General features: G+C 43.5%; 3 protein-coding genes across 4 annotated transcripts; 2 read left to right on the top strand and 1 right to left on the bottom strand.

The window, feature by feature from the left end:
• The first annotated feature begins 1,593 nt into the window (after positions 1 to 1,593).
• Positions 1,594 to 10,783, top strand: APOC2 (apolipoprotein C2). The gene is made up of 4 exons (XM_069948235.1): positions 1,594 to 1,749; positions 7,964 to 8,041; positions 8,677 to 8,827; positions 10,533 to 10,783. The coding sequence occupies exons 2-4, from the start codon at positions 7,990 to 7,992 to the stop codon at positions 10,618 to 10,620; spliced, it is 291 nt and encodes a 96-aa protein (XP_069804336.1). The 5' UTR covers positions 1,594 to 1,749; positions 7,964 to 7,989; the 3' UTR covers positions 10,621 to 10,783.
• Positions 10,784 to 15,235: 4,452 nt separating this feature from the next.
• Positions 15,236 to 32,210, top strand: LOC138769002 (trypsin-3-like). Its single transcript, XM_069947145.1, has 6 exons — positions 15,236 to 15,342; positions 18,295 to 18,457; positions 18,734 to 18,993; positions 21,701 to 21,721; positions 29,434 to 29,549; positions 31,967 to 32,210. The coding sequence occupies exons 1-6, from the start codon at positions 15,303 to 15,305 to the stop codon at positions 32,114 to 32,116; spliced, it is 750 nt and encodes a 249-aa protein (XP_069803246.1). The 5' UTR covers positions 15,236 to 15,302; the 3' UTR covers positions 32,117 to 32,210.
• A 7,927-nt stretch (positions 32,211 to 40,137) lies between these two features.
• Positions 40,138 to 47,979, bottom strand: LOC138769449 (C-X-C chemokine receptor type 3-2-like). Of its 2 annotated transcripts, none has more exons than XM_069947942.1 (3): positions 47,914 to 47,979; positions 44,477 to 44,641; positions 40,138 to 41,664 (listed from the first exon to the last, which is right to left on the bottom strand). In XM_069947942.1, the coding sequence occupies exons 2-3, from the start codon at positions 44,525 to 44,527 to the stop codon at positions 40,657 to 40,659; spliced, it is 1,059 nt and encodes a 352-aa protein (XP_069804043.1). In that variant the 5' UTR covers positions 44,528 to 44,641; positions 47,914 to 47,979; the 3' UTR covers positions 40,138 to 40,656. The 2 variants fall into 2 exon arrangements, with proteins under 2 accessions (XP_069804043.1, XP_069804044.1); XM_069947943.1 differs by lacking the exon at positions 47,914 to 47,979 and adding an exon at positions 46,488 to 46,536.
• Between the last annotated feature and the right edge of the window lie 24,110 nt (positions 47,980 to 72,089).

Here is a 72,089-nt window from a genome sequence, read left to right as displayed (position 1 = left end):
GACAGAGACGGCTAAAGATGGAAAAATGATAATCCTCTTTAACCTTTTTTTTTTGAAGAAGAAGGGATAAATAAGTCCATCAGATGAGGGCAAAGTCCATATGCAGGAACTGTTTTGTCTTCTGTCCATGATCCTGGTAGTTTTTGGCAAATGACCCAGTGGCTCTAACAGCAAAAAGCAACTGAAGGCTGGAGACTCGAGATACTCAACTTGAGACCATGAGATTAGGAAAAGATTATTGATAAGCTACCTAATTGGGTTAACAAACTGAATACCTGAAGTGATTGGCTCTAGCCCTAAAGTACAGATGGTTAGACCAGAGGGTTGCTTCCCCCTCTTTTAGTCAGTTCTAGGGAAATCTAGCAAATTAATTAGAAGAGACTTTACGAGAGGTTCAGTATGTAAGGACCCTATTACAGGGAGCCATTGTCTGCTGAATCCGGCCAATTTGGGCAGATATTGCTCCGTGTAATAAAGACAATAATCATCCAAGTAGCCGATCATCGGCTGATCATTGTCTTTCAAGATGTTTGAAAATCACCGACCACTTACTGCTTATCGCTGCGTGTAATAGGTGATGCATAGCTGATGGCTGATGAAAAGTGAATAGAAAATAATAAAGATGATGCTTACCTGTCCACATTTCCCCAGTGTCCTCCTGGCTTGTTTCTGTGTTTCCACCGACCACAGCAACGTGTGACATTTCCGAACAGTGACAGGTTGCTTAGCCAATTGTTGGCCAAGACGGGACAGTGCCACAGCCAGTGAGTGGATGGGTGGTCTGTCACTGAAGAGACAACTTCAGATGAGTCAGCCGTGGCTGGTGTCAACAGGGGACAGGCAGGAGGACACTGGGGGAGCATGGACAGGTAAGTATAATCTTCATTATTTATATATAGTGACAAAGTGAACCTAAAAACAAGGGCTAATGATCACTGCCACACAATTATTGAGCCATGTAATAGTATCTGTAAGATCGGGCCATGTAATACCGGCCTAAGGATCCTATTAGAAGCGATGTTTAACGATTAACAATAAAAAAAAGAGATCTTTGAAATTGTTTACCATATTACACAGTTCAATTGTTTACTCCATCTGATCTCAGCAAATGAAGGAACGATGTGAAATTACATCAGAATGTTTAACTGTTCCAGGTCCAGGGCTTAAGCAGCCCTGCAGTTCCTAACACAGCCATTGGTGGCATAAGGGCTTACTGCTTCCACACAATGTAAAAAAAAACAAAAACTAAATATTTATAAAATAAAAAGCTGGAATACACCTGGGCCCTAAGTTAAGGGATCTACCCTGGTACCATTGCAGGTATTATATGTCCTGACCATCAGAGAGCAATCAACTAGGGAATACGGCATAAAAATGATATACCTATTGTAGTATGCAAAATGCTGATACTGACACAGACATACGGGTCTGAATGCAGACACAGGTGAGAGGTATCCGACCTCTGGACAATGAGCTCACTGTTTGCTTGGACTTAGAACCTCAGACCTGACAACACAACGGGAAGAGTATATAACAATGTGACCCATGAGCCTGGTGATACTACGGGAGAGGTAAGGATGGTGGGGAAGGCAAGGATGAGGGGGCATATTATAAGAAGCTAGAATGGCTATAGACCTATATCATTGTTCATACCAGATCACTGACACAATGTATCCTCCATGTTTAACTACATAATATGTTGGAATTATTTCTTTCCCACAGATCATCTATATCCGGTTTATTTCTAAGGTAAGTTACCATCGAAATGAGTAGGATATGAGCGTGAATTGGGACATGTGCCGATCAATGTACTGGTAGCTAAGGTGTTACTTATGTTTGGATTCATGTTTACAACATTTGGATCAATAGTAAATCTATAGGACATATATAGGATCATATATATATATATATATAATATTATATTATATTTATATATATTATATATATATTATATAATATAATATATTATATAATATATAATATAATTATATAATATGATGTATTATATAATATAATATATATAGTATTATATATTTATTATTTATATATTATTATTTATATATTATTATATATTATTATATATTTTTGATATATATAATTTTTTAAAATAGTTTTAGCTTTCTTAGTGACCACCTTTTACAGCAAAGAAGATGGCAAGGCTGCAACATATTGTAATATAGACTGTGCTGATGTCACATTGCAGTCACTTAATTTTGGGCTAGGGCTTCGTGGCTATTTTCATATTGCACTACCAGGAACCACCATGCTGCACTGCCTGGTTTTGGACCCCAAACAGAAACCCCAGCGATCAGTGATTGATGACCTAACCTGTGCATGGGCCATCAATCATATTAACCTGGGAGACCCCTTTAAGTAAATGTAATAGCAACTCATCTGCATTGGCACAAAGTATTATAGGATTATATGGCCTCTGCGTACAGTCATATATTAATATTATTTAAGAAATACTGAATGCTTGGAAGTACACATCTATAATATGGGTATGTGCATGAGGCTTTATGTGATTGCTTATGTGTATGTTCACATGTACTATATCACCGCAGATTTGATGCTGTCTTCAGGTATTAATAGTGATTTATGCAGCATTTAATCCACGGCATATACAGTGGTACCTTGGTTTAAGAGTAACTTGGTTTAAGAGAGTTTTGGTTTAAGAGCTCACAGCTTTTCAAAATTGTGACTTGGTTTAAGAGCATTGCTTTGGTTTAAGAGCTCACTGTACTGGGTGGGAGGGCGAGTGGAGGAGGGGCATGGTCTGCATAGCGGGGTCTACAGCTCTGTACTCTGACCCAGGAAGTCTCCCTCATCTTCCAAATCATAGCAGATCCACTTCAGGCTGGGGCTTACATCAGGGGACAGGACTCTGGAGGTAATCTCTCCATAGCTGTAACCCCTCTCTCCCCGGACAGAGAGTGTTGCATGTATGTGCCCACATCTGCCCTGCTCATTCCTTCATGCTCCCTGCAGTCTCTGTCAGCCCTTGTGTTTCCCATCCTCTCCATTACTGTACAGTAACTTATAATATCACATATTCTGCTGTTTCTGAATGTTTGTTTCATTAGTTTTACATGTTATTCAGAATAATAAATCGGTATTTTTGGGGTGTGGAACCAATTGTCTGCATTTCTATGATTTCTTATGGGGAAACTTGCTTTGGTATAAGAGTGGATTTGGATTACAAGCACAGCTCCGGAACGGATTATGCTCGTAATCCAAGGCACCACTGTATATATGTGAACATACCCTTATACCATGTTTTCTTTAAAGACCCAAAATCATTCACTGAAAACATAGGAGGGGGATCAAATATATATATAATATATCACCCCTTATCTGCTGATGACTTCAGCAAGAAAAAGTCACCTCTTGTGTTCCGGGTCACTGAGATAATTCTGATAAAGAAGAAAATGCTGAGCCGTGCGAGAACTTTGCACTGAGCATGCTGAGTACATATATTTTTGTTGATTTGTTGAGTATATCACCCTGTATATATCTATTATGGGGAGTCCAGGCTCTATTATAAGGGTAGATCCAAGACGCGGGATTGCTGTAATAATGTCTCTTAGATTTCATCACCTAAAAGGGCTGACCACTTCCTCTTACCACCGAATGTAAACACCCTGTCCTTCCTTGGAATCATCACAGACAGATATGTCTATAGTTACACAGAGGCTCGGACGCAAAGGGTGTGAGGACCCTCTGCTGGGACTGAGCTCTTACACAACAATGTGGCCGTTCCACAGTAGGGCTTGTCCAGGTCCAGCAGAAAGGAACTTACTTACTAAAAATGTTCAGCCCTTATATGCAATGATATCATCAGAGCTGATGTCGGAGAAATGCGAATGCAATGTTATATGTAGGATGGACAGGGTGGTAGAGCATGTGACTCCTATGGGGACCTTGGAAAAAACCAGGGGATCCAGATCAGTTGGTTCCATAAGGGAAATCTAAGGGGCTGGGAACTGGCCCAATGGTCCTGGAAAATGTGCGGTAAAACAAATAACTTGGCTTTCTAATGTAGGTGGTAAAACACTATAATGCAGGGTCCACTTTAGGGTCTTATTACTGATGGGCAATGTAAATAAGCATTGACCCCATAGATTGGTGGTAGCCTATGAAAAGACTGGACCAACGTGTGGGCAGCACCTCCACGATGGTCCCTGAATTGGTCTTAGGGCCTTATTCCACAGGAGCGATAATCGGCCGAATTGGCCCCATTCAGCCTGATTCGGACGATTATCACTCGGTGGAATAGAGAGAACGATCAGCCGATGATTGTGTCATCGGCTGATCGTTCATTTATGCCCCTTTTCCACGAGTCGTTTGGAGGAGCAAACGAGCGCTATTAGCGCTCGTTTGCTCCTCGTTCCCCGCTCGCTGACGCCGCTATTCAACGCGGCTGCAGCGAGCGGGTGAGTGCGGGAGGGGGCGGCAGGGAGCTGCGGGGGGGCTGCCCGGGGGATCGATGATCGTCCGGGCAGCCCATAGGATATAGCAGCGTCTGCTGCCGATTCTCCTATTCAACGGAGCGATGGCAGTAGATCGCTGCTATATCAGTCGCTTGTTTTTCAACATGTTGAAAAACAAGCGACTGCAACGATCAGCCGATCGGCCGAATACGAACGATATTGCTCCTTTAAACGACCCGTGGAATAGGGGCTTTAAGGCCCTATTCCACGGGTCGTTTAGAGGAGCAATATCGTTCGTATTCGGCCGATATCGGCCGCTACGAACGATATTCGTCCCGTGGAATAGAGTGCAACGATCAGCCGACATCGTTCATGTCGGCTGATCGTTGCAGTCGCTTGTTTTTCAACATGTTGAAAAACAAGCGACTGATATAGCAGCGATCTGCTGTCGTCGCTCCATTGAATAGGAGCATCGGCAGCAGACGCTGCTATATCCTATGGGCTGCCCGGACGATCAGCGATCCCCCGGGCAGCCCCCCCAGCAGCTCCCCGCCGCCCCTCCCGCACTCACCCGCTCGCTGACGCCGCGTTGAATAGCGGCGGCAGCGAGCGGGGAACGAGGAGCAAACGAGCGCTAAAAGCGCTCGTTTGCTCCTCCAAACGACTCGTGTAATAGGGGCATTAGGTTTAAGGGCCCTATTCCACCGGACGATTAGCGTTTGCATAATCGTTAACGATCTCAAACAACCGCTATTGCGAAAGACCTGAAAACGTTCACTCATTTCCATGGAACGATAATCATTACTTATGATCGTAATTGCGATCGTTTTTCTTCGCTATTTATTCGCTATTGGGTTGGTATCTATTGCAAACGACCGAACGATGTCTTATTCAATGCGAACGATTTGCGAACGTTTTGCGAACGAGCAACGATAAAAATAGGTCCAGGTCTTATAAAGCGATCAACGATTTCTCGTTCGGTCGTCAATCGTTAACTACATTTCAACCGAACGATTATCGTTAAGATTCGAACGATTTAACGATAATCTGAACGATAATCGTCCGGTGGAATAGGGCCCTAAACCTAAAATCATCGTTCGCCACCCACGCATCGCGGGGGCGAGCGACAATTAAAGCAGAGCAGCATACATTACCTGCAGGGCTTCTTCTTCGCTCCGTCTTCCTCCCCGAGTCCCGCGCGCAGCATCAGCTCCGGAGCGGCCTCACTGAGCTGTCAGACCGCTCAGCCAATCACTGGCCAGGACCGCCGCGGCCAGTGATTGGCTGGGCGGTCTGACAGCTCAGTCTGGCTGCTCTGGAGCTGATGCTGCGTGCGGGACCCGGGGAGGAAGACGGAGCGAAGAAGAAGCCCTGCAGGTAATGTATGGTGCAAGGGCTGCAAGGACATCGGTAACTATGTCCCTGCAGCCCTCGCTTACCGATCATCGGGGCCGTAGAATAGGCCTAGTAAACGAGCGCCGATCTAGCAGATCAGCGCTCGTTTACATTGTTGCTCGGCCCGTGAAATAGGGCCCTTAGAGCCTTTTGCTTTCATCATTTGTCAGCCGCCCATGACCTATTACATAAGGAGATATGAGGCGATAAAGGATGAGTTTTTAATAGGTTTTCAACAAGTTAGAATCAAAGCGACTTTGTATCCACCAATCCCCCCACCAAACCACTAGTAAGTGTATGTGTGAGTGAGTGCTTCCCTGTCGTGTCTTTTAAAATGAGTGTCTATGCCCCAGGTCTGCAACGCCTCTCCTTCCTTCCTCCCCACCCTCCTCTTTATCAGGAACACCCCCTGGCAGGATTTCTATTCAACGCTCTTCTAAACGGTGCACATGGGTCGCTATGGCACAAGGGCAAGAGCTGCAGAGGGATCATTAGCTATGTTGAAAGACAGGGATCAGCTGATGATCGGTTCCTTGGCTGATCATTGTCTTTATTATTAGGCAGAGCGATATCTGCCCAAATCGTCCAGATAACCCCTCCATGTAATAGGTCCCTGAGCCTGGATAACCCCTTTAATGCTGACCTGATCTGAGACATTTGAAAGCAAGTAAACAAATGGTCAAAAACCAAGACTTCAGAACAGCCTAATAAAAGGATCTATCATTATAATATGCTCAGGGGTATAGACAAGGCGTCATTTGGTCAATGAGCCAAGGTACAAATGCAGAAAAGTATGAGAAAATAAAAACTACCCCAAAACCCATCAATGTATAAAGCATTTGAGTGGCAGGAATCCATAGGGTAAAGCCATAAAAACAGGCAGGCCGGCAGGGGTGTGGGGGAAATTAATAAACTATATATACTTACCAGTCCTCATGCCTCCGTAGCATCGTTCCCGGGTCCCACTGATGGCCGCCAGCTGTTAGTTTCTGCTGGAATCTGAGAACATCATGGCCTGGCTGAGCGATTGCCCTGATTGGCTGAGCAGGCAACCACTGAGCCGAGTACTTGACAATACACCCCGGAGAGCTGCAGGAGATTATCTTTGTTCAAAATAAACATTTTATATGTTGCAAAACTGTGGTCCATGCCCCTACCCCCCCCCCCCTCGCCGATATTTGGTCTTCTCTGTGTTAAAAAAAAAGAGACCAAACACAGGAAGTCCCAGTCCTTTGTGCGCTCTGTTCTTCATACAGGTTGTATATCAACTGAGAGCAATTGACTTATGCTAATTATATTATCAGCTCTGCAGCTTCCAAGGAGACAATGTGTTATGGAACAATTCAGTCAGTATAATGTCACTGTGCAGGGGCATAGTAAGGATTCACGGGGCCCGATAGAACATTTTTTTAAGGGGTCCCCCTCTCCTACGCACAACACAAAGATCTCTTTGTCTTCAGCTTGTTAACCCTTTTTTGTGTTGCAGCATGTAAATAAACACTGGGTCTTACACACTGCAGGACATAAGGGGTTAAGCAGAAGGACACACGCTCTCACCTTCTCCCCTGGGCCCTCCTCCTGCACGGGCCCCATTTTAACTGCCCACCCTGCCTCTATAATAGCTACACCACTGTCACTGTGTGGTTTCCGAGAACTCCTAGGATTCTCTGCGCAGCATCTGTACACATCAAGACTTATCCTGCTCTATGCACTTTCAAGAATGGTTGTTAGTCAGTATCAAGTCATGTCTGTGAGCGTGCAAAGGAATGGGACTTCCTGTGTTTGGTCTCTATTTTTGAACAGAGAAGTTACCAAATATTGGCACGGAGCACGGATCACAGTTTGATAGGAAGGGAGCCACCTATTGGCCATATTTATAATGTTTATTTAGACATAGAAAAGGTAAATAAATAAAGTGCTTGCAATCATAACCCAGTTGAAAAAAAAAAAAGTTCATGGCCATGTCTTCTTAACATAAGTCCTATAAGGGATAAATAGATGGCATGTCCTCTATAGATTATAACAAATGCCATATATGATGAAGGGTCATGGGTGTGTTTTTGTTACAGCAATGTATAAAGCACTATGCTAATGTATCCAAAAAATATATAACTGTCCTATCTAAACCCGTGTTGTAGGTCACCAGTGCATATTGTACCAGATCATGAGAACACAACTTTTAGCCATTTCCCTCATTCTGCTGCTCATCAGCACAGGTCAGTATCATCAATTTACTGCATACTGGGTCACTATTATTTAACTATTATATGAGAACAATTAAATGATTATATTATAGGTCGATCATCTATTAGGAAAAGCAGAGTGTAGTTTTAAATAATATCCTTCCCTCTGAAGGATTTTGTACATCCCTACTTTACATAGGCGGCCTATTGATTTTAATTGGTAGTATGTAATGCTTCATTTCACCTGTGGTGGCGCTGCAGAGATAGCGAACACCTGCTGGCGGTTTTTTTCTTAGATTACAGCTGATTGTCTGGTGTCACCGCAGTAAGATAATGGTGGGATCGACTTACTGTCTGGGAAAATGGGTTGTCTAAAGAGAACATCCCTTTTATTGGAATATGTATAGGATTGGTATGTGGCAGTGGCATCTTTTGAGGTCAGGGTACAAACGTGACTCCTACACTAACAATATATACTCTCGTATGTGTTAGTCTTGTAATAGAAGGAGACTTTTCAATATCCAAATTACTTGGGTCACATGCTGCCATGTTCAATCTGATGATGTCCTACTGCTCAGGGTCTATGTAGTCGAATTACTCAATTACACGGTAGGATATTGAAGTAGCATTCAAAATATCTTCAGTATCCTTCAATGTTGTCTTTGCAGGAATTGAGAGTTACAGGATACAGAAGCGGGAGGCGCCCTCATACATCTCACAAGCTAAGGACATGTTGAATTTTGCATGGGGAGAAGTCAGTGATAAAACTCAGCAACTGATTGACAAGGCGAGATCCACAGGAGTGGAGGATAAAGTTAAGTAAGTACACTATAGTATAAAAGAATAAACTGATTACTATTATATTTCTTCAGTTGACTTTTTACAATAGATTTGCCAGTGTCCGGAGTATTGACTGGCTCAGATGGAAAGTGTCATCGCATAGGTCCTTGGCCTCAAGTGTCATCCATGGCCGCAAATGAGTGGCAATCAGCGATATCGGCGTTAGTTTGCAGTGTTATCAGATGGCATGATTAATTGAGTGGCCCGGCCATATGAATGATTGTTGTGTTGTTCGTGCGGCCATTAACCTTTATTGTTATCAACCATAGGATAGGATACATAAGATGCAATCAGCCAACGATTGGGTGTTTTCCCATTGATCGGCCCCATAGAAATCAGTGTTTCTAGGAATGCTTGTTGCTGATAATTGGCCTGTGTAATTGTCCATTTAAACAGAAAGATTATCTGACAGATTTTCTGCCAAAGATTTGAAGCCAAAGCCAAAAACAGACTATAAACAGAGGTCAGGTCATAAAGGAAAGCCTGAGATTTGGCTTCAAATCTTTGGGTACTATTACACGGAACGATAATCGGCTGAATCGCCCTACCCGGCCGATTATCATTCCATGTAATAAAGACAACGATCAGCCGATGATCGTTGTCATCAGCTGATCGTTGATATAGGTTCTGACCTATTATTGTCAGGCGCTGACCGCGCACCGCTACGTGTAATAGCGGTGCACGTCTGGCGCTGACGATTAGCAAAGAAGAATACATTACCTATCCAGGCTGCAGGGCTCCTCTTGCTCTGTGCTTCTCCCCAGGTCCACCCGATCCAGCTTCAGAGCGATCTGTCTCAGCTGACCCAGGATAGCTGCGGCCAGTGATTGGCTGAGGGGCCTGTCAGCTGAGACAGATCGCTCTGAAGCTGGAGCACGCGGACCCAGGGAGAAGCACAGAGCAAGAGGAGCCCTGCAGCCTGGATACGTAATGTATAAAGTTTAAACAAGAACTGCAAGGGCATCGGTAATGATGTCCCTGCAGCCTTTGTTAAACGATTAACAGGCCGTCTAATACACCTGCTAGATTGGCGCTCGTTTACATTTATTATCGGGCCTTAATTGTCCCATGTAATAGAACCCTTTGGCAGATAATCTTAAAGTGAATATGTGCCACTGGACACAACCCCCGTCCCCAAAAAAACAATACCATGTCTTGCTCAATCCATGCGTGATCTCCTGGGGCCAGTATCCAATCTAAAAACAACTCCAAATAATTCCAGTGGCGCATTTTAAATGAGGCAGGAGCAAAATACCGGCCTTAGGAGACAGACCCCGGGACCAGGCATGGATTGAGCAAGACAAGAGAACGGTACTGACATTTTGGGGGTCGTTTCAGGCAATTCCACATTAAAAGTTACTGAGCTCTCAAGTATAAATCATTCTATTGCTAATGGTCTAGGAAGATTACATGGCTGTTTGCTTAAAGAGGCTGACAAAAGAGACCAATCCCATTTCTCATTATAGAACCTGGGGAAAAGTGAATGCCTGAAATGAACCGTTCTCTGTGCAAAATCTACAGTGTGAGGAGCAGTCTCTGCCCCCTACTACGGGCATATAGAAATGGCTATCCTAAATAGTCAACCCCTTCAATGTTATGCAGCAGCTGTTTGCAATAGACGTGGCTATGCACAGTTGACCACGTAGTGTATACCTTATACTGATCCAACTTTTTTTTTTTTTAGGGAATATTATGAAAAGGGAACATCTGCTGTCTCAACCTACTTCAACATCCTGTCTGACCAGGCGTACCACTGGTGGCATGGAAACTAAGCTACCTACAGCCGTCAGCTATACAGTAGCCTCAATGAGTTAAACAACAACCTTTTGTCATATTCCAATGCAATGTTTTCCAAAATGTTTTTTTCCCCCATCTTGTTATAAAATGACACCTAGTTAATTGTGATAAAATAAATACCTTTTTTTGCACATATAAGTCTTTTTATCATTACAGGTGTTGGTTTTTTAGAAATATATTATGTATGATTCTATGTAGTATGCAGCTCCATTGATTAATTGTGATTGGATATCTGGATTATTGGGTTGGAACAGAATGCATGGAACTGGAGAGTATTTAGAGAGAGCTATTGGTCAGAACCAGAGTATCAATCAGGTGTGACAATCCGGAAGAAACATACAAAGGTAGAGTTGGGGTTTAGGCCAGAAGTCAAAACCAAAAATACACATGACAGCAATAGTCCGAAGACCAAGGCAATAGACAAAATCCAGGGAAATGGAGGGAATCTATAGGTGTATATAACAGGCTGGAGGTAGGATATAAGAACTGATACTCAGGCAGTAAGTGAGAGGCCTGGCTGAATTTAAAGGAGTTATCCAGTGCTACAAAAACATGGCCACTTTCTTTCAGAGACAACATGACTGTTGTCTCCAGTTCAGGTGCGGTTTGCAATTAACCTCCATTCACTTCAATGGAACTGAGCAGAAAAACCCCGCCCAAGCTGGAGACAAGAGTGGGGCTGTCTCTGGAAGAAAGTGGCCATGTTTTTGTAGCGCTGGATAACCCCTTTAAATAGATATATATATAAACACTATGTGCTATAACTGTGTCTCTATTTAAAACAAAGGAGCAGCGGGCCGGGATCCCCAGGGGGCATTAAAGTCGGGGACGAGTTAGTTTTATGTTGGATTACCCCTTTAACTCGGAACTTAAAATTTTTGCCAAAAGTTTTGTTCAGTCGCAGTCTGTTGTTTTCTCAGACCCTGACTGATTGCTATACCAAGCCAGAAGTGCGCAGTGAGTGTGTTCCCTACCCAGCTCTGTGCATGTGACTGAGACAAACAGACTTAATGTAGGTGTGGGGAGGGAAGCACTTGGCTGCAAGCTTCTCTCTGTTTGTTCTAGCAAATAGTCAGGATCTGTACACCTAGATGCCTTAGATGCAGCCCAGGGGGTAGAAGCACTTTTCATTAAGTAGTTGTACGGTAACAATAATTGACTTCGCATAGTAAGGCACAATCATCGTCAGACATCAAAGGGTTACTCACGCATGACTAGATTGGTTCTATTTACGTTCTCTTTATTATCCGGTTCAGTATCTGGTTTCATAAGCTCTGGAAAAAAAGACTTTATACTTGACGTGTTTCATTCTTGCTCATAGTGTCCTTCATGTTCTTTGCGGTTTCCACACAGAAGGTCATACGTTCATGATGGTACATTGTTATTATGTAAGCACATATCAATACTAGTGATGAGCGAATACTGTTCGATCGAATAGATATTGGATCGAATAGTAAGGTATTCGATCTATCGAATATTATCGAATAGTTCGCCGAATATTTGATAAATATTCGATAAGCGTTCAAATCCCCCAACTTCCGGTTTTTACCTCCAAGTGGTCGAATAGGTGTTTTTCAATAATCGAATACTTGTTCCCATTGACTTTAATGGGATCGAATATTCGAATATTCAAGAGATATTCGTACGAATATCGAATATTCGAATATTTCACTATTCGCTCATCACTAATCAATACATGATGGGGGCCCTGACACAGTAATAAACCCTATTGAAACTTGCACATTCAGCTCATTGCTATCAACTTTCTACAGGTGGCACAATTGTTGTGGTGGGACATGCTCTATAATGAAAGTTGAGAACATACAATTGCCTTCTGAGTCTTGGCCCACCTGGGATCCTTAAAGTATACTTGTCATGACATATAAAAAATAAAACCCCCAGCAAATATATAGTTAATGCTTGCCTTACTATCAAGCGGTCCGTTTAGTGCCTCATTGTGCTTCTGCTTTTTCCTCTGAGACGGTGGGCGGGGCCTTACATCAGTTAGTTTACAGTGTACAGCTTCTGGCCAATCAGCATTCATCTTCACTGGGCCACCTGGCATCACTTCCTGCATTTGGTCTCTTTTTTTGCTGTTACTTAAGACAAATGGCCTTAGTGACAGAACCTTGACTGCAGTTTTCCAGTAAGTGAGACACCTAGTGGCCAAATTAATAGCATTGTATTTCATATAGAAAACAGGCAAAAATATAAATGAAGTAAATTGCAGTCGGAGTATATCACCCTGCTGATTAAATATTATTAACTGGTAACAACAGTGTCCATTTAAACTGTACATGTCCCTTTAATAAACATTTGAAATGTCATAGAGACCTATTAAAAGGTTTGCCCGGTCACAGAGAGAGAAGGGAGAGAACCCCCCCCCCCCCCTGTAGATTAACACTGGCAGTTGTGTAGCTTGTACTCAGACCCCTACCTGTAAAACTTTTGACATATCTCTGCAAATTAAAGGGGAACTATCATCCGATTAGACAAATCGAACCTGCTCATATGTTCCTATTCCACAGCAAATGCCAAGGAGGAAGGTTTGACTCTTAATTTCACCCTCAGCACTGTTCCCATGCACTTAGTCGTGCACTCCACAGACCATCAGGAGCACTGCCCCGCCTCCTCGCGATGATCCAGCCCACCTCCAATATTGAGTGGTCATTACAAGGGGTGGGCTGGCTGGGGGCGGATCGGTGCTATGGGGGTGGGGCAGTGCACCTATTGGCACCCCAGTTCTCTAAACAGTCTTACTGGGCCATGGAGTGAATGGCAAAGTTCACTAGAACAGTGCCGAGGAGGAAGGTAAAAGACATACCTTGCTCCTCTACGCCTCCTGTGCAATAGGGACATATCAGCAGTAAGGTTGGTCTAACCTGCTGATAGTTCCCCTTTTATAGAGCTCATTTAAACTCCATACCCCAGTTTAATCCTAATCTGCGTTCTATCCTCACCCACCCTGACTAAAAGAAACCTCTGTACAGCCGGTATCCCCCAAAGAGAAGCGGTCCAACAAAGAACCTGTAACTTGCTCAGGCAGACGTATAGACAACATAAAAGAAGAGTTATAAGTACTTTGGTAGTGAGGGTCCACATAGGGTGCACCGACCTTATCCAAACCCAAGAGTTGATCCCTTTTTAAATGAGAGGTCTGCACTCCTAAGTCACTGCCCATGTCCCTATGTCTTTACAAAGTTTGCAGGAACCACTGAAAAGTTTTGACATTTTGCATCCTGATGACATGAGGAAGCCCTTGGTTATGTACACCATATCTGTCTTGCCCATAGATATGTACCAATGCTTTATGGGAACCTTTACAAACCACAGCAAGCAACTTGTTTAACCCCTTCACGTCCACAATCCGTATATATACGTTCTTACTGCACATGCCCCCTGCAGTAGGAATGCACATGTACGTTCCTAGACTGAAGGGGCTTTAATTGTAAGCATTGGAGCGGTCTCGAACACATCACTGTGGCCGGCTCCAGAGCTAATGACAGGCAGCCATGCTCCCGCAGCTGCCTGTCATTAACCCCAGTAAATGCTGCGTTGCACACTGACTGATCAGGAAGGATTGGGCATGGCTGTGGGGGTCCTGATCACTTGTACCGACAGGTGGGGTTCAGCCACTTACCTCTGCCCTGTCTGATCGTCCATCTCTTCATAGAGTCTGCTCTCAGGCAGACTCTATGTACAGATCGTTGATAATACTGATCAATGCTGTGCTATGGCATAGCATAGATCAGTATATGCAATCAAAGTGTTACATATATAAGTCCCTCAAAAAAAAAAAAAAAAAGGAAGAAAAGTTTTAAAACATATTTTAAAAATTCCCTGATAAAATGCCCCAATAATGATTTATATTACCCCCTTTCCCATTATACAAATAAACATATTAACAAAATACAAAAAGTAAACATATAACATATTGTAGTGTGCAGAATTGTCCGATCTATTAAAATATAACAATATTGTTCTAGCACGGTGATCAGTGTAAATAAAAAGTGGAAAAAAAATACGCAATTGCTGATTTTTAAAAAGATAAATTAGAATTTTTTTTTTATAAAAAACAATCTCTTGCACCAATATGATATCAATGAAAACTAGAGATCATGTTGCAAAAAAAAAATGACACCTCAACCAGCCCTGTAGGTGGAAAAATAAAAACGCTATGGCTCTTAGAAGGCGGGGAGGAACATTGCTTCAATTTGACCCGGACATCTGTGCATCAATGATTTCGGGGTTAAGCAAATACTGGGCCAACATTGCCTCCAGGCCCATGGTCACATTACATCACATCCATTGATTTATCTTTGTATATTTCCATTGCTTTATATGGGTTTATTTATACCAACTTGGAATTTTTATTATTTTTTTTTTAACTAGGAGTCTCCTCCAAGTCTATATATAGCCATGACTATTCAATGAGCCAAATGTGTACAAATAGCTTTCACATTTAGAGATATGGGTCCTAGCGATTGCACCTTGGGTGGTATATTTAGTTAATATGAGAACTTGCAGGTGTCTGGATATGATTCATGTGAATGAACAAGGTGTTACGTCCTAATGGTCCTATAAATGACTCCCCCAGCTGGCTCTAGAGCTCTCACACACGTCCAATATATCAAGGCAGAGTTACCACCAGCTCAATATGCGATCTCTCTGGGTGCTGATCTTCCTAGGGGTTGCAGGTAATAACCATAAACATATCTCAATGTCTTTGTCTCTATAAGGCTGGGTTCACACATCGTTTTTGCATTCCGTTTTTTTTTTCATCCGTTTTTTTGCAAAAAACGGATGCATTAGTGTGCATCCATTTTGATCCGTTTTTCCATTGACTTCCATTGCAAAAAAAACGGATCAAAACGGATCCGTTTTTTTTAACGGACACAAAAGTAGTGTCGGCTACGTTTTTGTGTCCCTAAAAAAAACCCGGATCCATTTTGATCCGTTTTTTTTTTTTTACAATCAAAACTGATGGACACAAATGCATCCGTTTTTTGCAAAAAATGGATGAAAAAGACAGATTGCAAAAACGCAGTGTGAACCCAGCCTAAATCTGTAGCATGTTCATGGGTAATGTAGAGGTGATCTCTACAAAAAGATCCTGACACCATATTCTTTATCCATAATCTCCTTGCCTTATATTAAAGGGGTTATCCAGCGCCACAAAAACAAGGCCACTTTTCCCCCTCTCTTGTCTCCAGGTGTGGTTGCAATTAAGCTCCATTTACTTCAATGGAACTGAGTTTGAAACCACACCCTATCTGGAGACAAGAGAGGGGGAAAAGTGGCCATGTTTTTGTAGCGCTGGATAACCCCTTTAATGCCTTAGGAACCCACTCTAATAGGCCATGGTTCTTAAAGTGAACTTTTCCCAAAGGTAAAGACCCCTAAATTGGTGAGATTTCTATAAGTTTCTGCAGAAACAAGGGGTCTTCATGCCTCTTAGTGTTGTGACTTAGTGTTCTGATGATTGCCTACATTCATCTAGTCCCCACCTGGACATTTAACATTGATGGTTTATCCATATGGTGAGTTTACAAGGAACGATTACACTGGTCAACGGCCAAAATCGTTCCGATATGAAAACAGTTGATCCTAACTAATTTTGGGGTGCTGAAATCGAAAATGATGTTAAAATTTTGAAATTGGCTCTAATTTTCAAGATATAGACGTACTTTCTATACTTCTCACAGCCTGTGATACAATATTAGGAAAAGTTTCCATCATCAGTATTGCATCATCAACTGGTATATTGCATCATCTTAGTATGACCAATATGGAAAAAAGGTATCAGGGTAAGGCTAGGTTCACACTGCGTTTTTGAAATCCGTTTTTTTTGCAAGAAAAAGATGAAAAAAAGTATGCATTTGTGTGCATTCGTTCTTCCATTGACTTCCATTATAAAAAAAAAAAAAAAACGGATCAAAACGGATCCGTTTCTGTTTTTACAATGGAAGTCAATAGAGAAATGGATCAAAACAGATGCACACAAATGCATCCGTTTCTTTTCATCCTTTTTTTTTTTTTCTTTTTGCAAAAAATTGATGATAAAAACGGATTGCAAAAACGCAGTGTGAACCTAGCCTCAATGGAACCCATCGATGCTTGCACTGAGAAGCCATTGAATAAGGACCTACATTCCAGAGTTCAATAAACATAATTAATTTGTAAAAATTCTTAGTAAATTGTAGTTGATTTCAGATGAACTAAGTTTCCTATGAATATATTTCATGAACAGTAAACTTGCATCCTTACGATTGCAGAAGTAATAAATCTGTAGGCTATTATACTGTATTCTATACAATTCACAAAACAGTAACACGAGAACTCTTCCATATCATAGAAACCAGAGACAATTAACATTTTTCCTTGTGATATTTGAATTCAGCACATAAAAATCATGAAGAAATGCCTAACTTTATTTCGGAACCAAACAACTTTTGAAAATTTGTTGGCCAGTGTTATCGTTCGAATTTTCCCAATAACCATCGTATTTGAGCAATAATCGGCTGGTGTAAACACAGCGAACAATCAGGCGATGAGTGAAAAATCGTTCATTGAGATCTTTCAACATGTTCTCAAATCATCGTTGGTCGTTCGCTAAAAGTTTGCAGATCGCTTCATGTAAACAGTCTTTCAAAGTTTCAGCCTATGTGTGAGATAGGCTTAAGCGATCTTAAAAACCATCGCAATAACAATTTTTTTAACAAATTTTTCTAACAATTTATTCGTCTAAATGCTGATCGTTCTAAAAACCAAATTGTTGTTTCAAAATTGTTAAACAATCGATTGGGAGAATTATCGCTTCGATAGGCCATCATTGTCTAATCTGTTGGGTGCTAACACCCAGCACCTTTGTCATTCAGCTGCTCAAGAACATACACAATTAACCGGCAGAAGCATTCGACTCCATTCATTGTGTTGTGGTGGTGCCTTGTTACTGCAGCACAGCTCCCATTAAAGTGAATGGGAGCTATGCTGCAGTATCCTGGTGCCACCACTATTCAATGAAGGGAGCCAAAATCAGACTATGTTGGCCTATTGTGTGTATGCTCAGAAAAACCCTTTAAACCCCTGTACATGAAGCCTCTATGGTAATGAATGGATACAGAACCTTTACAATATTCCGGTATAAGCTGTGTTCCCTTAGAAGTTTTGCCTCTAAGAAAGAACACCAACATACATATGGTGTCTGAGAAAGCATGCGACAACTCTACGTGAACCTGAAAAAAAAAAATATTACACCGCCATGTAAAATAAGTGGCATGGGTACAATATAGCCACTTACCGAATCCGCAGCAGATTTTATTTAAATAACTGAACACAGCATCAAATCTGCACCATCTAATCTGCGGATCCTGTAGGTGTGAACACACCCTAAAGGGGTTATCTAACGCTACAAAAACTTTGGCACTTTCCCCCCTCTCTTGTCTCCAGATTGGGTGGGGTTTCAAACTTAGTTCCATTGAAGTAAATGGAGCTTAATTGCAAACCACACCAGAACTGGAGATAAGAGAGGGGGGAAAGTGGCCATGTTTTTGTAGCACTGGATAACCCCTTTAATATTTCTCTATACTGCTCTGTATAATGAAGCCATATTACATCTGTGTACGATGAGATTAATGGTTACCTTTCAGTGGCTGCTCCTCTGGATGATGACGACAAGATCATAAATGGCTACGACTGTGCTCCACATTCCCAGCCGTGGCAAGTTTATTTCACCTACAATGGAAACCGCTGGTGTGGTGGATCCCTGATCACCGAACGATGGATCATCTCAGCAGCGCATTGCTACAAGCAGTAAGTTCTGTAGATCCACATTATACAACAGCCATCCTGGACATTCACCAGAACCAGAATAAGTTCCGTACGTTCTAATGGATCCTACCAAATCTGGAGGGTACCATGGAATTACAATGGGATCCATCAGATTTAATTCATGCCCATGACATGAAGAATAGATGTGGCGGACAACACAAATGTATGAGCAAAGCAAGAGATGTGATTGTAAATAAGACAACAAGACCACACGTAACATCTTGTCCTGATGTGACTTTCCTTGTCTTCTTTCTGTAGACCCAAGTACTTAATTGCTCATCTTGGAGAACATGATACATCAAAGGAAGAGGGCTCCGAGCAACACATCCAGGTGGAGAAGGCTTATCAGTACTTCTACTACAGCCAGTACTATATGGATCATGATTTTATGATGGTCAAGCTAGCAGAGCCGGCACAGTTTAACAAATATGTCCAACCTATCCCTATTGCCAGTAGTTGTCCAACTGAGGGAAGCCGGTGCCTGGTGTCAGGCTGGGGTAATCTGAGGACAGACGACGGTAAGCTTTCTATAATTTTCATCTCTTATAGATTGAAAAAAATTGATAGTTGTCATTAATATATAACTCTGGACAACCCTGATGTATTTGCATGCGGGCAGAGCCCATTTAAAGTTGGCCAAACCTGCCAATTTTCGCTCGATCAGCCAGCAGTTTATTGTGTTTCCCAACTCTCCCTGTAGGCAAAAAGCTACTTGATATGTGCTGCCAGCCTAAAGGGGTTGTTCACACTGTAGAGTAGAAAAAAATAAAATAAAAAGATACTATACTCATTTCCCTCACTCCACCACCACTGTTGCAGTCAACACTTCTGGTTTCCTCTTCTGTCCTCTTATTCCTCCTTCCAATGATATTTTGTTCCCATTCTGCCAATCACTGGTCTGAGCTGGTAGTTCTGGCGAGTATAAAATGTCATCACAAGAAAGAAAAAGACGATCACTTGTTGTTCAGAAAACCTGACAGTGGTGGTGGAGTGTGGGAGATAAGTATAGCATCTTTGTTGTTTACACTGCTGCAACAAAGAAACACCCTTTATGTACAATCTATATTTATTAAAGTAATGGAACATTCCTTTAACGTTAATGCAGTGAATTGCCCAATGTTCAGTTCTATAGGCCATAGACATTTGTTATGCTGAACAGGTTTGTTAAACAATTTTGATGCTTAAAAAGGGTAAAAGACTCATTTAAAGGTGAAGTCTGGCTAATTTTTTAAATTTGTCAGCTGACAGGGGGGAACATAATAAACAATTACTACTTACTAGAGATGAGCGAACCTGGAGCATGCTCGAGTCAATCTGAACCCGAACTTTCGGCATTTGATTAGCGGTGGCTGCTGAACTTGGATAAAGCCCTAAGGCTATGTGGAAAACATGGATATAGTCATTGGCTGTATCCATGTTTTCCAGACAACCTTAGGCCCCGTTCCCACTGAGCAAAAGTAGCGGAATTCCACGACGGAATTGTCCGCCGCAGAATGCAGTTAGCCTCCCGCTCATAATGGGAGTCTATGGGAGGCGTGCGCTCCTGCTCTGTATGCGCTGAAGAATGAACATAGACTCCCATTATGAGCGGGAGGCTATCGGCATTCCGCGGCGGACAATTCTGCTACTTTTGCTCAGTGGGAACGGGGCCTTAGAGTTTTATCCAAGTTCAGCAGCCACCGCTAATCAAATGCCGATGGTTCGGGTTCGGATCGACTCAAACCCGAACCCGGTCCACTCATCTCTACTACTTACCTCTCCCCATGCCCCCAAAGTGTCGCGCCACATGCCCTGGGACTACCACCAGAAGGCATTTTCCTGGAGTTCCGATGTTGTCACGACTCAGGGAAAATACCCAAACAAGCTGATGGATTGCCCATCAGCCAATCAGTGACTGGAGTGGTGTCCATCCACAACTGGGTTGTGATGTTGCAGTCAAAGGAGATCCCGGAGCCCGGCTGGGGTTGCAGAGCGGCAAGAGAGCGCTGCAAAGGCATAAGGAGAGGTGAGTAATGATTGTTTATTATGCCCCCCCCCCTGCCCCAGGTGACTGACCAATTTTATAAATTACCTAACTTCTTCTTTAATGGGAAAGTCAGGTCACAGCTCAGATTAGTACACTTTAAGGCTATGTTCACACTACGTAAGTTTCCAGACGTATCGCGTTCCGTGAATAAGCGGCCGGAGATTTACGTAGTTTGCGTACAATGGAAAGTATACAATCTACGGCTGCACAGTTCACACTACGTAAGAACTTACGCCAGGATCGTACGCGGCGCCGTAAAAAATGAACCAGACCATTGTTTGAGGACGAAAATGACGTAACTTATGCCCGTAGCGTAACATGCGGTCCCGTACGGAGTGGTGATATCTTCATTTTTGCACTTTTCTTTGATGATCCAAAAGGTCCTGTGGGGTGTCCGGGGCTAGCTGAAGATTTCCAAGTAAAAGACCGCTGTCAGATCGCTACGTAGGGCGCTCAGAAATCGTAAGTAGACTATGGGCGTAAGTTCGCAGACCGTACGTAGCTGGCCGCAACTTACGTAAATCCCCGGCTGGAGTTTAATCCCCGGCCGGACATATACGTAGTGTGAACATAGCCTAAGGGGGAGGTAAGAAGTAATTAAAGATTTTCATTACAGATGTGATGTGGTATCCAGACATCTATAAGAGCTATGAGTATGTATGTTTTCTGAAATCTGTAGGGTTTGTCAACCACAAGAAAAACACATACATAGTAGTTTACACATCACACATGTCTTGAGTTGTTGGTTTTATTACTCATAAAGAAACAGTTTTGTTAGAAAAAAAAAATAGGTAGAGATAAAGATAAAAATTTTTTTTTACATGTATTTGATTAATAGTAATAATGGCTCATAAGCTGTGACCATAAGACCTAATAATGATGTGAAAGACACAGACAACAAAAGTATGCTCTGAATGTTTTCTTTTTTTTTTTCTACATTGAGCAAGTGGTGCCACCAGCTTGGTAGGTTGTCAGTCAGGGGGTGACAGATTCACTTTAAGGCCATGTTCACATGGCGTAAGACACCGGCCGTTCTGTGACCCGGTCACATATAGGCCGCTGTCAGAGAAGATCATACTGTGCTACCGGCCGGATGATCTTAATTTTTGATAAATGCGGGCTCCACCCTGAAAAAGACTTTACCCAATTCCCTTTGTATTAGAAGGTGTAACTGTGGCAAATGTTTTATGTTTTTGCAGTTCAGTATCCAGAAAACCTACTGCGATAAACAGCCTTGCATACCACTGTACAAAATGCACAATACCAGAGAATACTAGGGGAAAACCAGCAGCAGTTGCAGTGCAAACACTTACCAGAACAGGCATTGACACAGCAATAGAAATGGCCATAATAGGAGTAGTAGTCTGCATGTTCTGGGACACTGCATACCTCCCTAGCAAATTTGAGCCGACCTCGGCGAATCTAGAAGGCAGCAAACATGAATAGACTGGACAATCAAACAACAGGAATGAATGATGAGAGTGAGTGTGATGAGGTGTGTGTTTCCCACGCCCAAGGCACAGGTGTGAAGAGAGAGAGAATGAGTAACCCTAGTGGCAGGACTTCACCTAGGGGTGCCTAACGTACTCTGGCGACCAGGTAGCTAGTGCGTGAACCATCTGACGTGTAAGCCAGGACAACTTAACTGCTGGCGGGGGACCCTCAATATTCCAGCCAGTTAGACAGTAGGTTTTCTGTTAAATGTGTTACCCTACTGGAGGAGAACTGTGAAGACCTGTGTACTATCTTGGCGTGTCTGAGTAGTGTCTTGGATACCTGGAAGAGAAAAGAACAAAATAATAAAAGCAAACATACATGGGGAGCTCCCTTTCATACCACTCAATCACACACACAAGCACTCCACAGGCCAAACACACGAAAAGGTATCCAAGGTGCGATATGTATGGACAAGTGTGAAGGTTAGGTATGACTATGTGTGATAACTACTATGTTGGGACAAGACAGAGGTGAACAAATACTGGAAACAAAAGGAAGGGAAACACAACAGACAACAAATACTGCGAGGTCTTGAGGAGAACTGGCTCACATGAATCTGAATGAAAATTTGAGAAAAATCTGAATGAAAATCTGAGAAAAATCTACATACAAACTGGTTCAACTAAATCTTTCCAGCTATAGATACGATAATAATACACAATACTGAGACTGGATGAGAAAATACACTCCTACATAAACTGGACTTTCTCTGAGGTATATGTAAACTGACTTCTCTTACTCAGAGGAGGAGCTATCTGACTTAGACACTGGAAAATATACTGTTTTACAAAAGAGGCGCTCTACTCTGAGGCAATCTATGTAACCTTGTGCTTACTCAGAGGAGGAAATACAAATGACTCTGATAACACTGGAATGCAATAGTACAATAAGTGCAATAATGAAATAAGTGCAATAATACCCTGTGTGGAACACACAATCACAGGAAAGTGCATTAGGAAGGAAGGGGTTAAGTGTCTCTGTTAGGTAGAGTCTCTTTTAGGCAATTAGACATCGTCCATGTAAAAGGCTCTGGGACAGGCACTAGAGAACCTTTTGTTATTGTAAGTGTCCATCAGCTCATGGCTGGTTAGTACAGGGAACTTGGTCAGGAGAACCAGGCACGAACCTTGAACGTTGCAGGAACTGGAACAAAACAGTTAGACAACAAAACAGTTTAAGGGCTCTGGTCTCTGTAGCGAAGTGGAGGAATTCCTCTGGTAGAGCGCTCAGACCGTCTCAGCGGAGGATCCTCTTCAACAGTGATTGGTGCAGGTACCGGTGGAAGATCACCCCCAGTGTCTGGTTGTAGAGATGGAGTCGTTGGAGGCACAATTGGAAGTGGAGAAACCGCTGGAACGGGTACAGGGAATGCTGGATAGCCTACGGCCATGAGGAACGGTTCAACTTGGAACATTTCTTCCAGAGAGAGAGGTTTAGCTGGAGCTGCTGGGGGAGCCGGAGGCGTGGATGCAGGTACCGGACACGGTGCTGTAAGGCCCTGTAGGTCCTCCTTAGTGCAACGTTTTATCCTATTCCGATGCACCGTCTGTGGGGCTAGCCCAGGCTTTTTGACTTCATACACATCAGTCTCTGGGTAAGGGATAGAGGAGATGACATAGGGCTCAGGCTCCCAAAGGCTTTCAAGTTTGTGAGAGCGATGATATTTCTTTAGCCAAACTTTATCCCCCACTTGTAGTGGTGTGGCATTCGCCCTTAGGTTGTAGGCATCCTCTTGGCGCTGCTGAGCCTCCCCCATCCTCCGGTCAACAATTTCCCGGGCATCCTGGATTCTCCTCTGATGTTCCCGAACCCAGTCAGTTTCAGGTAGGGGGTTGAAGGTGTCAGGAGCTTGGACTCCAAGAGCACGGTCCTGAGGAAGTTGGCCTTGGCGGCCGAACATCAGGTAGAACGGGGAGTAGCCAGTGGAACAATGAGTGGTATTGTTATAGATCTCCACTAGTTCATCCAACAAGTGGGGCCACTCTACTCTCTTGGTCACTGAAGCCGTTCGGAGCATGTTGATAAAGACCTGGTTAACTTTTTCACACAGACCATTCCCTTGAGGGTGATAGGCCGTGGTGCGGAGCTTCTTACATTCATGGTAGGCACACAGCTCCTGGAAAAGTTGCGACTCGAAGGCCGGACCCCGGTCCGTCAGCAGAGACTCTGGGCACCCATAGTGCTTTACGTACTCCTTGTAAAAAGTAAGAGCAGTGGTCTTGGCGGTCAAGTCCCTGACAGGTACCACGACTACCCACTTGGAGTAGTGGTCAACCATGGTGAGGGCGTAGGTATACCCGCATCTTGTAGGGGCTAGCTTCACATGGTCCAGGGCGACTAGCTGATTCGGCCGGTGGGAGGTGATTGGATGCAAAGGGGCCCTGACTTCTCTTCCCCCAGCTTTGGAGATATTACAGGCAGGGCACTCGGCACACCAGTTCTCGATGTCAGCCCTCATCCCGATCCAGTAGAACCGCTGTCGGATAGTGGCCTCCGTCTTGTGTACCCCGAAATGACCGGACCGGTCATGGTAGGCATCTAGCACCATCTTAGCGTCTCGTCGGGGAATGAGGATCTGGTGACACCTCTCCCCGGAGACCGGGTCAAGAGAGTTCCGCAGGATCAGTCCCTTCTGTAGGAAGAGCCTCTTTCTTTGCCTCCAGAGTCGCCTTAGCTCGACATCAGGATAGGGCCTCTTTATCCGCATGGGGACCCGACCAGTAGAGAGGTAGTCATAGATCTCCCCCAGGACGCGGGACTCTTCCTGGATGGTCTGCCACCTGGCCAAGTCTTGCGGGGCCCTAGGTGGAGGCGAAGGCGTTTCAGGCCTAGCTGCATCAATAGCACTCTGGGTAGCGAACCTTTGGTAGAAGGGAGGCATTTCTACATCTTCCCAATCGCTGTCCTCTGGGGCCTCTTCGCCCTTGGGTAGTCGGGACAGGAGGTCTGCATTGACGTTAGCCTTGCCACTGCGGTACTTAATTTCAAACTGGAAATTGGCCAGTCGAGAAGCCCACCGCTGTTCCAGGGCGCCCAGCCGAGCAGTGTTGAGATGCGCCAACGGGTTGTTATCCGTATAGATGGTAACAGGGGTGGCAGCCAGGTAGTCCTTGAACTTTTCGGTGACGGCCCACACTAGGGCTAGTAACTCCAACTTGAAGGAGCTATAATTGTTGTCGTTCTTTTCAGCGCCCCGAAGACTCCGGCTGGCATAAGCTACAACTCTCTCTTGGCCATCTTGAACCTGGGACAGCACAGCTCCCAGGCCTTGGAAGCTGGCGTCCGTGTAGAGCCGGAAAGGAAGGTTATAGTCTGGGTAGGCCAGGATAGGAGGCGTAGTCAACAGGCGTTTCAGGGTTTGAAAGGCAACCTCCTGCCGTTCGGACCACTCGACGGGGAGCCGTCGGTTGTAGCTTTCTCGAGGGCAACCCCGGAGTAACTCATTGAGGGGCTCGGCCACTTGGGCAAAGTGGGGAATGAAGCGGCGGTAATAGCCGGCAAATCCCAGAAAACTTCTCACCTCCTTGACGGTCTTAGGGGTATCCCAGTGTTCCACAGCCGAGATCTTCTCTGGATCGGGTTGTATCCCCTCAGCACTCACAACATGCCCCAGATAGTTCACTTGGGGTTTGAGAAGGTGGCACTTGGAAGGCTTGATTTTCAGGCCGTGATCGATTAGGACCTGGAACACTTCAGCCAGATGATGGACGTGATCTTCGTAGGTACGTGAATAGACAATCACATCATCTAGGTAGAGCAGGACACTCTGAAAGTTGAGATGGCCGAGACACCTTTCCATCAACCGCTGGAAGGTAGCGGGGGCGTTGCACAGACCGAAGGGCATGCTGGTGAATTCGAATAGTCCCATGGGGGTGGTGAAGGCCGTCTTCTCACGGTCTTCGGGTGCCATGGGCACCTGCCAGTACCCACTGGTGAGGTCCAAGGTGGAGAAGTAGGCGGCTGACCCCAAAGCAGCAATAGACTCTTCGATCCGGGGCAAAGGATAGGCATCCTTGTGGGTGATTGTGTTTATCTTCCTATAATCCACGCAGAACCGGATGTTACCGTCTTTCTTCCTCACGAGGACAATAGGGGCAGCCCACGGACTCTGACTTTCTTGGATAACGTTAGAGTCTTTCATCTCCTTGAGCAGTTTCTTGACCTGCTGATAGCTGGCAGGAGGGATTGGCCGATGTTTCTCTTTGATAGGCAAATGGTCCCCAGTGTTGATCCGATGCTGGACCAGGTTGGTCTTCCCGAAATCGAGGGAGTGTTTGCTGAAGGCCTCGTGATACCTTTTGGCCACCTTGAGGATGCCGTGGAGGTATTCAAGTGGGGTATTGGCATCGCCAATATGGAGTTCATCCCACCAAGGGGCGAGAGCCCTGTTTGAGTCCCTTTGAGTGCCACAGATGGAACTCTGATAGGCGATGGTCTCCTCACAGATGATGTCCTCAGGATCGAGTTGGTATAACATGGCCACGGTGGTGAACTTGGGCAGGTCAGCTGAGGAGTCTCCAAGGTTCACCAGACGGACAGGGACCTGACCATTGGAGACGGTCACCAGGCTTCTAGCGGCCCTGACAAGAGGTTGCCCCTCAATTTCAATAGCATCCAGAAGGGCCACATAATCAGCATTGTTGAGGCCTGGACGGACCCTGCACCAGATGAGGAACTCACTGTTAGCTGGGATGGTGATCGGACGAGCATCTCTAGTGCGGACACGGCAGATTTCTCCTCGAGGATTGGCAAATTTCCGCTGAGCGGCGAGCACCTTTATGGTCTTCTGAACGGCTTGCCTGTACTGAGGAGACATAGCACAAGACATAGAGGCATTCAAGGCATCCAACACTTCAGTGAATACATGACGGATAATATTCATGCCTAATACCACGGTCCCACTATCTCCCTGAGCCTCAGTAACAATGATACCCTGACGCGCTAGCTCCCGCTTCCCTATGCAGACAGTGGGTTCCCAGTAACCTAGTTGCACAATAGGACGACCATTACTAGCAATAAGTTTCAGACGGTATTTCTCAACTGGACCTAGGGTTCTCAGATCCCAATGTTCTTCAAACACATGCCTCGGGATAGTGGTAACCTGGGAACCTGTATCTACCAGAGCCTCCAGGGGGACTCCGTCCACCCAGAGAGTCACATGCGGGCATTGTGAGAGGAACCTTGAGAACCACTGTGCTTCCTGCGGGCCTGGATCTCGACCTCCTGGGTGTTGGCCCTCGGACCCAGGGGTAGCCCGTTTAACTGATAGCACTGAGAGCGGTAGTGTCCATGTCGCCTACAGTGGCGGCAATAGGGGCGCTCAGGGGATCTAAGTCTCGGTGGAGGAGGCCGATCAGGAACTGAATACTCAGGGCAGGGGTCCTGTGGTGGTGGAGGTGTTGGATAGGCCCCTTGTAGCCCCCTTAGGGCTTGGCAGAGAGAGTCAACCACTTGCGTAAGGAGAGCAGGGATCGCTGGTGAATTAGCCGGGATAGACTGTTGGGCAGCTTGTATAGCGGAAACTGGTGGAACCATAGTGGGCACTGGAGGTGGGGGTATAGGTCCCACCGGATCCGGGCAATCCGAACCTGGAGTACAGCCGGCACAGGGATTGTCAATGCCAACCACCCTCAGAGCCAGAGTCTTGAAGTCCAGGAAAGGCATTGTAGGGTTTTGGGCAGCTAGCATACGCAGTTGGCTCTGGATGAGTCTAGAGTCCACCCCCTCTATGAAGCGGTCAGTGATCATACTCTCCACAGCCGAGGGGTCTATGGTATCAACCTGTCTCAGGGCCCGGTAGGCAGATTGGAGTGCTAGTGCATAGTCTCTGAGGGTCTCACCTGGCCTTTGTCGTCGGTCATAAAACTTAAGGCGGACCTCCGTGGGTGACTGTACCTCAAATTCTTTACTCAGCCGGGTCAGGATCTGTTGTACATTAGCTTTCTCCGTAGCTGGCCATGACCGCACCTCCTCGGCAGCGGGACCCTCAAGTTGTCCTAGCAGCAACTGCACCTGCTGAGTGGGAGAGAGTGAGACAAGTTCAAGGGTGCGGGAAATTTTTTCCTTGAAATCAGCCAACGTGTGGGGTTCTCCTTTATAACTGGGAAGATTGTTGGGCCCAATGAAGAATGGGACCGCTGCGGTAGCCATAGCAACGGGAGCCGCGGGAAGCCTTCTTCGGGCCGTCGGCGAACTGCCGGACCCGTCAGAGTCACTGTGATGGCCGGTGGACATGACGAGGGGTTCTGGTGTAAGGCGCCTGGAAGAAAGTAGGGGCGAGGAGAGCTTGCGGGAACAGCAGGCACCGATAGGCAGGGTGTCCGGGACCGGAGAGGAATAGGGCGGAAGTCAGCATCAACACTTCCGGCGGTCCGGGCACAATCTCCTTCCCTCCTGCAACAGAGGCTTGGATACTGCAGGGCCGGGGCGGAGCGCGCGCGCGCGCGAAGACAGTGCGTCACCGGCTGACTTGACCCCTTAGCAGGCCGCAGCGCGGCAATAGCAAAGCCTCTGGGGGGATTAGCAGTACAGTTCTGGGGACACTGACAGTTGGCACAACACAGTCTGCATCCTGTTCGTGACGCCAAAAATGCGATGCCCTGGCCCCTGGGGGCCACTTCCGCAGTGCTGGTGTTATGAGCGGGCAATGACCGGGGCAGCTGCAGGGGTTATACTTGTCACGGTATAGGCCTGAGGGCAGCACAGCTGTAGGGCCGGTCTGTGGAATCTGCGGGTGATGATGGGCACGCGATTCTTCGCTGCACCTAGTCAGGGCACCAGTTAGTGGACACCAATGCCAGGGTTCAGTAACAGCGGTTTTATTATAGATGAGGTAACTAGTAGCAACAGTTCTGTCCGGATGCAACCGGGTATATAGCAGGCTTTGACAAATAAAGCAGGAGTGGTGCTGCATAGGCTGTGAGAATACGTGCCGGATGATGGGAGTAGGAGTATGAGAGGAATAGCGTTGCTGGGTGGATTAGCTTGAGAATAATACTTGCTGTGAATCCTTGCAGCGATGAGGAGAGATATCGGAATGACACCCAGATGAGAGAAAAGAATCCGGTCACTTGAGCAGGCAGAAACAGCCGAAGACTGGAATATAGCAGCAGACTTAGTCACTCTTCTGTGGGAGAGGATAGAACCACACAACCTCCTTGCTTGGAAGCAGGGGGAAGACTAACTTGTCAGCAGGAAGTGGGAGGTCACATGGTTGCTCCTGGCCAGAGCTAGTCGGCCATTGGAGGAACCATGGTTACAGGTCACGTGATCAACAGCCTTGCATACCACTGTACAAAATGCACAATACCAGAGAATACTAGGGGAAAACCAGCAGCAGTTGCAGTGCAAACACTTACCAGAACAGGCATTGACACAGCAATAGAAATGGCCATAATAGGAGTAGTAGTCTGCATGTTCTGGGACACTGCACTACAATGTTTGGATGTTACGGTTCTGTCGGAATCAAGCTGCAAATCCTCTTATCCCAACCAAATCACCAGTAATATGTTCTGTGCCGGTTACGTAGAGGGAGGGAAGGACTCATGCCAGGCAAGTATAGAAATGGCTTATCTTAATTATATGGACTAATGGTGCGTTTACACGTAACGATTATCGTACGAATTTGCGCGATAACGATCGAATTCGAACGATAATCGTACGTGTAAACGCAGCAAACGATACATCGCTCATTTTGATCTTTCAACATGTTATCAAATTGTCGTTCGTAAAAAATTCGCAAATCGTTCCGTGTGAACAGTCATTCGCCGATTTAACCAATGTGTGAGATAGGCTTAAGAGTTCGCAAAACGATCGCAAAACGAATTTTCCGTATGATATATCGTACCGTCTAAACGCTGCTCGTTATGAAAAAAATTGTTACTCCGACATTGTTAATCGTACGATCGGGGCAATTATCGTTACGTGTAAACGCACCATTATTCTTCATTATTCTACTACATACTAATACTACGCAATGACACCAAGATGCATTTAGTTGTAAGCCATCTAGCTTAAAGGGGTTGTCTGGTATGTTCTGCACCCCGGTGCTCCATATCCATTCAAAGGATATCCATATCTTAATACTTTCATGGACTTAGGTGTTAGTCCCCAACAGTTGTAAAACTACAACTCCCAGCATGCTTCACAACAGTTTGCTGCCACAGAAGAGTAAATGCTGTTTAGTGACGTGACTAGTGACTGATTCTTTAATGTAAGAGCTGCTCTCACATAAGAGACAATGAGGACACAGTCTGACACGTCCTACACTAAACTGCAATGTGATATCAGTCATCAGTTGGGTCAGACCGTGGGAATTCTTATTCTGAATTTGTGAATATGACAAGTTACTTTTTCTCATTGCATCAATCTATGAAGTTCTGTGGTAAGGTTCCCCTACCGTATAGAGTTCATGACACTGTACAGTCACAGTGAAAGACTAATGCTCTTACTTGATTTTAGTGTAAAATATTCTGAACTGATGTTAATACACACTGAGTACTCCCAATAATCCCGAATCTGATAGGCTCAAATTCCTGGTAATCTGATAATCTAACAATTTATAACAATTTAATAATAATTTTATTTCTATCTGTGCTAATAAAAAAAAATATATATACTCACCTTTCTGTTTCCCCAACCCTGTTGCTATCTCCGCATTGATCTTCTTTGCCCGTCCTTATGTCTGTTGCCACACAAGGACCTTCCTGATCAGCCAATCAGTAATTGGCAGAGCGGAAAGGTCCTTGTGCAACAAGGAAGTACAGTACAGCTGGAAACTGACAGAGAGAAAGCAGCAGTGGCAGAGGAGTGAGAGGTGAAAGTACAGGGTATTTTCTATTTAATTGATCCAATAATGGATCCCAATCGATGCTAAATTATCAGTTTTCTGAATATATAAACTCAGGTTTAAAAATTCACTTGTTCACCCAATTCCAGACCTTCATAGGGTGCCTTCACACACATACCGGATCTGCACCCGTAAAGTGATTGTGAATCTATCTGCCTCTACAACTAAATCCTCCTTAGTGTCACCATCTTTGATGACTATAGATCCCTATGGCGTGCCATCTTACACTCCCATTGTTTAGTGAGATGGTCCCATGAACAGAACTATAAAGTGGTGAAGTCTTCTTCATTTGAAATAAAGCCATTTCTGTGTAATTGATGGTCGTTTCCATAATTTAGGGCTCAGTTTGTTATGTTTCAGTAGGTCTGAGGTATAATAAGGAACATAACATTTAGACTTTTTGGGGGGATGTTTGAAAGTATTCTAGATGTTGGTAATGTTAAAGGAGATGTCCGCTGCTTGACAAAACAACCAGGAGAGGAGGTGGCTGAACCTAACTATGTACACCTACCTCCATGGCTCCAGAACTGTCGGCCCCTCCGGTTCCCGCCTCGGCCGCTGACTGGCTGAGTGGGGCTGACACGTCACAACTAGGAACTATGGACCGGGAACCGGAGGGGCCAACTGCAGACCCCGGCGCTGAAGCCAGAGAGGTAGGTGCATGTAGATAGGCCGAGCCAACTCCTTACTGACTCTTTTGAAAAAAAAATTCCGGCGCCAGCCATCTCCTTAAGGGTGTGTTCACACTTACCGGATCCGCATCGTATTTTCTGCTACGGATCCGCAGCAGATCCGCAGCAAATTTCATTTAAATAACTGAACACAGCATCAAATCTGCACCATCAAATCTGCTGCGGATCCTGTAGGTGTGAACGCACCCTTAAGGAAAATTAAGTACCCAAAATAAATTATTGGTATTGTAAATGTGTAAAGGTGATTAAAAATGGTGCCTTTGCTTGGTGATGACACCTTCACACCCCTAAAAGGCTACATACAAGACAACCACAACACTCCAAACAATGTCCTTTAATCACATGCAATACAGACTCGATACCGCAAATGTAGAACTCAATACATGTAGGTTTATTATATTATATATCACAATTATAAATATTTGCAGGGGGATTCTGGTGGACCTCTGATCTGCAATGGAGAACTATATGGAGTGGTATCTTGGGGGAGAGGCTGTGCGCAAACTGGATATCCTGGCGTCTACACCAAAGTCTGCATCTATTACGACTGGATCAAGCATGTGGTTGAAGACTATTAATGAGCAGTGATCACTTATCACATGAATGATCCCATATCACATCAGTGATCACATATCATATATATATTACGCTGCATTAAAGCTTCTGACGTTACAGTTTTCCAAAATGTGTTCTCTTGAACTAAATGTGGTTATTGATATTGCTAAACAAATAATGAAACACAAGAAGCTCCGAGCCACAAGTGCATTCAGATAAGGATTGTATTAGGTTTTTACCACAACCTAGAAACTATTTGGTTGTGATACATCAGAAAAGGGAGGGAAATATGAACACCTGTTCAGCACTACAGAAAAACAAGGTAGAACATAGATGTATAGATACTGTTATTTTAAACAACTTCCCTGCTCAGCCATGCCGCCAATGCCAAAAAGCTCTTAGGGGTGCCCAGATTTTGGGCTGATTTGAATGGCAAATCAGGTTCGGTCAAGTATTGAGCCAGCAGAGCATTGGCGACTTTCATGCACTATGCACCGCAATACTTCGTGACCCCATTTTATGTGGTCTCCAGTTCAAGTTGTTGTGATGCTAACTATAGGGATTTTCAGGAACTGATTTGTTGCAGCAGTCTATTACGGGACCAATCGTGTATCAGTCAGCTCTTAGAGTGACCTATTTTTTCATGAATGTTTTTGTAAAGGCAGACTGCATTGGTAGGGGTCCAAAGCAGCCAATCACAGCTCATCTTAAAGGGGAACTCTGGCCAAAAAGATAAATTGGCTGCAGGCAGGGGCAGCTCACTGACTGCCGCCTGAACTCATTTACTCACAGGTTGTGGTGTTGTCACAATTCCAGAAAAGAAACCGGACCCAGCTGATGAATTTCCTGCTCAGCCAGTCAGCGATCACAGCGGTGTCCCGCCCCAGTCACTGACTGGCTAAGCGAGTCATGATGGCGCTGGAGCAGGAGATCCAGGAGGCCAGCAGGTGTCCATGAGTGGTAAGGTAGCGCCGTATTGGCATGGGGAAGGGTAAATAGAGTTTCTTTATTATATTCCCCCTGTCTGTGGGTGATTTTTCATGTTGGCCAGACTTCTCCTCTGGTAAAATGCAGGCTGAGCTGTGATTGGTCAAATGAGATAGTTCTGGTCTCAGATTGATAAATCCGGGCCTAGTTTGTTAAAGATTTTCTAATTGACTATAATTATTTGCTTTCTATCCACGTCACAGTATCAGTTATAACTATATACAGTATACATCTAACTTCCAAAAAGGCAAAAAAGCCCCCACCATGACAGCACACTTTACAAGCATATTTTTATTATATTTAAAAAAAACAAAAAAAACAAAACACTGAGCGGATACCATGATGTGTTGTGTGTGGTTTTACATAGGACCTTGAGTAAATCTATTACACTACCGCAACTCACACATTGATCACAGTTAACCCCTTAAGGACAGAGCCTGAAATGGCCTTAATGACAAAGACAAATTTTATGAAAATGACCTGTGTCACTTTAGTCATTAATAACTTTGGAATGCTTTTACCTATCCGGCTGATTCTTAAATTGTTTTCTCGTCACATATTGTACTTCACATTTCTGGTAAAATGGAGTCGATATTTATAATGAATATTTATGGAAAAAAAAACAACGTGAAAAATTGTGAAAAAATGCATTTTTCCAACTTTGAAACTTTTTTGCTTATACAGAAAGTGGTTATACCACATAAATTATATATTAAATAGCATTAGCAACATGTCTAATTTATGTTGGCAGCATTTATTAAACGATCTTTAATTTTTTTTAGACAATAGAAAGCTTAAAACATAAGCAGCAAATTTCCAAATTTTCAGTAAAATTTCAAAATCAGATATTTTTAGGGACCTGTTCAGGTTCAAAGTGTATTTGAGGGGCCTGTATGTTAGAAAGCCCCACAAAGCACCCCATTTCAGAAACTGCACCCCCCAAACTCTGCAAAAGCACATCCAGAAAGTTTTTTAACCCTTTAGGAGAGTCACAGAAATAAAAGCTAAGTGTGTAAGAAATTAGAAAATTTTAATTTTCTGTGCAGAGATTTTATTGTAATCCAATATTTTTCATATTTATAAACTTATTACCAGAGAAATTCACCCCAATATTGATTGCCCCGTTTCTGCAGTTTATAGAAATACCCCATATGTGGCCCTAATGCATTGTTTGACGGAACCACAAGCCTCAGATATAAAGGAGCGCCTAGTGAATTTCAATGGCTCCGTTATATTTGGTCATTTCTGACTGTACCACTTCAGGTTGGTGGAGGCTCTGGGGTGCCAAAACCTAAAAAACACCTCTAAAGGGACACCATTCAGAAAACTACACCCCTCAAGGAATGTAACAAGGGGTGCGGTGAGCATCTGGACCCCACAGGTGCTTCACAGATTTTCAGAACAATGGCGTGAAAAAAGAAAAATGTATTTTTTACACTATAACATTGTTCTAGCCTTCAATTTTTCATTTTCACAATGGGATAAAAGGAAAAAAAAAACACAAAGCGTGTAGCTCAGTTTCTCCCGAGTACGGAAATACCCCACATGTGGACATAAAGTGCCAAGCGGGCGCAGGACGAGCCTCCAAAGGGAAGGAGCGCCAATTGGCCTTTGCAAGCTGGATTTTACTGGAATGGATTTCAAGGGCCATGTCGCATTTACAGAGGCCTCATTCTGCCAAAACACTGGAAACCCCCCACAAGTGACCCCATTCTGGAAACTACACCCCTTAAGGAATCTAACAAGGGGTGCAGTGAGCATATAGTGTAGGGTATTTACGGACTCGGGGGAAATTGTTCTACACATTTTGTGTGTGTTTTTCTCTTTTAACCCCTTGTGAAAATAAAAAATTTAAGGCTAAACCCACATTATAGTGTAAAAAATGTAATATTTCATTTTCACTCCACATTGTTCCACATTTGTGCCCGTCACCAGTGGGATCCATATGCTCACTACACCCCTTGTTACATTCCCTAAGGGGTGTAGTTTCCATAATGGGGTCACTTGTGGGGGGTTTCAACGGTCTTGGCAACACAGGGGCCTTTTAAATGCAACATGGCCCCTCGAAATCCATTCCATTCCAAATCCAGCCTCAAAAAGCCAAATGGCGCACCTTCCCTTTGGAGGCTTACCCTGCACCCGCATGGCGCTTTATGTCCACATGTGGGGTATTTTCGTACTCAGGGGAAATTGCTCTACACATTTTGTGTTTTTTTCATCTTTTAACCCCTTGTGAAAATGTTAAAATCAAGACAAGATTAATGATTTAGTGTAAAAAATTAAGCATTTTTTACTCTAAATGTTGGTCTAGCCTTGATTTTTCCCATTTCCGCAAGAGGTTAAAAAAGAAAATGAACACAAAACGTGAAGAGTAATTTCCCCTGAGTACGAAAATACCCCACATGTGGACATAATGTGCCATATGGGCACAGGGCAAGCCACCAAAGGGACAGAGCGCCATTTAGAGGCTGGAATGGAGGATGGAGGCCATGTCGCAATTACAAAGCTCCTGTGCTGCCAGAACAGTAGAAACCCCCCACAAGTGAAACCCATTATGGAAACTACACCCCATAAGGAATCTAACAAGGGGTGCAATGAGCATATGGACCCCACTAGTGACGGGCAAATTTGTCGAACATGTGCCAGAAAAATAAAACATAAATTTTTTTTCATTTTCACGCCCCAAATGTGGGTGTCCCATATCCCTGCTGCCCCCCTTGTTAGATTCCTTATGGGGTGTAGTTTCCAGAATGGGGTAACTTGTGGGGGGTTTCTACTGTCCTGGCCGCACAGAGGCTTTGTAATTGCATCAGGGCATCCTCTAATGGGAATGGCGGCCATACCTATTTAGCTGGGGAAAAGGGACAATTATTAATTTATTTGCGGGTATTAGGCCAATTATTAGTTTATAAGGTTGAAAATGACAGGTGTCCATCAAATTCAACCTGTGTTGATCCAGAGGAAGGCAAAAAACCCTTGTGAGGTAGACAACAGTAGCCTCATCACTGGGAAAAAATTCCTTCCCGACTCCATAATGGCGATCAGAATAATCCCTGGATCAACGTGACCCCTGAAATAGGAATAAGGGACAGAATTTAGATAATGTAGAACCCCAATGACGTGTGGTGCGCCTTGAAGCGATCCTGTATGCAGAGACCGGGGGGATCAGGACAGGTGTCACACTGGAAAATGGTGTCCTTCCTGATCCCCCTGTTACGCCACACTCTGCACTTCTTCTGGGGTCTCCTGTTTTCCAGTGTGGGGGACGTTACCTGGAAAATGTTGCCCTGGTGCGATACGGGGTCCCTCATATCCAGAAGCGCTGGGTGCTAAATATTAGGGCTCTATTACTGCCTCTGATATTTTTGGATTGTGCCGCAAGCTACAGTAGCTCGGGCAGCGAGGGACCGGAAGAGGGGGTGCTGGTATAAAAGATATCCCCGTACAGGTGGTAACCTTTACCCAGCAGTGGGAAGATCAGTTCCCGAACAATTTTCCCACTAACTCCGAGGATGGGGGGGGGGGGTATGCAGGATTCGGGTGTCCCTTCCTTCATACACTCTAAGGGTACATGCACACTGCGGAATCGCAACAGAAATCCCTTCACGCATTCCGCAGCTGGCACCCACCGGCAGACTGATGCAGGCGTGCGTCTCCGTCCGTGTCATAGACACGGCTCTCCGACCAATGTGTTCATTCTTTGAATGGACGATGGAATCCGCCCGTGCATAGAATGGAGTCTATGACACGGGCGGAGACGCACGCCTCCATCAGTCCGCCGGTGGGTGCGAGCTGCGGAATGCACAAAGGGTTATCCTTCGCCATTCCGCAGTGTGCACGTACCCTAAATCTGTAAGTGTACCCTGAGGTACTCTCACAGAGTTTGGAGAATTTCACGCCATACCATCATCTCTTATTGGGACGGTACTGGCGGAAAAGACGTTTCTGGGGGGCAGCGTACGCTACGCTACCCCCAGACACGTCACTAGATGATGAGGATGAGGAGGAATGGAGGAAAAAAGGATCCCCCCATTCATCCTCACTGGCTGTTTCGGTGTCGGAGGCAATAATAACGTATGTGTCCGACGCCGAAAACACCCTGAGGGCCATCTTTATACGGGGATTGGTATATGGGGTATGTAAATGTGTTCTGGTGTAGTGTAAAACTTTATTCCTTGTAGTGTGGTGTAATGTAGTGTTTTTTACGTTTTTTTTTACAGTAAGAAAAAAATATCCCTACGCCAAGAAAGGAGCTGCTGATAAATGCCGCACTTATGTGCGGCACTTATCAGCAGACAGTGGCGGTAGGATATAGGGGGGGAAAAACGCCCCTACGCCAAAAAGGAGGAGTTGCAGATCAGCGGCGCACTTACGTGCGATGCTGATCAGCACTCAGCGGCGTTAGGGCGAAAAACCGAAAAAAAAAAATTTGGAAAAAAAAAAACGAAAAAAAAAACAAAAACTTTTTACCCCAAAGCAAATGATCAATGTATAATATACACTGATCAGCCACTAGGGGGCAGTAGAATGGAGCTGGCGGAGATGGCCGAAGATGGGGGCAACGGAAAAGACCGAAGAGCCGAAGATTCCCGACGAAGACCGAACGAACCCGGAAGTGGCGGCGACGAGGAGAAGTGGACGCGCGGGACGGCAAATCTTTGTTCCGGAGGCCAGGATCAGGTGAGTATGGAACACCTGCACCACACACACCTGTTCTGCACCCCTCAGCTACCTAGCTGAGGGGTGCAGAACCTTGGCCGGACACTTTTTAACTGTTAGATCGCCGTGATGGGCCGGCCGGTACTGGCCGGCCTATCACGGTGATCGTGGGGGTGGCACCGCCGCCATCTTTGTTGGGGACATTAATGGCGATTGGTGCTGTCCCGGACAGCACCAATCGCCATTGCTTTCCGGGTCACCGATGACCTGGAAAGCTGTATTCAGCTGCTATCGGCTGATCTGTATTGATCAGCCGATAGCAGCGATCGTTGGCACGGGGGGGGGGGGGGGGTTAATCACCCCCCGTGCCGACGAGCAGAGATGGCCTGCTATACATTATAGCAGGCCATCTTCCCCGATCGCTGTGTGTGAACACACAATGAGCGGGGAAACATCGGGGAAATTTACGCCCTGGTGCGTTAAGTACCAGGCTGTGAGGGCGTAAATTTACGCCCGATGTCGTTAAGGGGTTAAAGGGGTTATCCAGTGCTACAAAAACATGGCTTCTTTCTTCCAGAGACAGCCCCACTCTTGTCTCCAGCTTGGGCGGGGTTTTGCTGCTCAGTTCCATTGAAGTGAATGGAGCTTAATTGCAAACAGCACCTGAACTGGAGACAAGAGTTGTGTTATCTCACAAAGAAAGTGGTCATGTTTTTGTAGCACTGAATAACCCCTTTAAAGCTCATGCACACAGCTGTAATACTGCACCCATAGCACCCAAGCATATGGAGTAAGAAAATTATTGTGGCACCTCATCAGGAGTAAGTACCCAGACAGGGGAGAATATCCTTTTAATGTGCTGCCGTGTCAAAGAATGTGGAGTACAATTTAGGGAGGGAAAAATCTATCTACTTTTGCTGTTGTATTTCTATATAAATCTCAATAAAAAAATTAAAAAAATAAATATAATTTTTTTTATTGTAAAGAATGAAAAAAAAAAACTGTACAAAACATACTCACCTCCCTTGCACCCACACCACTGCTGCAGTCACAGTGTCAGTCCCTTGTGAGCTGCGCTTCCTTGTGTCAGTATTGGCACAAGGTTCTGCCCTCTGGACACTTAACCAATAATAAGGTTATGTCATATGGTAGAAATACATAAACACTTTATGACATAGGAAAACCCCTTCAAGGGAAAAAAAAGAGATGAATAATGTATTCACCCATACATATAGGACATTTCAGCTCTGACTCATGAAGACTTTCACTTGTGCACGACTGATAATACATTGCCCAATCTTTTTTTTTGCATATCTATCATATATGTCTTCTGGTCTCAAGATTTCTCTATAGCTCTGAACAGGTTCACCTGAATGGCTGAACAAGCAGGTTCTTCTACCACACAAGAAAGTGACACGGTAACAGCAGTGGCGGCCTGGGAGCAACGGAGGTAAGTATATGTTTTTTATTTTTTTTATTTTTTGCTCTCTACAAAAAAAAATCCTGTGGAATACCCCTTTAAATAACATGTGTGGTTTCTTAACCCATTTTCAAATGTTTTATTCAACTGTGAGAATTGTGAGTTAGTAAAGAGGAGATTTCACAAGAAAGACCCTCATCTGTTGGTCAGGGCTGAGATTTGTGGAGGTCCTTGCACCTTCATGCATTAAATGCCTGAGACAAGATAATGCCTACAACATAATACATTGCAATAGAGAAGTACTGTGGTGTATTTTATTAGTCGTCACAAATATTGCAGTATATTGGAAAGAAAAAAAAAAACTAAGAGAGGAACTTAAAAGTAAACAAATCTAAAAATCTAAAATAAATTTTACATTTATTGTATAAAAATTAACAATAAAAAAATGAACAAAAATTTGCATTGTAAAAGTCTGTAAAAGTCCTAACTTATAATATTAAAATATCCTTTTATTTACCCTACACGGTGTACATTGTAAAATAGGCAATGCAAGATTTGTAAAATGTCATTGAATGTACTTAAAAATGGTAGCATAAAAATTACAGATTGTCCTACAAAAATTAACAATGGTAGGCCCATTAAAGGAAAAAAATAAAGACTAAAAAAAAAAACCGAACGTTGTGCATGTCAGGATTTAACAATGCAAAGTATTTTTTTATTAGATTTTAGAAAAACAAAAGAAAAACTATATACATGGCTATGGCCATAATTGTATTAAAAAATAAAGTTAAAATTATTATTACCACATGGCGAACTCCATAAAAAAACATAAAAAACAATAGCATAATCTAGTTTGTTTCTATGCCACAAACAAATCATTCAAATGGGTACTCCGGAGGAAGAAAATTTAATCAACTGTTATCAGAAAGTTATACAGATTTTTAAGTTACTTCTATTTTAAAATCTCAAGTTTTCTACTACTTATCATCTGCTCCATGTCCTGCGGGAAGTAGTGTATTCTTTTCAGTCTGACACAGTGCTCTCTGCTGCCACTTCTGTCCGTGACGAGATCTTTCCAGAACATTATTAAATCCCCATAGAAAACCTCTCCTGCTCTGGACAGTTCCTGACATGGACAGAGGTGGCAGCAGAGAGCACTGTGTCAGACCGGAAAGAATACACCACTTCCTGCAGGCAGCTGATATGCACTGGAATACTTAATATTCTTAAATAGAAGTAATTTCCAAATCTGTATAACTTTCTGACACCAGTTGATCTGAATTTTTTTTTTCCGGAGTACCAAAGTAATGGTGTTAATAATGCTATTAATCATCCCACAACCAACCAGTCCTCTTGCTACTAAGTCAACAGAAAAATAAGACTTATTGTTATTAGAAGGTGGAAAACACCCCCTCCAAAAATCATTTGATTAAAAAAATTAGACCTGGTTGCAATACTTGACGAAGCCTATGCACATGGGAGGCACCAAAATGAAGATTACATAATTTTGGAATATGAGGGATTAGATTCAGTGATGGTTGTCCCATCCCTAGACAGAACCACACTAGTGTTGATCACATGATCAGATAACCTTTTGAAAACCTTAAAAACTTCTTTTCTAAATTTAACTCCAACAAAGGCATATATAATAGGATTTATACAGACATGAGATAGACCCAATGTCTCAGTAACCGCCAGGCCAATGTCCAACATCGTCTCCAAATGGCAGTTCCGGCCAATGTAATGCATTCTTTGAAGAGTGTCGATAAGCTGTAAGGTTTTATACGGTGCCCAGCAGAAGAAGAAGACGAGAAGAAGAGCAACAATGACTAACTGAGACCTTCTGGACTGGTTTAACCTGGACCCTTGAAGAGTACAAAATATTCGGGAGTAGAAGAACGTCATGAAGATGAAGGGGATGATGAAAGCAACAGTAAGTTCCGTAAATTGTATTGCAATCCTTAGTAAGTCGGATTTCTCTGGGTCAAATTCATAGTAGCAGATTGCTTTCCCAGAGGAAGGGCTATTTCCAACACTGCGGAAATAAAATTCATGCCAAGACAAGACTAAGGATAACCCCCAGACAAAAACACAGATCATGACCATGTGGATGGGACGCATCTTCTTATGAAGGTCCACGGCATAGACAATGGAGAAATATCGACTCAAACTTATACAAACTAGGAGTAAAATACTACTATACATATTTATAGTGAACAGAGCGCCCAATAGCTTACAAGGAAATTGCCCAAACAACCAACCAAAGCCATACTGGACAGCCCAAAATGGTAGGGTGAGACCGAGAAGAAGGTCCGACAAGGCCAGCTGGAACAGGTAGTAATCTGCTAGATGCCAGGACGTTCGCCTGCTCATCAATATGGTCAGAACCAATCCATTTCCTATTAGATCCAAGAGGAAGACGATGGTGAAGGCTACCGGGATGAAATATCCAAAAAATGTCTGGGATGGCTCACAAGGCGAAGTATCCACGGTGGGTGAATAATCCTAAAGACAGAATTAAGTGAGTTGTTAATATTCTGCATATAACTTCACCTTAAAGGGGTTTTCCAGCAAAAATCTTTTTTCTTTCAAATCAACTGATTTCAGAAAGTTATATAGATTTGTAAATTACTTATTTTTAAAAATCTCAAGTCTTTTGGTACTTATCGGCTGCTGTATGTCCTGCAGGAAGTGGTGTATTCTTTTCAGTCTGACACAGTGCTCTCTGCTGCCACCTCTGTCCATGTCAGGAACTTCCCGTAGAAAACCTCTACTGCTCTGGCCAGTTCCTATCTTGGACAGGGGTGGCAGCAGAGAGCACTGTGGAAGACTGAAAATAGAACAGCATTTCCTGCAGGACATACAGCAGCTGATAAGTATAGGAAGACTTGAGATTTTTAAATAGAAGTGAATTACAAATCTATATAACTTTCAAAAACTAGTTGATTTAAAAAGAAAAGATTTCCGCCGGATAAGCCCTTTTTAAAAAAAATCAAACTCAGAATATGAAGATAACATTTCATTGGTGGAAAGTGGATGGAACATTATTGAAAGAGGGTGTGGCCTCTCATCTGTCATATTTACTAAAACTTACGTCTGCAAACTTACATAAGTTTCAGATAAATTCTATGTCAACTAGAGGTGCACAGAGCAGCCACAGATGTACCAGATGTATTAATCTCAATCTGGCAAATCCAGAGCCAACAGGACTTCACTTAAAATGTACCTGTTATGTTGACCCCAAGCCGGATCAGTGGCGAGTTACTCCGTTAAACCAAAAGTTCAGGTCTTCTTAGATACCAACACGCAATGAGATTATAATGTGCGCAACCACCATTGGATCCATGGGTCCAGCAATTGGGTCATACACATTATGTTGGTATCCAAGGAGACCAGAACTTCTAGTCAAGTAACTCACTGTTGATCCGGTATGGGGCCGACATGACCGATACACTTTAGGACTTTAGTACAGATTATATAAAATATGTAATAGCGGAGCAATTATGAGGTGTGTAGCATTAGCGTATCTTTTATTCACCCATAAGTATATACTGGCAATCTGGCCAGTAAATTAGCCCTAAAAATAACAGTTGGGTTCTTTTTTTTTCACAGAGGACGCCTGGTCACTACAGGGTTAAGAAATGAATCCTTATAGTGTTAAAACACTGGATTCTGTCACCTCCCTACACTGACAATATCACAACGTTCTAAGCCCTACTCGGTCAGCTCTCCCTCCCTACACTGACAATTTCACAACGTTCTAAGCCCTACTTGGTCAACTCTCCCTCCCTGCACTGAAAATTTCACAACGTTCTAATCCCTACTCAGTCAGCTCTCCCTCCCTACACTGTCTAACTACCACTGTGAATATTGCTGCCTTACTAAATTCAAATGCTGTCCCTGCTCGTGTCTCTCTCCCTACTGAACGGCACAAGAATCAGAAAAGTCTGTGAGAAAATTCTCCTCAGCGTCGTGTTTTTATAGCATATAATATACATCGTGAGATAAACGGTTGATGTGGCTCATGTTCGCCAATGATCAAATTGTTAGCAAACGGTGAACACAAACAATTAGCGTCATGTTTGTATGAACATTTACGAACATGTTCCCGCATCATTAGTCATCAAGACTCATCAGCAGTCCCACCCCACCAATAGATTTCTCACACCTATATCTATCAATAAAGGTGAAGAGAAGCCTCTTGGTCTCCATTGCATGAAATTGGTGACATATGAAGATACATTAGAGTCCAACGCACCTCTATGGCACCTGTGGTGTGACAGATAACAAAACCATAACACAGACATGTGCATGAGCCCCTATTGTGTGGACGGTCTGGAAAATGTTGCAAATAGTTGTAGGTATTTCTAATAGTTTTGTGGTTCGCTTTCAAAGGTTCTGGTTGTAGCTCGAGATGTGTTCACCACAATGGTTTTAGCTACGTGTGGATCTTTCTGAATGAGTCAGCCATTGATATGTCCAGGAAGGTTTGTGTAAAAAAAAAAAGGTGAAGTCCGGTGGCTTAGTACATTATCATTTGCCACAACGGTAAAGTTATTTTTTAAACAAAAGATTTTTTTTTTTTTTTAAATTCAAGAATGCAAGGCAGGCTTTATCAAAACTGGTCAGTGTCCCCTGAATAGGGCAGCGTGTCTGGGTATCCCTATAGCAGGCGCCTCAGACTCCTTATAACAATAGAGTAGACCAGGACTTGGTACAAGCTGCCTCGTGACGATAGCAAAAAGTTAGATTTTTGTGTTATAATGTTTTGTACGGAGTCATAATGAAAAAAAAAAAAAAGTTGAATCGGGCAAGATCCATTTTTCCCCAACTTAAGGATAATTTTCCCAGTTGGCTGAGAAACGCCCCAGAGTTCTTATTTCACCACGAAAAAAGTTACCAATTTTTTCTAACCAAATTCTATAATAAATTAAAGTTACAAATTATAAATATTTTGCAATAAAAAATTTTTTTTTAAGATTTTGTCAGATAAGGGGTGGTTTGGTAGCTGTGTATTAATTTTTTTTAGGTCTTTAGGTCTGTAAGATTTTTAAGTGGCACTGTCATTTAGAAAAACTTTTGGCATGTCATAGAGACATGTGAAAAGTTTTGATTAGTCTGGGTCTGAGTGTTCAGGGATTTTGAACAACAGCAAAAAAAAAACAAAAAAAAAAACAACATTTTCCACTAAGCTACACAAAGAGTCTGTTCTGGCAAAATCCCCAGTGAAATTTCGGTTTTAAAAACGTCTTCTTGTATTTTTCATACCCGTACACTTTGAAATAATCTGAGAAGTGCTGGTATAAGCCATACTCACAGTATAGTAATCGGGGGTGGATGTAATCTCATCATCCTCAGTATACATCATGATAGAGACTTCTGAAGTTGACTTGAGGGAGAAAAACTTCGGGTGAAGATGATTTTGCTTTTGAAAAGTTGTGAGCTAGACCGAAGGGATGCCTTGTCTAGAAAAAGGAAGTGGCTAGTTTGAGAGGAGGGAAAAAAAAGTCAGAGAATATAAATGAGTTTCTGGTTATTAATGTGCAAATATAATATAAATGTGCTCCGCTACATAATAATAATAATAATAATAATAATAATAATAATAATAATAATCCATACAGACCCAAGCCGATGTTTCCCTAGGCAGGATTAGAGCCATTGACTTGTGGCCCATTATGTGTTTATTGCCCATTATATCACAGAATAGAAGAAGAAAGAAGAAAACAGCAGCATAAAATTGTAATTACAAAATGTCATGCTAAGCAAAATATAAAAAAAAAAAAAAAAAAGATAGATAGATAGATAGATAGATAGATAGATAGATAGATATTTAAACCCTGAGATTTATGGGTGGTCAGAGATGTGATAAAATGAGCAGCGTAGATCATCTTCAGCAGGCATATTGATAGATTGCAGGTACACAGCCCAGGCTTTCCTAGGCTCTCTCTATCCTGCACATAGCACAGGGTAATTCCCACCACCACTCCCTGTAATTGTCCTGCTCCGGCTGTTACTAGAGACAACTTTCCCTTGACTACAGGCAGTAGACAGCAGATTGTGAGACACCTAATGCCCAAGACTTTAAACCAGTGTTTCTGGGGTAAGGACTCCTTTTTAGTTAACCCTTTGAGGACCAGGCCCAAAATGACCCAGTGGACCGCGCAAATTTTGATCTTCGTGTTTTCGTTTTTCCCTCCTCCCCTTCTAAGAGCTCTAGCACCTTCAGTTTTTTATTTACAGGGCCATGTAAGGGCTTGTCTTTTACAGGAATAGGTGTACTGTGTAATGGCATCTTTCATTTTACCATACACATGCAGGTTTACACAGATTCTCTAATGTTATATATATATTTTTAATGAAATCCTTTTTTTTGGCAATTAATTATTAATAAAATGGGCCTATTGTGACACTTATAACGGTTTTATTTTTTCACCTACGGGGCTGTATGAGATGTCATTTTTTTCCGCCATGATCTCTAGTTTTTACTAATACCATATTTGTGAAGATCAGACGTTTTAATCACTTTTTATGAATTTTTTTTCTATATAACGTAACATCAAATCTGTAATCCACGCAATTTTTTCCCTCTTTTCGTGTACGCCGTTCTCAATGACGCTTGTTATATTTTAATAGATCGGACAATTATGCACGCTACGATATATTTTATGTTTATTTATTTATTTTTATATGTTTTATTTATATAATGGGAAAGGGGGGTGATTTAAGCTTATTGGGGGAGGGGCTTTGGGGTAGTGTATTGGTGTTTTTAACTTTTTTTTTACACACATTTGAAGTCCCTTTGGGGGACTTCTACATAGAGTACATTAGTTTGATTTCTTCACTGATCATTGCTATGCCATAGGCATAGCATTGATCAGTGTGATAGGCGATCAGCTCATTGAGCCTGCCTGTGCAGGCTCAGTGAGCAGATCGCCGATGGGACCGCACGGAGGAAGGTAAGAGACCTCCGTCGGTCCGATACAGTGATCGGGATCCCCGCAGTCACACTGTGGGGGTCCCGATCGGTATGTGACAGGGGACTCCCCCCAGGGTTGTCTAGGGGTTAATAAAGGGATTTATAAACATGTTAGGGATCACATTTTCTAGGGGCCTGGTAAAGATCCCCTGACCTGCCATGCTATTACTCCTACTAAACCCTGTCTGCCAGCAGCTTCCAGAGACAGAGTGTAATGGGGGATCAGTATAATCACAATACACTGCAATTCGAAATATTTGAAGAGAAACATCAGCAGGTTAGATGAAACTAACCTGCTGATAGGCCCCTATTGCATAGGGGACACTAAGGAGTAAGGTATGTGTCTTACCTTCCTTCTCGGCTCTGGTCCCATGCTCTTAGTCAGAGTAATCTTCACTCTGGTGCACTGCTAATGGTAATGATAATCAATGGAGGGGGCGAGCCAGGTGCTCCTTACGGTGCTCCGGAGCGGACTTTACCCCAACTAACAGTGCTGGACCAGTGCCGAGGAGGAAGGTAAGACACATACCTTCCTCCTCAGCCTCTCAGGTGCTATAAGGGGGTTCATCTAACTTGTTCATAGTTCTCCGGAAGATCCAGGTTTTCCTATTTAGAATATACTAAAAAATGTATCTGGCGCTGCCCGGGTATAAAGTGTCAGTGTGTTAATTGAATTTGTTCCCAAGGGTGCCCAGGAGGCCAATCTATGCCCACAATTTTATTGTTTACGGGGAAATCGCTAAGCTGCAGGTTGTCACCCATTTTGTCATTAATGTAAACTGTGGTAAGGGCCCAAGCAGCCGATGAGAAAACGGGAGATGTTTTCACTGAATTATTGTAAAAGAAAAATGAGGCAGCCGCCCCTAGCAACCAATTAGATTCCAGCTCGCTTTGAAAATGAAAGTAGTAATCCTATTGGTTGCTAAGGCGTCAGTCCCAACTACCATTAGTGTTTGTGTATGTGTGTGTGTGTGTGTGTGTGTGTGAGGAGGGGGTGTGGTCAGACACTGACATCATGTTTGTGAGGTAAAATCTGATCTCCAGAACATTACCATTTATTTCTATGGGTCTGTTTTCCTCTTGAGCCCCCACCAGGCCTGGCTGTCATATCTGTGACTGTGATGCTTTGGATCTGCACATTCATGTCTTTTTAGCTCTGGCTGAGGCTCATCCCCTCACCTGTGCATTGCTGGGGAGACATACAGCTCTAATGATGTCACCTGTGTGTGCAGTGTGGAGTTTCTTCCATTCATTTCTATGGGGCACTCTTCCCCATCCCCATCCCCTCCTGTACATCTGGCAACGACGTGATCTTTGCTCTAACCTTCCCGGGTACCCAGGGGTGGATTAACTTTACAATAGGCCCCAGGCTGATTACCAAGCTCAGCCTCCCCCCCCAATCCCACTGTAACTATGGCGGCACTAGCGTGGTGTTCATAGTACAGGATAGATAATGTCATGATACCCTGATTTGTGCAAATTAGTGGTAACAAAGCAGCAATTTTTTGCAAATCATGGCAGAAGTGTAGCCAGGAGACAATACACCAATGAAAGTAAAACAATTTTTGGGTGGCCATGGGCCCCCCAGGAGCTCTGGGCCCCGGGCTACCGCCCGAAACGGACCTATTGTAATCCGCTACTGCGGGTTCCCAATTTGTCTGCGTGCCAAATTTGGGGTCAACCGGTTTAGGCATTCCAAAGTCTATAACGAACAGACAGATGGACGGACAGACAGACATTAATTTTTTATTATATATATACTTATATATACTTACAAGTTATGGGTCGTGGAAGGTGGAGATGAAAAACAAAAATGAATAAGCAAAACGTCCACTTCCCCTTCTTCTTCTTAATAAAACTGTAATCCCATCCAGCTATTAAAGCAATGGCTGAGGCCGTCCTGATGCGAGGGGTCGTGTACTGAGGTTTTAAAGGTATTACCGGGAAACTTAATCATCACATCTGTTGAATAGTAAGAAGCCACAGAAACCAAGATGCTTTTGTGTAGTCTTGGTTGTGCAGCTTCTAAAGTGTAAAGCTGGTTGTGAAATCTGTACAGACACCATGACCTTTAAGGACCCGTCCTATCCTTGTAACTGCGATACAAGTGTTTTATAGTAATGCAGAATTGTGTGAGACAGGGTTACAGACAAAACAGATCAGTGACATTTCCACAATACTTCCCTGGCTTTGTTTGCTCTGATATTACATAAAACACCATATGACGTGTGCAGTATCACAACCGGTCTAGAACAAAAACGCACATACAAAGAATAGTAAAGGAAACCGATAAAGAATTACTCAAGGAGCTTAGTCAATCCGTCGCACTTCTTTCCCAGCATAAACAGCCTATAGTATCCTCTATATTTAAAGGGAATCTGTCACTAGGTTTATTCCACTGTAAATAAGGACGGTATAAACTAGTGACAGAAATGCTTAAAAGATCGGTGTATTACTTCCATTACATCATTTTGTTCAGCTGTTCTCCTAATATGCAGAAGAATAGGATTCTTTCCAGACCCCTCCCCCCGCCCTTCAGCTGCTGACTGACAAATGACTGTCTATACACAGCATGGATAGATAATTGCCAATCAGCAGCTGGTGGGGGAGTTTTCTGCTTCTCATGAATATCCAGGACTCCTGGGCTCATGCACATGATGGAGAGGAGTACTAATTGTCCATGTTATTCAGGAGAATATCTCCAGATCAGCTGTACAGAACAATGTAAGTGATACATCATTCTGTTCAGCTTCTCTGTCACTGGTTTATGCTACCCTGAGATAGGACGGCAGAAACCAACCTAGTCTCTATAACTTTCACATTCATAGTGCAGACCACAATAATGGGTCTTCAATAACAGGCTGCACTACAGACATGTGAATGAAGCCTAGGGGCTGGAGAATGTAGATCCATCATCCCTGTAGGCCATCGTTACTTATCAACAGATACGGCTGAGGACTTTTGGGCACGTACCACCATGGAGCTAAACTATGAACGATACAGTTGCATTGTGCATCGGTGAGTCTTTTTCTTTTTAACTTTCTTTTTATGGAATAATAAAACAATAATATAAATTTGTTATACTCAAGCATGAAAGTACAGTCAATCAACTTCTTGAAATAAGCAAGTAGATCTAGGTACTTTTTGTTTTATTAGGGTAGAGGTTGACCTCAGAAGATGGGGGAGGGGGCTATTAGATGAGTGTGGGGATGAGAATTGGTTTATATGACAGAAGGAATAGTCTTTTGGGTTGTTTCAGTTAGAGTCATCAGTGAAGTAGGTTGTATGAGCAGCTGTGTTCCTGAATATGAGCCAGGCAGCCCAAGTTTGTTTAAAGGGAATGTACAGCCTAACTATTTTTTTTTTCTGATTAGAATACTGAGCAGTTTGTATCTACATTTACAAATATGCAGGTCCTATAGACAAAGACACAATAGCCTGGAGCAGACCCTATTCATATGAATAAGAGAGGTTTCTGGGCATGCCATGTGCTATGTGACCTATTCAGTGGTCATACATGGGCATACGAAGTGAGTAAAAGTGCAGTAAGTGTGAAAAGTCTTGGCCTATAGCAGCTTACAGCTTGAGGCTATGTTCACACTATGTATCTGTGCGGCTGTATTTTTTATGCTGCTGGAAATGTGCGGCTGAAACTACGGCCGTGGGAAAAAATAGACATGCGGCTGAAAACATACGGTCATTTACTTGGAAATCTGGTTCAACTAAAAATAACAAATAAAATCTTTAGAAAGTGATGCAAACACCTCTGGATGCATCTGGGAAAGCAGGGAAACAGTTTACAGGAATCGCTATTACCAGGGTTTGCGATCCTCTGCACTATAGCCGATGTCTCTCATGGTTAACATATTGATATTAATAAAACACATTTTCGTTGTAATAAAGTCCCTTTCGTTGTTCAAAAATTAAATTTAAACGAATCCATCATTTTGCAATTAAATATACTGTTAAAATAAATAGATAGATATATATATAAATAAATGTATATTTATGTATATATATTTATTTTTTGACAGTATATTTACTTGCACAATGATGGATTCGTTTAAATTAAATAATTGAACAACGAAACTGATTTTATTACAACGAAAATGTGTTTTATTCATTAACCCATAGCTGCACCATGACGTTACTGAACGTCCTCATGCCGCTATGGGAGTTCAGAGGGGGGTCGCGCGCGGTCCAATCGCCGTGCCCGCTAATTAAGTACTTAGAAGCAGCTGTCAAAGTTGACAGCTGCTTTTAAATACTTGCTCATATCCATCCTTGGTGGTCTAGTGGGGAGACCGCCCCCCTGCGGCGCGATTGCGGGGGGGGGCGATCCCCGCATCCATCCCGGGCCGGGGTCTGCTCCGTAATGGCGCTGATCCCGGCTCAGCATTCTATTGCTTTTGGCTGCAGCAGCCAAAAGCAATAGAACACCGATCTCATGGATTCATGCAGTATAATTATACTGCATGGATCTCTATGAGAGATCAGAGTGTATATACTAGAAGTCCCCCAGGGGGGCTTCTAGTATATGTGTAAAGTAAAAGAAAAATGTATTTTTAATAACACAAAATCCCCTCCCCTAATAAAAGTCTGAATCACCCCCCTTTCCCCATTTTATAAATAAAAATAAATAAATTAATTAATAAACAAACATGTTTGCTATCGCCGCATGCGTAATCGCCCGAACTATTAATTAATCACATTCCTGATCTCACACGGTAAACGGCGTCAGCGCAAAAAAATCCCAAAGTGCAAAATTGCGCATTTTTGGTCGCATCAAATCCAGAATAATTGTAATAAAAAGCGATCAAAAAGTCGTATATGCGCAATCAAGGTACCGATAGAAAGATCACATCATGGCGCAAAAAATGAAACCTCACACAGACCCATAGACCAAAGGATAAAAGCGCTATAAGCCTGGGAATGGAGCGATTTTAAGGAACATATATTTTCTTTAAAAGGTTTTAATTTTTTACAAGCCATCAAATCAAATAAAAGTTATACATGTTACATATCGTTGTAATCGTAACAACTTAAGGAACATATATAACGAGTCAGTTTTACCCCAGGACGAACGGAGTAAAAACAACCCCCCCCAAATAAAAAAAAAAAAACATTTTTTTTTTCAATTTCACCACACATATAATTTTTTTCTGGTTTCCCGGCACATTTTAGGCAAAAATTACATCTGCCATAGCAAAGTACAATGAGTTGCGCATAAGGGCTCATTTGGGTCTCTAGGTGGAATAATGCAGGCGCTATGGCCTTATATACACGAGGAGGGAAAAACGAAAACTGGCTGTGTCCCCTAAGGGTTAAATATTAATTAGTACAGGAAGCTCCATAAGCCGTTAATTCATATAGCCGGCAATAGAGCATTCTGTACTAATCATCACTTTACTCTTAATGAAAACATCAAATGTTTCTTCTAATTATGTTATCACAATAGCATTATTAGAAGAAACATTTTGAATTATATGTGCGCTCAGCTGATTGGCTGATCGGCTGAGCGCACATATAAAGAGCCGGTCCGCAGTACAGTGACTTCATTGTGCTGCGGACCAGCGAAGAGGACACATCAGGGTGAGTATACAGCTCTCCCCACCCCCTCCCCAGCACTGCACCCATCCCAGTAAGGAAGGGAGGTCACTTAACCCCTTCCTTGCTGGGATGGGTGCAGTCTGACATCAGTCTGGCCCCCAAGGGGTTAAGGGGGATGCAATGCATCCTCCCTTAACCCCTTGGGGGCCAGACTGTAAGCAGCGATCTGTAAAGATGCTGCATACTGTAAGGAGCACAACACCGCTCACAATGATGGGTGTTGTGCTCCTGTTTGTGTGTTTTTTGTTTCTCCCTTTTTGTTTTTCAGATATCGGTATCCTGTGGATTACGTCGGATTCGGTGGACTACATCGATGACCAGCGGTTGTTTGGTGTTTTTTTTTTAATAATATGGTCAATGAGGGGTGTGGGGGTGTTTTTATTTGAATAAAAAATTTTTTTGTGTCTTGTCTTTATTTCTTTACTTTATAGACTTAGTAGTGGAAGCCGTCTAATAGACGGAATCCATTACTAAGTTGGGGCCTAGTGTTAGCCGGTATAAAATGGCTAACACTAACCCCCCCATTATTACCCCAGTACCCAATGCCACCAGGGGTACTGGGAAGAGCCGGGTGCCAGTGGTTCCGGAGCGTCAAAATTGGCGCTCCTGGACTGGGGCGGCAGCAGGCTGGTAAGGTTTAGGCTGGGGAGGGCCTAAACCAATGGCTCTTCCCACCCTGGTGTTACCAGGCTGCTGTCACTTGGTTTTTAACCCGGCTGGTTATAAAAATAGGGGGGACCCTATGCATTTTTTTTTTAAAATAAATAAATAATAATAAAAAAAACGCATAGGGTCCCCCCTATTTTTATAACCATTGGGTACTGGGGTTAGTGTTAGCCATTTTAGCTAACACTAGGCCCCGACTTAGTAATGGATTCCATCTATTAGACGGCTTCCACTACTAAGTCTATAAAGTAAAGAAATAAAGACAACACACAAGTGAAAATTTTTTTTATTCAAATAAAAACACCCCCACCCCTCATTGACCATTTTATTAAAAAAACACACCAAACAACCGCTGGTCAACGACGTATTCCACCGAATCCGACGTAATCCACAGGATACCGATATCTGAAAAACAAAAAGGGAGAAACACACAAAAAACACACAAACAGGAGCACAACACCCATCATTTTGAGCGGTGTTGTGCTCCTTACAGTATGCAGCATCTTTACAGATCGCTGCTTACAGTCTGGCCCCCAAGGGGTTAAGGGAGGATGTATTGCATCCCTCTTAACCCCTTGGGGGCCAGACTGATGTCAGACTGCACCCATCCCAGCAAGGAAGGGGTTAAGTGACCACCCTTCCTTACTGGGATGGGTGCAGTGCTGGGGAGGGGGTGGGGAGATCTGTATACTCACCCCGATGTTGTCTCTTCGCTGGTCCGCAGTACAATAAAGTGACTGTACTGCGGACCGGCTAATTATATGTGCGCTCAGCCGATCAGCCAATCAGCTGAGCGCACATATATTTCAAAATGTTTCTTCTAATAATGCTATTGTGATAACATAATTAGAAGAAACATTTGATGTTTTCATTAAAGTAAAGTGATGATTAGTACAGAATGCTCTATTACCGGGAATATGAATTAACGGCTTAATGGAGCTTCCTGTACTAATTAATATTTAATTAATAAAACACATTTTTGTTGTAATAAAATCAGTTTCGTCGTCCAATAATTTAATTCTAACGAATCCATCATTGTGCAATTAAATATACTGTCAAAAAATAAATATATATAAATATACATTTATTTATATATATTTATTTTAACAGTATATTTAATTGCACAATGATGGATTTGTTAGAATTAAATTATTGAACAACGAAAGGGACTTTATTACAAAGAAAATGTGTTTTATTAGTTTAATATATTAACTATTAGAGGCATCGGCATTCGGCATTATTGCCGGCTAGTTTTGAAGTACTCCGTACGGACCGCCTGTCTATCCACGGCCGTGAATTTGCACAGTTCTAGCCGCAAACAATGGTCTTGTTCATTTTTTACGGGTCCGTTTACGATTGGGCCATAGGCTCATACATAGTGTGCACTGTGCAGCCGTATATCGTATACTTTCCAGCGTACGCATAAACCGGAAAAATACGGCTGATGATTTACCGCCCGCAATACAGCCGCACAGATACATAGTGTGAACCGGAGCCGCTCGCTTCATAGTGTGAACTGGCAGGGTTTCCTACGGCCGCAATTCATTGAATTGCGGCCGCAGAAAACTGACATGTCAGTTATTTGCGGGGCCGCACAGAATCCCGGCCGGAGCGTATACGATGTGTATACGCTCCGCCCGGGATCCCATTGAAACTGAGGCATTGTTCCACCCAGCAAAAACGTCCGTAGTGTTACGTAGTGTGAACATAGCCTCAGGTTATGTTCACACCACATAAAAGTATGGCCGTTGTTGCCGATGGCAACAACGGCTGTACTTTTGGTTCGGTGGAACAATGCCGTGTGAACATAGCCTTAGACTCTCCAACTAGTTTGAGGCCAATACATGAATGACTGTTATTGTTAAAGCAAATTTTGCACTAACCCTTCACATTTAGCAAGAGCAGATCAGCACTGGCGGCTAAATCCAGAGATTTCCTGCATTTCAAAATCCAAGGTCTGCCTTCTGAGATTGGCCTGAAATTTGAATATACAAATAACTTTGACGTTCTGGTGGTGTTCTTAGCTCCCCCAGTGCACCGCTTCCCCTGCTCGTTCATGACACCGCATAAATAATATGCAGGAGGCTGAGAGCGATGTTACTGATTCAGCCTCCAGTGCACCAGACAAGGTCAATAGCATATTTAGAAGTTGAGAAATATCATAGGAACAGAACCTCAGATCTGCACATACTAACACTCCATATGTGCAAGGTTAGTGCCAGATTTGCATATAATTATTTTATGATGAGCTTAAAGGGGTAGTGCGGCGCTAAAAAAATATTCATAGAATAACACACATTACAAAGTTATACAACTTTGTAATGTATGTTATGTTTGTGAATCGCCCCCTTCCCCGTGTCCCACAACCCCCGCACGTGTACCCGGAAGTGTGTGATGCATTATACATTACCTGATCCGTGTCGCGCATGTCCTCCATCTTGTGCCAAACGTCATCTTCGGACGGATGGCCGAATCGCTGCCGCCGTGTCCCCTCCGCCGCGTCATAACTGTGCTCAGCCGCGATTGGTTGAGCATAGTTATGCTCAGCCAATCGCGGCTGAGCGGCTAATGACGCGGCGGAGGGGACACGGCGGCAGCGATTCGGCCGTCCGTCTGAAGATGACGTTTGGCACAAGATGGAGGACATGCGCGACACGGATCAGGTAATGTATAATGCATCACACACTTCCGGGTACACGGGCGGGGATGGTGGGACACGGGAAGGGGGTGATTCACAGACATAACATACATTACAAAGTTGTATAACTTTGTAATGTGTGTTATTCTGTGAATAATTTTTTAGCGCCGCACTACCCCTTTAAAGGGTTTAGCCCCTTAACGGTCTGTGCCGTACATGTACAGTGCAGGAGCAGTGGAGTGGTATAGCATGAGTTATGCACAGGATAGGCTATCATAGTAAATGGTGGGAAGGGAGTTACCCGACTCCACTGTCTGTTCATACATTGAAAATGGAAGCGGATGCAGATGGCTATTAACAGTTTTAACCTTCAAAACCACTTTAATGGGTTCTATTATTCAGAGCTAAAAGCATATTTCATCCTGGAGGATCTAGCATACCTTTATATTACCCAGGTAGCCGTTGCTGTCAACAGGCAATATGTAATTTAGTGGTTAAGAAAGAAGATGTGGCATTCACCAGTTAGTAGCCAAGCCAGTCTGTGAGGTTTATTCAAGTCACTGTGTGCTCAGCATGGAAGGGGGAAGGTGGATTAGCAGGTGCTTTTCTGGAGCAACAGTTTCGCACTTCTAGCTCTTCTTCAGGTCAGGAGCAGTTTGGAATGGGAATTGTAGCTGACATTACCTTTAACATGCTCTAAAATAAGGTAAAAATAAAAAAGCTTTCCTAACCTGTGCACACATTGGGCAAGTATGCTTATCCTGGTGACATCAACAGTTTATGGAGCATGTTCGCAACTTAAGCCTACTCCATAAGCAATGTTTTTCTTTCTCAGTATATTTTATGGTCATTTGAAGGATGTCATTACAAAATACAATTGTTCATGCAAAAACAAGACCTCATATGGCTCATTAGATAAAAAGGTAAACTAATTATGTCTTCTAGAAGACCAGAAGAAAAAAATAAAACACAAAAAGTAAGGGGTTAAGGTGACCCAAACCAGTTAATACTCCACCCTGCTGACCTTTTGTCTGTTTACCTGCATCTCTTTGATATATATTTTCTTACCACTTCCTCATTTCATATAAATATATCAGATATTATTCAGACCACATCAAAGATGGTTCAATGTGCACAAATGGCAGCACACGCAAACAGGATCTTTGCTCAGAAAGTTTGTACTGTAACAGTAATTTTAAATCATTTGAACATATTCCAATATGTTATTAAACTATCAGCAGCATAGGAGCATCTAACCTTCTGTCATGTCCCTATAGCACATGGGGAGCTAAGGATGAAGGTAATTTTTTTACCCTCATCCTCTGTGCCGTTTTCGGGATCTTCGTAGTTTATTGGATATGTAAATGAGGCAGTTTGATGCACTGGGGATGGGACTACCGGGCGGCCTTCCCCTTCCAATGAATCTTGGGTATGCACTCTGCAGTGATGTCTTTCTGGTGCTCATCACTGTAGAGAAATGGATGAATATTCATTAGAAAGGGTAGGCCGACTGGGCAAAACGGTGCTCTGAGAGTGGTAGTCTCGCCCCTAGTGCACCAAACCACCTCCTTAGCATAGGAGATAAACTACAAACTTCCCAAAAATGGCCACGAGGATCAAAGTAAAAATTACCTTCATTCTCAGCTCCCCGTGCGCTATAGACACATATGAGAAGGTCCAGTGCTTCTAACTTCATGTGAACTAGCAAATGGTGCTATAGAGTCTGACCAGTAAGCCTCTGATGCTTTACGAGGCAAAGGTGTTTTAAATTGTGTGCTGGGGATGCTGTGTATGCAGTACTGCAAATTTTAGGTTGTAGATATGGCCACTTTGAGGTTTAGAGATTCTCGTCCTCACAAGCTCATTGTGTCCTGACAGTGCAGAAAAAGTCTAAGTTCAGAGTCTAAGATGTGTGTCAGGCAGGATCTGTAGGGATGAGTGGCTGGATGAAATTCTGGCGGTCTGGGCTGGACGGAGAAGAAAAGGAAAAGTGAACAATACCAATCAGAGAAAAGGTCCCCTGTGTGGCACTGGATGTAACTGTAATCACTACTATAGTCTATATGGTCTTTAGTCGTAATAATAGTGGTCTTGATGGGGCAAAATTATTAGACACTATGGGGGAGATTTATCAAACATGGTGTAAAGGGAAACTGGCTCAGTTGCCCCTAGCAACCAATCAGATTCCACCTTTCATTTTCCAAAGAGTCTGTGAGCAATGAAAGGTGGAATCTGATTGGTTGCTAGGGGCAACTGAGCCAGTTTTACTTTACACCATGTTTGATAAATCCCCCCATGTTGTGATATCATTGTTGATATCTTTCTGCCTATAGTTTGTTGCCTTCATTAGCAGTATTAAAGGTGTATTCTGGTCCTAAGTTGGCCAGTGATTGGCTCAGTGAGTAGGACCTGCTTTGACATTTCGTCTCAGAAGCCTGAAGAAGAGATGAACAACGGGGGACTAAAATGAGCTGCAGCAGGAGCAATGGTTAATATTGTTCTATGTTGCCACCCCTAGTGGTCACATGTCAAGGAGGAAATTAGTCCCATTGCCGTGGCCCCAAGGGAACCTGCTAGGTGTCGAAATGAGCAGTGGGCTAGGTGTAGTGAGGGTGGTAACGACTCGGCACCCCCCCAGGTACACGGACACTAGGCTTTGAAGGGTTAAGGCTGGTGTAAGTGCAGGTGCAAAGTAACCAAAGTAGTCCAGTGCTTTACCAAACTGAACAATTTACTGAGCAAATCTTCACTGGAATACAAAAATACAGTAGTTGGAAGTCAAGTTCAAAAATCTATACAGGGGGCAAAAGTCCTTTCCCTTAGTGGACAATACAAAAGAGTTAGACTAGGTACAGGTATATGTGTTAATAGTTTCTGTGTCCTTTGACTTGGCTAGGCTTAGCTTGACTAGGTTGGGTTTTATTTATGCTTAACTTGACTTGTGAGGCTAAGGGCCTACCGAGGGGCCTTGTCAGTACTCTGCCGGGATCACCTGACTTGTAGGAATCTTGATAGAAGACACTCATACTTGCCTTCAAAGAAGATCACAGAGTGCCAGGGAAGGGGTGCCAAGGGTATTTAAAGCAATTACAAAGTTACGTAACCTTGCCTGAAAAATAAAAATCGCTTTGTCCTTTAAGACCAAAATGAGCCGGCTCGTGAAGGGGTTAAGTTCAGCTTCTTCCTCTGGATATACAGTGAGCGCATTGGTTTTACCCTCTCTGAGGTATCACTAGGATATGAGACTCTTGTAGACGAGTCTGCCCTGTCTGTAAGATCACTGCCTTATTCTGTGTCTGTATATAAGGTATTGTTTTCTAAGGTTTTTATCTTTCATGCCATCTGTCGTTTGTGTTTTGTGGGTGTAGTGTACAGAGGAGTATGATAAGATCCGAACACGAAGAACTCACAGCCTCAGCAGTTCATAGAAACCATAAAAACAACAACAGCAATGAACGTTACTTTATTTAAAAGCTTTAACACTATGCTGAGTTGCTGAACATATCAGTATGAGTATAGTAAACATGTAGTAAACTGACTCAGCTTTAAAGAGGTTATCAAAACTGCACCCAAACTGGAGATAAGAGCGGTGCTGTCTCTGGAAGAAAGTGGCCATGTTTTTGTAGTGCCGGATAACCCCTTTAACTCGGTGCGATACAGAAAGAAAGGAAAGCGAACTGACACATGAAACGTACAATTGCACTGGCCAGGACTTTCTTAGTACTGCACAGGTAGTATTATTATGGTCAGTACATCAGGAATTGCCACTAGTGTTTTTTTATGGTGTATCCTGAAATCTTGACCTGTTAGTCATACTCAAGGACTGGAGCAGAGAGAAGGCATCTGAAATTGTGGGGGGAGACCATTGATTTCAATAAGCGTCATTTAATTCTGTATTCCAGCTAATAATATTATACAATGCAATGCACTGTCTGGTTCTGCCCATAGCAACCAATCACAGCTCAGCTTTCATATCTGAAAGCTCTGGTAAAATGAAAGTTGAGCTGTGATTGAATATTATAGAAAAAAAAACGATAGACCTTAAAGGAGTACTCCGAAGAAAAAAATTACTTAAAAAAAAAAATCAAATAATGTCTAAAAGTTATATAGATTTGTTAATACTTCCATTTAAATCGAATCTGTACCATCAAGATGACTATGAGGCGAGTACTCCTTTAAAGCTATAAGATCACCTGTAATCTGGTACAATTTGAGCTAAGGAATTACAGGAATCACAAAGCACTATGGAAAATCTGTGTTGGCTTTTCTCTTTTTTCTTTCCTAGGGATGTATTTCGGTCCTGTGATTTTATCAGTATGCTACGTCTCCATGTAGTCCTGATCCTGCACAGCGGGAATTCTTTTTTTCTTGGCTCTTATCAAAAGCCAAGAACAAGGTCGAAATTCACTTCAATTGATTGCTGGAAATAAAAGTAAAGCAAATAGATGTTTTCTTCTCCCTGGAAGTGACTGAGATCAAACGTCTCCGCTGCTTAATTCAATTAGGAGGAACATCAATCACATTTAGTGGAGAACCAGCCAAACAATATCCCGTCTTCTTCCTCCAGCCCGGAGAGCGCGCTCTGATCTCCTAATTCCCTCATTCAATTAGGGAGGAAATCAATCAAAGTTAATTAAAAATGAGAACATTGTTCTGGATGAAATAACTGACAGACTATTGTTGCTGAGTTGCAATAAAACCTATAGGCTTCTGGCAATGTTACTCCAGATGAGAAGCCTCTATTTGTCATAGTGGAGGCCGTCGCTATCGGTCAACCTGCCTCCTAAAGGATAAAAGGTTAAAACAGCACCACTCTGTGTCTAGTATTGCAGCTTTTATGTTATCCCAAATTTGAAGCAAATCTATAGGCACCCCGACCCCAGAATGCTGGTACCGCTGTATTGGCGTAGTCAATTCATATTCATTCCCAGGGTCCAAAAATCTCCTTTTTAATAAAAATGCTATTTTAATCTGTTGGCACGGTGTCAATGAGGCGGGGCCTAGAGTGTCCGTGCCCTAGGCCTGCAGAGCCTCTTTGTTCTAGGGTGGGCAGCATAAAAGGAGGTGCACTGCAGGCCTAGGGCACAGATGCTCTAATTCTTGCCTCATTGACACTGCGCTGCTAAATAAAAAAAAACAACATTTTTTTTTTAAAGGACAGCAACAGGAGATATTTGAACCCCGGGACCGGACATGGATTGTTGGCAGCAGTACAACTGTACCAGCGGTCTGGGGTCAGGGATTGTCAGAGATTTGTAATTTACTTCTATTTAAAAAATCTCCAGTCTTCCAGTATTATCAGCTGCTGTATGTCCTGCAAGAAGTGGTGTATTCTTTCTAGTCTGACACAGTGCTCTCTGCTGACATCTCTGTCCATGTGAGGAACCAGCCGTTGGGCACAGGGCTGCCAGTTTAAAAGTTGTTTTTTAGGACAACTGTCTAGAGCAGTAGCAAATTCCTATAGAAAATATCTTCTGTTCTCCAGACTGAAAAGAATCCACCATTTCCTGCAGGACATACCGCAGCTTATTAGTACTGGAAAACATGAGACATGAGACATTTTCTTAATAGAAGTAAATGATATCTGGCACTTTCTAGCACCAGTTGATTTGGCAAATATATATATATATATATATATATATATTTTTATTTTTTTTTTTACTTCTTTTCTGGGGTACCTCTTTAAAACATCTACTGTAAGTATTTGACTAGTCAGGGTCAGACTGCTAGGACCCCCACTAAACAGTGGTACAGGGGGTCACCCTCCCTCCCCTTTGTAAGGAATGGCAATTGACGTGTGTAAATGAGTAGAAAAAGTAGTGTTGTTGTACTTAGGGAGACAAGGGACTCCCATTCCTGCGATCAAGAGGGACTGGGCCTCTAACCATCAGATGCTTTTCATCTTGTAGGTGATTTGGTTTTAATCTTCGGGTAACCCCTGCAATACCAGAAACAGCCATAGACAAGAGTGGCGTTATTTTTCTTGGCGAGATTTTTTTTGTTTTCCATAACCCCTTAAAAGAACACTCCAAGAAAAGTTGATACCCTGTTTTATACAAATAGATATAAAAATGAATTTCCAGAGTTCCCCTTTAACATAGGTTTTGTTGACCATTTTTTGTCTCCTGCAACATCCATCCATTCTGTCTAGTATGGATCAATCACGTCTAGACTGCGTCGGTTGATTGCGGAACATTTGCCTTCTGAAGTAACAACCAAAGTTGTTAATAGTTGAAACAACCAAGTTGTTAAAACCTCTTTTTTCTGACACGCTGGATTACTGCTGCTTTGACTAGTCCCTGTATAGTGGTCATACATGTTTACGGGGGTTAAAGGAAATCCGTCGGCTCCAATTTATGCCCCAAACTGCTGAGACTTTGACTCTTTGTACTAGAGAATAAAAGCATTTTTCTATGTTCGGGAAGCACAGACTGATACATGGAAGGTATTCTTTCTCCTTTACCCAACTGCATCTATTGAACACCTGAAGAAGAGGGCAGAATGACCTCGAAATACGTTGTGCTTTATAGGAATTTCTGGAATAAATTCAGTTGATGTTTATACAAGACTGCACACCCTGCTCATATACTGACCTGTGCTGGAACTATGACAGGTTCACTTGTCTAACCTACTGATAGCCCCCTATAGTGTCCTTCCTCCTCAGCATCCCGGCGCTATAGAGGGCTATCAGTAGGTTAGATACATCTAACCTGCTGATAGTTCCCCTTTAATTAACACTAAGTTACAGTATAAAGAAAGAAAACTAAAAGTGCATATACAAAGTGGGCCATATGTCTGAATTGTGCACACCGCCATCTAATGGTGTAATTACATTATTGCGTTCTTTGGATTCATGATTATTTTTCTGAACGCATAAACCAGTCACTTTTTGCATTGACTGAATATCCAAGGGGAAAATCTTCTGTTGCATTTTGCACATGTTGCAATATACTTGATGAATATACTCGCCAACTTTTTACATTCACTACACTACAATTTTTTTAGAAGGAACCTATAAGATTCTTAGTGGTTCAGCCTTGTAAGTTCTCTAGTGATCTAGGCAGATGAAAAGTTAATACTGACACAGGTCACACAACCAAAGATCACAATGCAAAAATAATAATATTTATTTGTATAGCGCCAACAGATTCCGCAGCGCCTTTTGTGTCACAATTCAAGGAGTGCGATATTGGTCACATGGCCTAAGATCCTCATGTAGCCCTAGTTTTCTGATTTTGTGCTAATATCAAATATCAGTGGAGATCTAGAATGGTGATTGGCTAATGTCACTGATGGTTTAAGGAATAGCCACATGTGTCAGAAATACCTCAGATTGTGATAGATTCTTCCTTAACTCAAGATTTTAGAGTCCCTTTAATCCAGGCAGGGCCGGCTCCAGGTTTTTGTGGGCCCTTGGGCGAGAAAGCCTCAATGGGCCCCTTTGTATAGCACACCTCGGGGCACACCTACCAAATAAAGTTTGACAAAATACAAAAAAAAAAAAACGTAATTCAGTAACTCACAGGTGACGTCTTCTTTGATCTGAGGCGATCGCTCTCCGTTTCCTCTCCATCTGGCCCAGACCACTATGATGATTTCTTCCAGCTACAAGTCATCTCTTCAGGATCTGTCAGACAAACATCTTAGGCTCCGCACATTTCCAGCAACTTCCCTTTTTCCCACCCATAGGCTCCTATACAGTAGTAACTTCACTGTTCGGTGTCATGTGCAGTAAAGTAAGAATGTTTGTGGGTCCCGTGCTGTGCCCCCCATATAGTAATAATGTCCCCATGCTGTGCCCTCCATATAGTAAAAATAATAATGCCCTCTGTCCCCATAGTAATGCAAGAAAATAAAAAAATAAAATCATACTCACTAATCCGGGCGGGGGCGGGTCCTCTTCTCCCTTGTGTGCGCCTTGTGGATCCACCAGCAGGCGTGATGACGTCATCGCTCTGCGCCTGTTTGTGAGTGCGCATCCATGCTAGAATGGACTAGAATGAAGTTGCTAGAAGGAGGTTGTCCCCCTGGAGTCTGTATTCTAGCTTGTTCACCATAGAGCAGGCTAGAATGGAGTTACAATCAGGAGACATTACATGAGGTATACCAGGGGGAACTACAACTCCCAGCGTGTCCAGCCTGTTATTATGGGAGATCAGAGGACATTACAGGAGGAGATATAATAGGACTACAACTCCCAGCGTGTCCAGCCTGTTATTATGGGAGATCAGAGGACATTACAGGAGGAGATATAATAGGACTACAACTCCCAGCTTGTCCAACCTGTTATAATGGGAGATCAGAAGACATTACAGGAGGAGATATAATAGGACTACAACTCCCAGCGTGTCCAGCCTGTTATTATGGGAGATCAGAAGACATTACAGGGGGAGATATAATAGGACTACAACTCCCAGCGTGTCCAGCCTATTATGGGAGATCAGAGGACATTACAGGAGGAGATTTAAGAGGAGTACTACAACTCCCAGCATATCCAGCCTGTTATTATAGGAGATCAGAGGACATCACAGGAGGAGATTTAAGAGGAGTACTACAACTCCCAGCATGGACAGCCTGTTATTATGGGAGATCAGAGGACATTACAGAAGGCGATATAAGAGAAGGCCCGCCCCCTTATGACGTTACCACAGGTCCTTCCCCAGTGCAGCAAACACGGCCTTCCCCAGCCCCTCCAGCCCTACCGCGGACTCGGGGTCAGCAGCACCCGCATCTGGGGGTCGGTGATGCGGCGGGCGTCTGGCTCACTGCTCGGGCAAATGTCGGGGGCCCCTTGGGCGGCCGTGGGCCCCGGCACTTGCCCGAGTATGCCGGGTGCTGACGCCGGCCCTGAATCCAGGGATAAGCACAGATGCAATGTCCACTGGTCCATCCTGCTTGCCAGAGAAAGGGCACAAATGTAATCATTGTGCAGGTGGTAGTTCTTTGTAGCAGGCAGATATACTGCTTTATGATATGTGATAGACCCCCAACTCCCAAGAAAAATTTATGAAACCAAACAATGCAAAATAAAGACACAACACAGATGGTCACAATTTTATTTAAAATCTCATGACACTGAAAAAGAGCAGAACCCCCAACTCACGAAGAGTCACTCTTCAGCACTAAAGTGAAGAACCCCCTGTGGAGGAAACCTTGAGAAAGCCATGTCTTTAGAGTTGCCCCTCTTTTGGGCTTAAAGGGTAATACTAATGTAACCTCATTTAAATAGAATCTGTCAGCTATTAAAAATATCTCAAACTTAAATGATGTAAGCAGTGAGACTATTCATACCTTTATTGTAGTTGTGTGAGGATGAAATCACCTAAAAATGCTTCTTTTTGCTCCTGTGAAGTGTCATGGCCATGCCTCTATGACACGTCAGATTTTCTTAGGTCATTGCAAAAACATTGATGTTTTGACCATAAAGATTATTTGTCAAACATACAAAAAAAGTCAAGATCGAAACTGTTTGTGTACTCGGTTATGCAACAAAAGCTACTCTTTTCGACACCTATGGGATTGCTGACACCCTAGTGTGCATCCACATTTCTATTGACCTATTGGGTCTTTCTCCATTGTACTATTGGACCCTAGCTTTTTGGTATGTCTCTGTGACATGTTTTTTTTTTTTTTTTTTAAATAACGGGCAATTTTTTAAATCTATACAGATACAAAATGCTTTATAGACATCAGAACTGCTGTCCTGCCCTAGAATTTCACATCCCACCATATCCAGATAAATGATAAAATACTGTTGGCCTGTAGTCACATGTTTGGCCATAGAAAACATTATTACAAGGCAATCGGAAAATTTTTTACAGATTTTTTAATTCTGAAAATTATATTTAATGGGCATCTTACTATAAAAATGCATAACTGTATCCTTAGAAATTTACACCATAAAACTTGATGAATGCAGCCACACACAATCTGCTGGCCAATCCCAGAAGTTTTCATGTATTTCTGTGTTTTAAATTGTGTGCTATTTACTGACTGTAGCATGTGCTGAAGGATCTGCAGAAGTTAACTAAATTTCTGTGCTTTTGCTGTGTAATTGTGCCACCTGCTTGCAGGGATGTATGGGTCACCTCCCACTTCTGGGTCTATCAGGGCCCACCAAAAGTTTCTTTATTCCCGGAGCCAATGGGTACTCATGTTTACTCAGGCCGTTCTTCACCAATAGGGAAACAGCCCATAGAGTCCTTAAAGGAGACTTGTCAGCCGGGTCAGCCCCCCTGAACCCACCCCAACACCCGGACAGGACTTGGCATACATACCAGCTCCTGCGTTTCCCGCTCCTGGTCTCGGTCCCGCTGCGGAGATATGGCCGTCGACTCATCAGGGCGCTTAATATGCAGATGAGCTGAGATGAGTCCTATGGCCATAGGAAATCACTGCTCCATTCACTGCGCAGATGAACCGGCGGCCCTATTCCTGCGTCGGGACCAAGACCGGAAGCAAGAAGCACAGGAGCCAGTATGTATGACGGCTCTGTCCGGGGGTGGGGTGGGTTCGCGGTGGCTGGCCCGGCTGACAGGTCTCCTTTAAGTTGTGGTGGAAAGAGCTCTGTTTAGTCTGTGCAGTCTAGTCTAGTAGTGGAGGAGTTCGGACTGCTGTATTCCTAAGTTCCATAGCTATGCTGTGCCAAACACTTGAGGTGTGACTACTGCTGAGGTTTCGTCAATCCACACTGCGAGGTCCACTCATCTCAAGTCTCAAGTCAGGGGTTGGAGAAGCTGTGAATTGGCAAAGTGCCCCCCTGCTCTGCCATTTCTTTTTTTCTGGCTTTTGACCAAGAACGGTGTCAATTGGCTTCCATGTCTGTGACTGTGCTCCTGCATACGCTCCACAGATATTGTGTAACAGCTTAGAAGAAATTCCCCATGAGTGTGATTTTCGGCTCATCTTATCCTGCAGTCAAGCCAAGGCTGTAAAAGGCCTTGCCAGCAGAATCTAATCCTTTCTGGACTGAGCATCCCTTGAAGGGGTTATACAGTTTTAGAAAAACATGGCCATTTTCTCCCAGAGACAGCACCACGCCAGTTCAGGTGTGGTTTGCAATTAAGCTCCATTCATTTCAATGGAGTTACAAAATCTGCACCCAAATGGGAGACAAGAGTGGTGCTGTCTCTGGAAGAAGGTGACCATGTTTTTCTAATGCTGGATAACCCCTTTAAGTAGTCGCCCATATCTTGACTCAAGTCTCCCTAACAAGCACCCTATTCTAAAAACTTAGACCTAGTCAAGAATTACCTTCCCACTTCAAGTTGCCTTAATTCTTTACTTTAACCTGCTAGCATCACAAGTAATGATTTAAAGGATATGTGATCATCCTTGTTTTTTTAGGCATAATACAATAGTTGCGTGTATAGGTGACAGTGTTATGCTGTATTTTTTTTTTACAAGAGTGAATAAAAGGGCAAAGTACAACCCAATGTTGCTTAATGTTAGTGTAAATGTGCTGTATCCTTCACGGATGGAAGTGGGTCAGAGTTCACCCTGTGTCCACCGCTGTTGTTCATAGTGGTCAGTTTTCACAACTGCAGTTTCTGAGTATTATGTATACATTGTTGATGTTAAATTCGGCAGTACATTATGGTACCTTGTAGTTAAGCACAAAGTGGCAGAAAATAGCCACCCCAACTGCTAAGATGCCGGTGTAGAAGGTTTGAATAATATTGTAGACAGTAGGGGCTGGTTTGCACCAGTGAAGTTGTTGTTAGAGCCTGACAAACGGATGGAGTTCCTGCTAGTGCAAGGCTGAGTTTACACCTTCACGTTCAGAATGAGAGATGAGCGAAGTTTTCAAAAATTGAGGTTGCAAAAGGGGAATTCTGGGAAAAATGAATGTTTCCCCTATCCACAGGACAGGGGAAAAGTAGGAGATCACAAAAGTCCAACCAATGAACCCCCTGGTGATCTCTGTATCGGACCCCGCTGGCTGCAGGGCCGTCTTTCCCATTGGGCAGGGTAGGCGGCTGCCCGGGGGCCTATGACTCATGGGGGGCCCCAGTGCCAGCCGCCTACCCTGCAGAAAGGAAGGGAAGCTGATGAGCCACCCTGTGCCCCCCTCTCCCCAGTACATTACAGGGCCGCACTGCCCCAGCGCTCTCCTCTCCTCACATAAATAAGCTGCACGGCCGGCCTGTGATGTGGGCGGCTGAAGCTCCTCCCCCCTCCGTTAAGCCCCGCCCCTGTGGACTGGTCCCATGTTCCTCCTGGCCCGGACTTCCTGCCCCCAGCAGGCCTTGGGATGGTTATGTGTGGGGCCTGACAGCAGCTGCAGGGGACCAGCAGTGTGGAGAGCAGGAGGCTACAGGCTGCTAACCTCCAGCTACAGGGCTTGCTGACCATCCCCCTCCTGTCCTGTGCTCCACTGCAGGAAATGTCAGGTACCTGGGGCTGTAGATAGCAGGGAGGTCGGGAAAGAGAAGAGGGGGGAGTCTGTATATCTGGGCTGAGAGAAGAACACACACACACACACAGCCCTACCCCTGTTCCCCCTATTGCTGCCCCCTCTCCCCCAGGCTGCTTTGCCTCTGTCCACCTGTAGCTGATCTGTACCTCCCAAGCTGCTATGTGCCCCCCCCCCCCCCCAGACTGCTGTGTTCTGCCCTTCAGGCTGCAGTGCCCCCACACACTTAAGGCTGTTGTACCCCCCCCCCCCCCCCCCACACACACACACACCAGACTGCATGTATGGCCAGGTTTGCACAAGCCTAACATGTGTAAAGATATATATATATATATGTATATGTAATCTTTACACGTTAGGCTTGGTTCCCATTTGTGTGTTTTTTTTTCTACTCCTAAGCATTGAAGGAGAAGAATGAAAAAAAAAAAACCACAGATGCTGCAAAACTGCTCCAGATAGAAGTATACACACTCATACAGAACAATATGCATCCATACAGAACGATGCACACCCATACAGAACCATATACACCCATACAGAACCATGCAGTACAATATACACCCATACAGAGCCGTACAGTACAATATACACCCATACAGAGCCGTACAGTACAATATACACCCATACAGAACCATACAGTACAATATACACCCATACAGAACCATACAGTACAATATACACCCATACAGAACCATACAGTACAATACACACCCATACAGTACAATATACACCCATACAGAACCATACAGTACAATATACACCCATACAGAACAATATGCATCCATACAGTACAATATACACCCATACAGAACTATACAGTACAATATACACCCATACAGAGCAATATACACACATACAATACAATACAGTACAATATACACCCATACAGAACCATACAGTACAATATACACCCATACAGTACAATATACACCCATACAGAACCATACAGTACAATATACACCCATACAGAACCATACAGTACAATATACACCCATACAGTACAATATACACCCATACAGAACCATACAGTACAATATACACCTATACAGTACAATATACACCCATACAGAGCCATACAGTACAATATACACCCATACAGAACCATACAGTACAATATACACCCATACAGTACAATATACACCCATACAGAGCCATACAGAACAGTATACACCCATACAGAACCATACAGTACAATATACACCCATACAGTACAATATACACCCATACAGAATCATACAGTACAATATACACCCATACAGAACAATATACACCTATACAGAACCATACAGTACAATATACACCCATACAGAACCATACAGTACCATATACACCCATACAGTACAATATACACCCATACAGAACCATACAGTACCATATACACCCATACAGTACAATATACATCCATACAGAACCATAAAGTACAATATACACCCATACAGAACAATACAGTACCATATACACACATACAGAACCATACAGTACAATTTACACCCATACAGAACAATACAGTACCATATACACACATACAGTACCATATACACACATACAGAACCATACAGTACAATATACACCCATACAGAACCATACAGTACAATTTACACCCATACAGTACAATATACACCCATACAGAACAATATACACCCATACAGAACAATATACATCCATACAGAACCATACAGTACAATATACACCCATACAGTACAATATACACCCATACAGAACAATATACACCCATACAGAACAATATACATCCATACAGAACCATACAGTACAATATACACCCATACAGTACAATATACATCCATACAGACCCATACAGTACAATATACACCCATACAGAACTATACAGTACAATATACACCCATACAGAGCAATATACACCCATACAGTACAATACAGTACAATACACACCCATACAGAACCATACAGTACAATATACACCCATACAGAGCCATACAGTACAATATACACTTATACAGAACTATATAGTACAATATACACCCATACAGAGCCATACAGTACAATATACACCCATACAGTACAATATACATCCATACAGAACCATACAGTACAATATACACCCATACAGAACCATATAGTACCATATACTCCCATACAGAGCCATACAGTACAATACACACCCATACAGAGCCATACAGTACAATATACACCCATACAGTACAATATACACCCATACAGAACTATACAGTACAATATACACCCATACAGAGCCATACAGTACAATATACACCCATACAGTACAATATACACCCATACAGTACAATATACACCCATACAGAGCCATACAGTACAATATACACCCATACAGTACAATATACACCCATACAGAACCATACAGTACAATATACACCCACATGGGGCTGCACAGCACAAGGTTAGGGGGGAGGGGGATGTGGGGACTTGATCTTGGGTCGGGGGGCCCAGTTCACAGCTGTGCCCAGGGGCCCATAGTTTTGTTAAGATGGCCCTGGCTGGCTGGGTCCAATACGGAGATCGCCGGGGGTTCAGGGGTCGGGCCTCCCACGACCACCTCCTTTTCCCCTATCCTCTGCATAGAGAAAATGTAAATTTTTCCCTGAATACCCCTTTAAAGAACTGTGTAGAGAGTGACAGCCTGTTCAGCCAATCACTGGCTGCGGTGCTGTCCCGTAATTGGTTAAACAGGCTGGAGGTGGCTGAAGTCACTGGACACACAGAGGATATCAAGGGAGTGCAGACAGGTGAACATATTATATATTTATTTTTTCCACAAATTTTTAAACCGAAGCTTGCAAAGAATTGCTTTGTTTCGCTTCACTCATCCCTAACCAGAGTGCGTTCCTAATGTGATCAAAACAACGAAGCTGCTGAGCATACTGACTGCTGCTGAAGGCTACTGAGAATTGCTGAGAATGCTGGAAACCACTAAGGCTACGTTCACACTAACAAAACTAGCGGAATTGTCCGCCGCGGAATGCCGTTAGCCTCCCTCTCATAATGGGAGTCTATGGGAGGCGCGTGCTGCTGTTCTCACTGCGTCTCTCCGCGTTGAAGGATGAGCATTTGCTGAGTGCTGCTGAGAGTACAGAGTACCCCTGAGAGCTGTCAGGAATGCCGAGTGCTGCCGAGAGCTGAGACATCTGGAATTGTGTGGACTTCTCTACCGGGGCACAACCAAAACTGTTAAAATGCCATATAGGGCCAGGTTCACACATGTCCGGTGATCAGAAACTGTTCCTGATGAGAATGAATGGGGATACTGGATTCCACAAACTGTATCTTTTGTATCTGGTGTCCCAATCATTGCCCCACACTAAAATGGGGTACAGCACCAGAGCTATGGACCATCTGGCATATTTGTCATTTGGCATGGCTTCAATGGATCAAAAAAAGCTGCATGCACAACAGTCATTAATCTGGCACACACTGGCTCAAATATGGCAGATAACAGAGATATGTGAATGAGCCCTTACTAAGTGTAGTAACCCCGAGGCTGCAGGTGTTATATACAGGAGCTATAGGTGTTGTTGTAGCCCTGCGGCACTTGGCAAGGGGTCAGGGCCGCACTGGGAATAAAACATAGCCAAGGCATTGGAGAGCACTAGAGATGAGCGAACCTGGAGCATGCTCGAGTCGATCCGAACCCGAACTTTCGGCATTTGATTAGCGGTGGCTGCTGAACTTGGATAAAGCCCTAAGGCTATGTGGAAATCATGGATATAGTCATTGGCTGTATCCATGTTTTCCAGACAACCGTAGAGCTTTATCCAAGTTCAGCAGCCCCCGCTAATCAAATGCCGATCATTCGGGTTCGGATCGGCTCGAACCCGAACCCGGTTCGCTCATCTCTAGAGAGCACAGAGGGCCAATGCTGTCTGGTTTATACTAAAAAATTTTTCAAAGGGGTGATCAGCTCCTGTTCACTTAAATGGGAGTTGCGCTGCAGTTACAGGTTACTATTAGAGATGATCCCGACTTGAGCATGCTCGAGAGCAATTGCCTGCAATTTGAATATCGCTGGCTGAAGAAGTCAGAGGCAGCCCTAGGGAGTCCTGCCCTGCAGTTTATGGCTGATTGTTTTTTTTGGAAAAGAGGGGGGACACTACTCACTTAAAAAATAAATAAATAAAGCAAGTAGGGCCCCCCTCTTTACCATAACCAACCAGAAACCAGACAGCAGCCACCTAGTAATACAGAGTAGTAAAAAAAATCCTCGCCGTGACAACCCTGCCTATACACACACACACACACACACACACAGCACATTGTATGTGTGTTAAAAACAAGTGGTTGTTAATAAAGCTATTTCGGTTTAAAAAAAAAATAAAAATCATTGTCCAATATGATATGATTTGAACTGGCTGGTGAGGCTGGCGACCAACTGCCACCATCACTGGAGCTGTAAACAAGTCTGGTGGCGGCTGTGGTTGCTGAGGAGCCATTTTCTGCCCATTTTTCCTGTCACAGACGCCTGATGGACGGCACAGCTCCCCGGTACATCCCAGAGCGTCTACTGGTAAGTATTACTGGTACACACCGCACACAGGACAGAGGAGGGGACACTGATCATGGGGGGAGACTGGTCATGTTAGGGGCCATGTAACTAGCTGACATTTATCAGA

This window comes from Dendropsophus ebraccatus, chromosome 12 (assembly GCF_027789765.1).
Source record: "Dendropsophus ebraccatus isolate aDenEbr1 chromosome 12, aDenEbr1.pat, whole genome shotgun sequence".
In the NCBI taxonomy this organism is placed as follows: domain Eukaryota; kingdom Metazoa; phylum Chordata; class Amphibia; order Anura; family Hylidae; genus Dendropsophus; species Dendropsophus ebraccatus.
Note: the sequence above shows the minus strand (reverse complement) of the source record. Positions and strands in the feature narration are given on the sequence as shown.

Coding starts and splice junctions, on each gene's coding strand:
- APOC2 (XM_069948235.1), top strand. CDS start 7,990: ATGAGAACACAACTTTTAGCCATTTCCCTCATTCTGCTGCTCATCAGC. Junction 8,042..8,676: donor TCTGCTGCTCATCAGCACAG/GTCAGTATCATC, acceptor TTGTCTTTGCAG/GAATTGAGAGTTACAGGATA. Junction 8,828..10,532: donor GGAGTGGAGGATAAAGTTAA/GTAAGTACACTA, acceptor TTTTTTTTTTAG/GGAATATTATGAAAAGGGAA.
- LOC138769002 (XM_069947145.1), top strand. CDS start 15,303: ATGCGATCTCTCTGGGTGCTGATCTTCCTAGGGGTTGCAG. Junction 15,343..18,294: donor GATCTTCCTAGGGGTTGCAG/GTAATAACCATA, acceptor GTTACCTTTCAG/TGGCTGCTCCTCTGGATGAT. Junction 21,722..29,433: donor TCAGTATCCAGAAAACCTAC/TGCGATAAACAG, acceptor ACACTGCACTAC/AATGTTTGGATGTTACGGTT.
- LOC138769449 (XM_069947942.1), bottom strand. CDS start 44,527: ATGATGTATACTGAGGATGATGAGATTACATCCACCCCCGATTACTAT. Junction 41,665..44,476: donor CCACCCCCGATTACTATACT/GTGAGTATGGCT, acceptor TTCTGTCTTTAG/GATTATTCACCCACCGTGGA.